This window comes from Schistocerca americana, chromosome 8, assembly GCF_021461395.2.
Source record: "Schistocerca americana isolate TAMUIC-IGC-003095 chromosome 8, iqSchAmer2.1, whole genome shotgun sequence".
NCBI lineage: Eukaryota > Metazoa > Arthropoda > Insecta > Orthoptera > Acrididae > Schistocerca > Schistocerca americana.
The window spans coordinates 368,643,295-368,715,383 of record NC_060126.1 but is presented as its reverse complement, the minus strand read 5'-3'; the positions used below and the strand labels follow the sequence as shown (position 1 = coordinate 368,715,383).

At 41.2% G+C, this 72,089-nt stretch overlaps 1 protein-coding gene across 1 annotated transcript; it reads left to right on the top strand.

The window, feature by feature from the left end:
* The first annotated feature begins 20,964 nt into the window (after positions 1 to 20,964).
* On the top strand, positions 20,965 to 43,252 carry LOC124545241 (malate dehydrogenase, mitochondrial). Its single transcript, XM_047124113.1, has 7 exons — positions 20,965 to 21,127; positions 21,276 to 21,470; positions 22,064 to 22,231; positions 28,609 to 28,734; positions 41,891 to 42,028; positions 42,366 to 42,557; positions 42,691 to 43,252. The coding sequence occupies exons 1-7, from the start codon at positions 21,050 to 21,052 to the stop codon at positions 42,817 to 42,819; spliced, it is 1,026 nt and encodes a 341-aa protein (XP_046980069.1). The 5' UTR covers positions 20,965 to 21,049; the 3' UTR covers positions 42,820 to 43,252.
* Positions 43,253 to 72,089: the final 28,837 nt, after the last annotated feature.

Sequence of the window (72,089 nt, the reverse complement as noted above, 5' to 3'; positions counted from 1 at the left end):
GAGAAAGGCGAAGGTAGAAATGAGAACAGCAAGAAACTTAACATCAGGATTGATGGTCACGAAGTCAATGAAGTTAAGGAATTCTGCTACCTAGGCAGTAAAATAACCAATGATGGACGGAGCAAGGAGGACATCAAAAGCAGACTCGCTATGGCAAAAAAGGCATTTCTGGCCAAGAGAAGTCTACTGATATCAAATACCGGCCTTAATTTGAGGAAGAAATTTCTGAGGATGTACGTCTGGAGTACAGCATTGTATGGTAGTGAAACATGGACTGTGGGAAAACCGGAACAGAAGAGAATCGAAGCATTTGAGATGTGGTGCTATAGACGAATGTTGAAAATTAGGTGGACTAATAAGGTAAGGAATGAGGAGGTTCTACGCAGAATCGGAGAGGAAAGGAATATGTGGAAAACACTGATAAGGAGAAGGGACAGGATGATAGGACATCTGATAAGACATGAGGGAATGGCTTCCATGGTACTAGAGGGAGCTGTAGAGCGCAAAAACTGTAAAGGAAGACAGAGATTGGAATACGTCAAGCAAATAATTGAGGACGTAGGTTGCAAGTGCTACTCTGAGATGAAGAGGTTAGTACAGGAAAGAAATTCGTGGCGGGCCGCATCAAACCAGTCAGTAGATTGATGACCAAAAAAAAAATGTAGAAGGGAAAGAGACATGCTATTATCCTTTACATCAACTTAACTTGTGTGAGTCAACATTTTCTGCAGTGGCAAAAATCAAGATGACAAATCAGTCTCAACTGCAACTGGAAGGGGATTTGCAAGTTGCTCTTGCAAGAATCCGACTGAGGTTGTAACTGCTTTCTTCACAAATTCAAGCAAACACATCACAATAAATAAGCAAATCTCAGAAAATTTTCGGATTTTGAACCATTTGCGTTTTTATTCTTATTTATTTATTTATTTTTTGGATGATCAGTTTGAGTGTAACAGTATCTAAATGGGCATTTAAATGTTGACTATAATTCTATCACCATTTGTACATCTTAACCTTTTGAATATTAAACATCAGTAGTATAGATGGAAAGAGTTAAACTTTAAATAACTAACTAATTCATGAACTAATTTGTAAAAAATGTACAGTGAAATACATATATTTGCTCAGTTCTAAAAACTTCACATGCAGTGATGGATGTTTGTAAACTAATTGTAATTGCTAACTTTTGCTTTGAATAACACAAATGTATAATAATATTAAAGTATGTTTAATTCTCATTTGCTAGAAGGTTGATCTCTAACTATTATAATTATTATTGTTATTTTAATTGATAGTTCCAGTAATTAGACAGATTGAAATAGATCTTGTGGACGATTTTTGTGTCAGTTATGAGAAATGTTTAGGAAGGAAAAAATAGGGGGTGTGGAAAAATAATTTATGTTTCCAAAAGGGGGGCGCAATGGAAAAAGTTTGGGAACCCCTGGGCTATTCTGTAACTGACAACCGCACAATGTTTGTTTCAGGTATCACAATGTTCTTAATTCGTTTATATATATATATATATATATATATATATATATATATATATATATATATGTGTGTGTGTGTGTGTGTGTGTGTGTGTGTGTGTGTGTGTGTGTGTGTGTGTGTGGCACCTCCTGCCATACTACCATATAATTGACACCTACACCATCTTCCATTATCGTGTTTCATAATTTTCCATACTTATCAAAGTTCTGTTTGTGACTGTTTAAATTGTAAAATACACTCCTGGAAATTGAAATAAGAACACCGTGAATTCATTGTCCCAGGAAGGGGAAACTTTATTGACACATTCCTGGGGTCAGATACATCACATGATCACACTGACAGAACCACAGGCACATAGACACAGGCAACAGAGCATGCACAATGTCGGCACTAGTACAGTGTATATCCACCTTTCGCAGCAATGCAGGCTGCTATTCTCCCATGGAGCCGATCGTCGAGAGGCTGGATGTAGTCCTGTGGAACGGCTTGCCATGCCGTTTCCACCTGGCGCCTCAGTTGGACCAGCGTTCGTGCTGGACGTGCAGACCGCGTGAGACGACGCTTCATCCAGTCCCAAACATGCTCAATGGGGGACAGATCCGGAGATCTTGCTGGCCAGGGTAGTTGACTTACACCTTCTAGAGCACGTTGGGTGGCACGGGATACATGCGGACGTGCATTGTCCTGTTGGAACAGAAAGTTCCCTTGCCGGTCTAGGAATGGTAGAACGATGGGTTCGATGACGGTTTGGATGTACCGTGCACTATTCAGTGTCCCCTCGACGATCACCAGTGGTGTACGGCCAGTGTAGGAGATCGCTCCCCACACCATGATGCTGGGTGTTGGCCCTGTGTGCCTCGGTCGTATGCAGTCCTGATTGTGGCGCTCACCTGCACGGCGCCAAACACGCATACGACCATCATTGGCACCAAGGCAGAAGCGACTCTCATTGCTGAAGACGACACGTCTCCATTCGTCCCTCCATTCACGCCTGTCGCGACACCAGTGGAGGCGGGCTGCACGATGTTGGGGCGTGAGCGGAAGACGGCCTAACGGTGTGTGGGACCGTAGCCCAGCTTCATGGAGACGGTTGCGAATGGTCCTCGCCGATACCCCAGGAGCAACAGTGTCCCTAATTTGCTGGGAAGTGGCGGTGCAGTCCCCTACGGCACTGCGTAGGATCCTACGGTCTTGGCGTGCATCCGTGCGGCACTGCAGTCCGGTCCCAGGTCGACGGGCACGTGCTCCTTCCGCCGACCACTGGCGACAACATCGATGTACTGTGGAGACCTCACGCCCCACGTGTTGAGCAATTCGGCGGTACGTCCACCCGGCCTCCCGCATGCCCACTATACGCCCTCGCTCAAAGTCCGTCAACTGCACATACGGTTCACGTCCACACTCTCGCGGCATGCTACCAGTGTTAAAGACTGCGATGGAGCTCCGTATGCCACGGCAAACTGGCTGACACTGACGGCGGCGGTGCACAAATGCTGCGCAGCTAGCGCCATTCGACGGCCAACACCGCGGTTCCTGGTGTGTCCGCTGTGCCGTGCGTGTGATCATTGCTTGTACAGCCCTCTCGCAGTGTCCAGAGCAAGTATGGTGGGTCTGACACATCGGTGTCAATGTGTTCTTTTTTCCATTTCCAGGAGTGTATCACTGATTCGTTTTTTAAACATTTTCTACACATCCAATTGCTTATATTAGATAGCAAAACAGCTTCGCTTTTAATATGCAAAGAGAGCTGCAGCATATTGTCTTACTGAACATTACTGGACTGAACTGAATTGAATTGATTTATTCGCCTGTAAGGAACTTTTGTGTTGTATAAGACACTATAAGTAAATGCATGACTGTACATATGGTTATACAAATAATTGTACAAATAATTGACATGTATGGATATTATTACATACATATTGCTGTATCTTGTCCTCATCACATTCCAGTAATTAGTTTTGTTACACAGATTACATAGACCACAAATTAGGTTGTACACTGTTGTTGTTGTTGTTGTGGTCTTCAGTCCTGAGACTGGTTTGATGCAGCTCTCCATGCTACTCTATCCTGTGCAAGCTTTTTCATCTCCCAGTACCTACTGCAACCTACATCCTTCTGAATCTGCTTGGTGTATTCATCTCTTGGTCTCCCTCTACGATTTTTACCCTCCACGCTGCCCTCCAATACTAAATTGGTGATCCCTTGATGCCTCAGAACATGTCCTACCAACCGATCCCTTCTTCTGGTCAAGTTGTGCCACAAACTTCTCTTCTCCCCAATCCTATTCAATACTTCCTCATTAGTTATGTGATCTACCCATCTAATCTTCAGCATTCTTCTATAGCACCACATTTCGAAAGCTTCTATTCTCTTCTTGTCCAAACTATTTATCGTCCAGGTTTCACTTCCATACATGGCTACACTCCATACGAATACTTTCAGAAATGACTTCCTGACACTTAAATCAATACTGGATGTTAACAAATTTCTCTTCTTCAGGAACGCTTTCCTTGCCATTGCCAGCCTACATTTTATATCCTCTCTACTTCGACCATCATCAGTTATTTTGCTCCCCAAATAGCAAAACTCCTTAACTACTTTAAGTGCCTCATTTCCTAATCTAATTCCCTCAGCATCACCCGACTTAATTAGACTACATTCCATTATCCTTGTTTTGCTTTTGTTGATGTTCATCTTATATCCTCCTTTGAAGACACTGTCCATTCCATTCAACTGCTCTTCCAAGTCCTTTGCTGTCTCTGACAGAATTACAATGTCATCGGCGAACCTCAAAGTTTTTATTTCTTCTCCATGAATTTTAATACCTACTCCGAATTTTTCTTTTGTTTCCTTTACTGCTTGCTCAATATACAGATTGAACAACATCGGGGAGAGGCTACAACCCTGTCTTACTCCCTTCCCAACCACTGCTTCCCTTTCATGTCCCTCGACTCTTATAACTGCCATCTGGTTTCTGTACAAATTGCAAATAGCCTTTCGCTCCCTGTATTTTACCCCTGCCACCTTTAGAATTTGAAAGAGAGTATTCCAGTCAACATTGTCAAAAGCTTTCTCTAAGTCTACAAATGCTAGAAACGTAGGTTTGCCTTTCCTTAATCTTTCTTCTAAGATAAGTCGTAAGGTCAGTATTGCCTCACGTGTTCCAGTGTTTCTACGGAATCCAAACTGATCTTCCCCGAGGTTGGCTTCTACTAGTTTTTCCATTCGTCTGTAGAGAATTCGTGTTAGTATTTTGCAGCTGTGACTTATTAAGCTGATAGTTCGGTAATTTTCACATCTGTCAACACCTGCTTTCTTTGGGATTGGAATTATTATATTCTTCTTGAAGTCTGAGGGTATTTCGCCTGTTTCATACATCTTGCTCACCAGATGGTAGAGTTTTGTCAGGACTGGCTCTCCCACTGCCGTCAGTAGTTCCAATGGAATATTGTCTACTCCGGGGGCCTTGTTTCGACTCAGGTCTTTCAGTGCTCTGTCAAACTCTTCACGCAGTATCGTATCTCCCATTTCATCTTCATCTACATCCTCTTCCATTTCCATAATATTGTCCTCAAGTACATCGCCCTTGTATAGACCCTCTATATATTCCTTCCACCTCTCTGCTTTCCCTTCTTTGCTTAGAACTGGGTTTCCATCCGAGCTCTTGATATTCATACAAGTCGTTCTCTTATCTCCAAAGGTCTCTTTAATTTTCCTGTAGGCAGTATCTATCTTACCCCTAGTGAGACAAGCCTCTACATCCTTACATTTGTCCTCTAGCCATCCCTGCTTAGCCATTTTGCACTTCCTGTCGATCTCATTTTTGAGACGTTTGTATTCCTTTTTGCCTGTTTCACTTACTGCATTTTTATATTTTCTCCTTTCATCAATTAAATTCAATATTTCTTCTGTTACCCAAGGATTTCTACTAGCCCTCGTCTTTTTACCTACTTGATCCTCTGCTGCCTTCACTACTTCATCCCTCAAAGCTACCCATTCTTCTTCTACTGTATTTATTTCCCCCATTCCTGTCAATTGCTCCCTTATGCTCTCCCTGAATCTCTGTACAACCTCTGGTTCTTTTAGTTTATCCAGGTCCCATCTCCTTAAATTCCCACCTTTTTGCAGTTTCTTCAGTTTTAATCTACAGGTCATAACCAATAGATTGTGGTCAGAGTCCACATCTGCCCCTGGAAATGTCTTACAATTTAAAACCTGGTTCCTAAATCTCTGTCTTACCATTATATAATCTATCTGATACCTTTGAGTATCTCCAGGGTTCTTCCATGTATACAACCTTCTTTCATGATTCTTAAACCAAGTGTTAGTTATGATTATGTTGTGCTCTGTGCAAAATTCTACCAGCCGGCTTCCTCTTTCATTTCTGTCCCCCAATCCATATTCACCTACTATGTTTCCTTCTCTCCCTTTTCCTACACTCGAATTCCAGTCACCCATGACTATTAAATTTTCGTCTCCCTTCACAATCTGAATAATTTCTTTTATTTCATCATACATTTCTTCAATTTCTTCGTCATCTGCAGAGCTAGTTGGCATATAAACTTGTACTACTGTAGTAGGCGTGGGCTTCGTATCTATCTTGGCCACAATAATGCGTTCACTATGCTGTTTGTAGTAGCTTACCCGCATTCCTATTTTCCTATTCATTATTAAACCTACTCCTGCATTACCCCTATTTGATTTTGTGTTTATAACCCTGTAGTCACCTGACCAGAAGTCTTGTTCCTCCTGCCACCGAACTTCACTAATTCCCACTATATCTAACTTCAACCTATCCATTTCCCTTTTTAAATTTTCTAACCTACCTGCCCGATTAAGGGATCTGACATTCCACGCTCCGATCCGTAGAACGCCAGTTTTCTTTCTCCTGATAACGACATCCTCTTGAGTAGTCCCCGCCCGGAGATCCGAATGGGGGACTATTTTACCTCCGGAATATTTTACCCAAGAGGACGCCATCATCATGTAATCATACAGTAAAGCTGCATGCCCTCGGGAAAAATTACGGCTGTAGTTTCCCCTTGCTTTCAGCCGTTCGCAGTACCAGCACAGCAAGGCCGTTTTGGTTATTGTTACAAGGCCAGATCAGTCAATCATCCAGACTGTTGCCCTTGCAACTACTGAAAAGGCTGCTGCCCCTCTTCAGGAACCACACGTTTGTCTGGCCTCTCAACAGATACCCCTCCGTTGTGGTTGCACCTACGGTACGGCTATCTGTATCGCTGAGGCACGCAAGCCTCCCCACCAACGGCAAGGTCCATGGCTCACGGGGGGAGGTTGTACACTGGAAGTTATAATTCTGTTTCTTCACAAGCACATTTACAGTAAAATATCATATTTTCTCATTATATGTAAATTCTTTTACAATATCAAGGTTGATTTATCTTTCAATCTTGTCTTTACCTCAATTTTAAATTTATTTTCATGAAATTGCCTTGTTAGTTAGTTACCTAATTAAATGTTCCACAGATGATTTGAATATTGTTTTATCAAAAAATGGGGAAATAGTCAGTTTACAGGATATGTGTGCATGATTAGTGTTAACATGAATTAACACATTATAATTTTATTCCTACTCATGCAACTATATTTAAAAGCTACTGGCTACTTGTTTTTAAATAGAAATTCGTCACTGGAATAGAAGGAGTTGTTCAGGAGATATGATTTTAAATTAGATTTGAAACTTGCTTTGCTACCTGTTAGACATTTCACATTATTGGGCAAATGATCAAAAATTTTTATTGCTTACCTATTAAACTTCCCGCTGAGCCACTAACAGCTTTAACTGCTGACAATAAAGATAGTTTTTTCCTCTAGTTCTATACTCATATTTGTGTAAAAATACATCACTATTCTCAAATTTTGGTGGATTATTTATGACGAATTTCACTAGCGAAAATATGTACTGTGATTGTGCAACTAACATACCTATCTCCTTGGAGACTTACCTACAAGATGTCTGTGGGTGGACACTGCACACTTTTGTGCAATCAGTACTTTATTTCCAAGTGATTAGTTACCACAGAAAATTATTTCATATGACATTATTAAGTAGAAATATCAAAATATCTGAGGAGGCTGATACATTGTTTCCACCATTAGCAATTATATGACGAGCAAAAGCAGCTGAATATAATTTTTGAGAAGCTCAGTAATATCCTTCTTCCAGTTCAAGTTTTCCTCTTCACATACACCTATAAATTTGGAGCATTTTACCCTACTTACTGCCTTCTGTTCATGTGTTATATCAGATGCTGGTATGATTCTATTTGTTGTACAGAACTGAATGACGTGTGTTTTTTTCTAAACTTAAGGGAGAGTCCATTTTCAGATTACCACTTAATAATTCTTTGGAAAATCTCATTTTATAACTCTTCTGTTACTTTCTCTCTATTTGGATTTATTATAACACTTGTATTGCCTGCAAAAAGTAGCAATTTTGTTTGAGTTTTTCTAGTAGAGTATCATGATATATACGATCAAAAGCCTTGGAGAGCTCACAAAAAATAAAACTCGTGATATATTGCTATTTAAGGCTTGTACTTATAGATGAGTGAATGTATAAGTAGCATTCTCAGTCGAGCAGCCTTTTTGGAATCTGCACTGTGATATGCCATCTAAATTGTTTCCATTTAAGTGTATGATTTCTCTTGACTCCATAACATTTTCAATTATTTTGAAAACATATGTAATTATGCAAATTTGACGATAATTGTTGGATTTTGTCTTCTCACCTTTCTTGTGATGTGTTTAATAATTGCATATTATGAGGGGAAATGTAACAGAAAAAGTAAACATTTATTTAAAAAATCATTACAGCCATATTTATTAATGTACAAATCTAAAATTTTGTAACTGTATAGCAAAAGAGATGTGTTTTAATGGAAAAATGTAATAAAATATGCAGGATTAATATTTTGCTGGAAATTTGAATTTTTAATTTTTCTATTCTCTTTTGTATAAAAAGCCATAAATCAAATTCTAATCATGCAATTAATCCGAATATTTTACTGTAGTGTCACGAGAAGCTTATAAGACCACTGAACTACAGTTAAATTAATAACTGTTCAAACTGTATCATTAACAGAGTTTTTAATTTTGCACATCCAAAATTAACTTTTTTCTACATACAATCATCTAAAAATCAGAATATTCTTGCAGGATTACGTATTTTTTAGTTCCAGGGAGACAGTGACACATTGCAAACAGTTCCTGAAAATTTCATTGCATTAGCGCATATACTTTTTGAGAAAAGGCTTCTATTAAGGTAAAAAATGTAAAATAGGGGAAAATGAGTTTCAAAGATTTTCTTCTTATTCTTCTACATGTAATAAGCTTACCTCAATTTTAAAATCCTCCATACTTCCCATCCTCCAGGTTTCTCTTCTCTCCTCTTCAAATCTGCCTGGACTGTATTTGCAGAAAAGACATTGATCTGTTAGCTTTCTTGACGCTGCTCTTGTTGTTGGTGTAAAATGCTTTTGTTGTAAACACACTAGGATCTATACCAACTCTCTACAGCACTTCAATTCTTCCATTATTTCCGTTATTATAACATACAAGCTGTTCCGGCGAACTCTGTTCCGCCTTAAAGACAATAAATAATCAGTTTTTGGATGTTAAGTTCAACTTTTTATTAGGAAATACAAAAATATAAAGTATTTTAATGATTCTTTATTCTTTATGTTTTTTGGTGCATAGCTTCCACTCTTCAATTAAGTACCTTGTGATACGCCAGCCAGAGTGGCCGTGCGGTTCTAGGCGCTACAGTCTGAAGCTGCACGACTGCTGTGGTCGTAGGTTAGAATCCTGCCTCGAGCATGGATGTGTGTGATGTCGTTAGGTTAGTTAGGTTTAAGTAGTTCTAAGTTCTAGGGGACTGATTACCTCAGAAGTTAAGTCCCGTAGTGCTCAGAGCCATTTGAACCATCTTGAACCTTGTGGTACACGACATTTTTTTTTTTATTATCAGGCACAAGAACACACAATGCAGATGCTCTTCTGACCCATGAATATGCCACATATAATTGACCATGTGAAAAACATGAATATTCCAAATTCAAAACACAAACTTTCAAGGATTGGCCTTGTGATTTGTTAATGGTCATAGCGAACGCAAGACGGATCAGAAATTGAAGTCTAACTCAAATAGCATATCTTCAATACTATCCGCCCCAAATGAGGTCATTTGGAAACAACTATTGTATTTTTGGGTGTTTGCAATAAAATGTCGTGATTCAGGTGTTTCACCACAAAGCAATGAATACAATGGGTCAGGTGGCGGAGTCAGTAATGGCAATTAGTGGTAAGGCAGCACAATCCATGCGTTTCTCTGGAAAACTTCAATGTGCTACAATACTCGCAAACAACATCTATCGGCCCAATGCAGATGCAAGGAAGCAAGCAGTAATCAATGCTGCAATCGTATCTAAACGCTGCTCGATTCAAATCGTCACGTGATAAATCTCTTCTTGTGCGTCAAAAATTATCTACATGTTGATCTCTGTTGTTCGCTCGACGATTTCGCATTGCCAACCCAGCCGTTTCACGGGCTGCCTCACTTTGCTCTTGTGATTGAGAAGCATGAAGTCGAGCCATACTAACGCGGCGCTCTTCAAGGGCAATTTGTTGCTCTCCTTTCATTCGCAATGTTTTGTATCCTTCTTGCATTACGGCTTTGTCGAGAAATATTCGATCGTCTTGGTCGCGGCTTGTTAATGATGATTCAAAGAAAATACAAATTATTTCTTTAGATTTTTAATTAATGATGTATACTGATACTTAACCATAGAAGTTTAGCTGTCATTTGCGGTTTGTTATTCCATGTCAGATGCGTTTTTCTTATACCACGTTTTATAGTGACGTTTAGCTGATATTTGCGTTTTGTTATTCCATGCCAGATGCGTTTTTGTTATACCACGTTTTATAGCGGTCGAATGGGATAAAAAGTATCCTGGTTCTAAGCTACCCCTCCACCAATTTTCAGCCAAATTGGTCCAGCCGTTCTTGAGTTATAAAAAGTGTAACTAACACGACTTTCTTTTATATATATATATATAGATAACTGCATTATAGACAACTATTTTGAGTACTTAAAGTCCACAGAATGTCCTTTTTGAGCATCTAATCCAAATTAAATTATTGAGGCTTTCATTGTGTCTTTCCATAAAGACACTTCCTCAATAAAACAGGGTTTGCAAGAAATCTGAATGTGGGGTTAATTGTATTTATAACAGATCATGGTAATGAGTGGTTATATGAATACATCTCATTTCTGTTCTTGAACTTACAACAAATCTTTTTTCGGACACTGATTATGCATTAGTGTTTGGTCAGTGGACAGTCTGTGGGAAAAAATTGCCCACACAGCACGCCTCATTGCCTCTAAATTATGTGTATTTTTCCTGATAGCACTCCCATAAAATCACTGAAGAGAATCAATTTCTTTCAGGGTAAGCCTGCCTTTTCCTCCTAGTGGTTTTCCGTCATCAAGTACTTTACCTTTCTTCTCTTTCAGCAAATGATGAAGCTTATCAACAAGCCTCTTTTGGATGTGGCCAACACATTTCAACTTTTCTATTGTTGTATTGTTCAGATTTTTATTTGTTACAGCCTCGAATGAAGAGGAGTCCCCATAACCAAGGTATTTAGTATAACTAATACCATACTGGTCCTCAGATCTGGAGATCATCCTCACAACTGCAGCAGCCTCCGTGCCCCCACTTCAGCCACTATAATTTTTACAGCATGCTACTGCATGCTTATCCTGCCACAGTTTCTCACTGTCTTCATTGTTGGACATTTTCCTTGTTGCACACTGGTGGCAGTATTTAGACGTAATTTCTACATCTAAAACTTTACCTGAGTCAATACCAATAACATATGCAACTCCATACAGAAATGTGTGACCCCTTTTTATCCAGGTCCCATCTACAGACACACACAGGTCAGTAACATTAGTAGCAGATTCACAGTCCTGACTATCCAGAAAACCACACAATACATTACCCCCTTCCCTGCTGTGTCCAAGGCATCTAAGAGCACATGCTATCCTAAGATTGCTTTCATAGGTGCCACTGTCAGTTTTTTTGGAGGAGGAAAATACATATTCATAGTCTCACGAATTACAAATTAATTTAAAATCACAAGCTATTCCCAATCTTCTTTCTTCAACAACAATCATGCATTCCGTACTTTTACAGCTAAAAGACGAACATGAAAACTTAATAGCCTGGCAGAAAAGCTCTAAATCAATAAGTCTGAATCTAATGAAATCCATATCGACATCATTCACGCACCTGTACAATTCTCCTGTCCGAAGTTTCGATGCTGAAGCTACCTTAACATAATCCGATCGTCATCAGAATCCTTATGGCAAATTCTGTGTGTATTATGAGTGTTCGAATTGCGGCCTGCAGCACAACAAACATTCATGAACATGACGACGCATTCGGCTGCCTTAAAATCGTTCGAACACTGTCCAAATCTTACAGCAAATTCGAAGTGTCTCATGTGTGAATTCTCAAAAACAGCCTGCAGAGTAGCATCCATTAATGCTCGTGACGAGGCGTTTGGCTACTTTAATATCGTCGCCAACAAAGCATTACAGTACATTCTGTGTGTATCATGATCACAACTTCCATACTGCGAATTTCGGATGTTTCATAAGTGTATCTTCAGAGTTTTAAACGAAAAGATCAAATATTGCCATTGTAGTGCAGTATTCGTGAACAGCCATTTGGCAACCTTACGATCGCCCGACAGCCGTCAAAATGTATACACCATGTTACAAGTTTTTCACAAGTTTACCATCAAAATTTCAATCTGGAAGACTAAAAATTGCAGCCTCTTAACTGGTATCAAATAAAGATCGTGAAGAAGATTTTGGCTACCTTATGACTGTGCAATGGCTATCATATTGCGAATTTCGGATGTTCCACAAGTGTATTTTCAAGATTTCAAACTGAAAGACCCACCCAATATCGCTGTTTGTTGTGCAGTATTCAGTCACAATCGTGAACAGTCGTTTGGCTGCCTTACGATCGCCGAATAGCCGCCAAAATCTATACACCATGTTTCAGTTTTTTCGCAAGTCTGTCATCAAAATTACAAGCCTAAAAAATAGCGCCCTTAGTAGTTCCATCACGACCGTGGCTATATAGGGTGTTCCATTGATAGTGACTGGGCCAAATATCTCTCGAAATAAGCATCAAACGAAGAAACTACAAACAACGAAACTCGTCTAGCTTGAAGGGGGAAACCAGATGGCGCTATGGTTGGCCTGCCAGATGGCGCTGCCATAGGTCAAACGGATATCAACTGTGTTTTTTTTTAAAATAGGGACCCCCATTTTTTATTACATATTCATGTAGTTCGTAAAGAAATATGAATGTTTTAGTTGAACCAATTTTTTCCTTTTGTGATAGATGGCACTGTAATAGTCACAAACGTATAAGTACGTAGTATAACGTAACATTCCGCCAGTGCAGACGGTATTTGCTTCGTGACATATTACCCGTGTTAAAATGGACCGTTTACCAATTGCAGAAAAGGTCGATATCGTGTTGATGTATGGCTATGTATGCTGCTCGGTATCCTGGACGACATCATCCAAGTCTACGAACCGTTCGCCGGATATTTACGGTATATAGTGAAACAGGAAGTGTTCAGCCACATATGAAACGTCAACCACGACCTGCAACGAATGATGATGCCCAAGTAGGTCTTTTAGCTGCTGTCGCGGCTAATCCGCACATCAGTAGCAGACAAATTGCGCGAGAATCGAGAATCTCAAAGACGTCGTTGTTGAGAGTGCTACATCAACATCGATTGCACCCGTACCATATTTCTATGCACCAGAAATTGCATGGCGGCGACTTTGAACGTCGTGTACAGTTCTGCCACTGGGTACAAGAGAAATTACGGGTCGATGACAGATTTTTTGCACGCGTTCTATTTAGCGACGAACCGTCTTTCACCAACAGCGGTAACGTAAACCGGCATAATATGCACTATTGAGCAACGGAAAATCCACGATGGCTGTCTTTCATAGTTCACTTCGGTCGCGGCACTCTACTTATAGTTCCCGGGAACGAGGAACGATCGGTTCATAGTTCACTTCGGTCGCGGCGGTCTACTTATAGATCCCGGTAACGAGGAACGATCGATTCATAGTTCACTAGTTCACTTCGGTCGCGGCGGTCACTTCGGCAGTTCTCGTTCCAGCCTCAGTCCCGCGCTCGTCTCAGTCTCGGTCTCCCTCGGCCGCACTCGTCGTTCTTCGCATGGCCACCGGTCGCAGTTCCACTACCGACTGCTCCTAGTTAGTTCAGTATCCAGTTGTTCGTTTCGTTCACTGCGCTCGCCCATTTTACATGTGTTACAAGCTGTTCTTCCACTTGGGTCTGGCTATTCAGCGTCCATGACTGGTAATTAAAAAGTATTTTATAGTTACGTAAATTACATAAAAATTACGTTGTATGTAATAAGTACGTCTTTTCAGGCAACAAATGGGCATATCAGCTGACTTCATTATATCGATGAACAGCGGAAGACATACTTATAACAGGGAAAGTTGTTTTGTTATTCATATATTTTTTGGTTTCATCGACTTGATTTAGCAACTTACTTTAAATAATTTGCTTAATTTGTAGTGTAAGAAAATTCATATAAACGATTTTCGTGTATCTTTGATATATATAATATTACATTTAGGAAGGCTCTAACTATTTTTTAAGTTTGGTTGTTTCCAATTTGCATCACCTACTAGTTTGGTTTCTTAAAAAAAAAAAAAGAAAAGAAAAGAAAAGAAAAGTGGGTTGTGGGTCATTTTGTCTCAGTAGGAAAAGGGGTGCCTCTCCATTTGAAAAGACATAGATTGCCATGAAATCGTATTTACTTATTATCTCAAGAACATTTGTTCAGGCGGAGCTTTCAAACCACAAACTTTATTACTGCGAACTCAATTATTATTATTGCTGGATTAACTTTAATAATGCAACATAAAAAACCTAATTTTTGCTAATCATGTGAGGCAAGTATGATCAGAAAACCTCGTTTTATTTTAAAACTATCTATTCTTCCATAAAGTCTCTACTTTGCCTAGGAACTCAGAAACAATGTGAAGTATATATAGGGTGTAAATGATTATTGTTTACAACGCAGCATAGCTGTGTAGAGGACGTCGAGACGAAGAATTTTATACGAGACACTTGTGGTCTATTAACTTGGGAAACTACATGAGCTATAGCCCATGCGCGTCGCATGAGATTTTCATGTTCTTTTCTCCAGCTCTCTACACGCAAACTATTAATGCTAGAAGAAATGAATAGGACCTTTCTTTGTAGGAAATTTAATGTAATTACATATTATATCAGGATACGTTATCGCTAGAGGCTATGATTTTCCACTTATTAAAGAAAAACGTAGAGAAGTGACTTTGAAAAGTTTTCCATATTACGTTAAACCCAACTATCAGCATTGAACTAATAACAGATTTCGCTTTTATTTTATTTTCATATGTATTTGTGTAAAGTTTATATTAAGTATAGTAAAATGCAATTGTAAAATTTCATATTCGCTTCAGTCTCGTCTGTTAATGGCTTCCTGACTGTCCTTGCTCACTCACAAGTTCTTTCTCAAATAACTGATGACTTATTCCATTCATGAACCCTTCCCCCCATCTTCTTTCTTTTCACTTATAAAGTTAAGACGATATTCCAGCACCCTTATGTAGTTGCCGCTGTTGCTGATACAAAGCTTCTGATTTTAGTATGCCGTTTCTCAGCTCCTGTGTCGGAAGTTACGATTTATATAAATAAATATTCAGTTCCCGCACAGTTAGTATGGCAGTTTGATGCGCAAACAATGTGATGTAGACAGCAGCAAATTGCAAAAGAGAAATATTAATGTATGTTTGATAGGCGACTCATTACTGGCCAGTTATTTAATACGAGTAATTCCATTGCGAATGTGAGTTATTTTACTTAAACAAACAGAAAAAAAAGACGTTGCACTTGCTAGATCTCCCCTCGAAAAGGAAAGGCGACTGCGTTCTGGGGTGGCCATGCAGGGTCATAACCAGGTTTTAGTTCCGTAAATCCGTACTTCCGTTCGCGCTGAGCCTGCCAGCCTATCTGTTAGTCTTTACCTACCATGTGGCCACTGAGTAACATCTTTGTCTGCTTGTAGTCACTGGCCCGTCACACGAATATTGCGATGCGAGAAACGCATTCAGCTAAGAAAGTCTAAGTAAACAAGCTGTCTACATTAGACAATTAATGAATTTATCATGCAGTCATGCAGAAGTAATACTTGGACGGAATTGATATATTTAAAGGTTTTCAGACTTTTTTTGGTGAAGGGGCCTTACCTCATTGAGGAGAGGGAGGGGTTGTAGCCCAAGAAAAGAAAACATAACTTTTAAAATTGTCATAAGAGTGACCATAATTATACCTCGAATCTTTTATCATTGACTTTATCAACACCATTCCCTGTTATTAAGTTTCCAACTGTTTTAATCATGTGTAATTTTACTTATCAATATTTATTTGTAATGGTTTGTACTTATGCATACAGAGATTCTCTTAAAACTTTTCAAGGTAACTTTTTAAGGCGAATTAGTAACGAAATTATAATAATATTACAAAAATGTTCAAATATGTGTGAAATCTTATGGTACTTAACTGCTAAGGTCACCAGTCGCTAAGCTTACACGCTATTTAACCTAAAGTATCCTAAGGATAAACACACACACCCATGCCCGAGGGAGGACTGGAACCTCCGCCGGGACCAGCCACACAGTCTATGACTGCAGCGCCCTAGACCGCTCAGCTAATCCCGCGCGGCTATAATATTACAGAAGCCGAGATTTTCAACATCTGTATTGTGGTATCACTACAAGAAAATAGAGGTGGATAGAGGAGAATGGAAATATTGCAAAGCCATCATCAGTATTGCTGGAGGCTCCATGGCTAATTTAAAATGGCATCTTATAAAGAAACACCCCACAGTGCCACTGGAGAGAACGGATTTTCGATCTAGGTCTCCATTGTCAACATCTACAGAAACAAGTGCTGCGACGTCAATTGCGCCTTGCCAGCAAATCACCCCAGCCTCTACCTCCTCAGCCTCTGTTAGCGAATCTGTCAGCGATGTTGATTCGCTATCGTTGAACAATCTGGTCAGCAGGATGCCTGCATTTGCCACCTTTGAACCTGGTTCAGTAGGAGGAGGACAGTCATCTTTGACAAATTTTGTCAGTATTATTAAGCCTCTCCCAATTTATAAAAGCAAAGAAATCGACTTACAGTTGCTTAAAATGATTTGTAAGGAATACCATCCCTTCAGCATTGTGGAAGACAAAGAATTTAGGAAGTTTGTTTTCCTGCTCTGACCCTTTCGACCAGCTTGCTGCCACAACTATTCAGTCAACTGCGTGATAATTTACGTGGAAAACTGAAATCGACGACAGCAGTCGCTCTGACGACTGACGCCTCGACATCCTCGAACAATCAAAGGGCGATAAAACGAGACTTCATTCGAATGTACTGGGTTGCCTGGAATTTTCGCCTCGACACACCGCAGAAAACATAGGTAATTTTCTACAAGGAGAAGCGACCAGCTGGGGAATAAGCAACAAAACAGTGACAGTTGTAACCGACAATGCAGCTAACATGGTTGCTGTGGTCAAAATTGGTAAATGGGCTCACATCCCCTGTTACGCCTACATAATAAATTTAATTGTCAAATCGGGTACAAAAACAATTGAGAGTGTGGTCGAAAAAATTAAATGTCTCGTTCAATTTTTCGAAAATAAGTTAACTTGCAATGAATAAACTAAAGGAAACGCAAATGCAAATGAATCTGCCTGTACTAAAACAAAAACAAGAAGACCCCACGTGATGGAACTCACTTTTCGACATGCTAGTACATGTTTTTGCAAACAGATTGCCAATAATTTCCACTTTAGCTGTTCTCAGAAACGATGAGCATAAATTGATGTCAGAGGTGTGGGATATCATAGAACATTCAATTACGTTACTTCAAATCTTTTATGAAGTACCTAAAGAGGTGAGCGTTGAGCAAAGTGTGTCGTTGCCCAAAACAGAGGTTTTAACCTGGACGCTTTTAAACTTCATGTCTACGTTTAAAAACCAGGAAGGGTTGCCCCCCGTAATAGTTGCAATGTCTGAGACGATGAAAAAGGCTGCCGAAGAGTGGCTTGTTAATACGTCGTATGTTGTTGGCCAAGCGACGTTACTTGTACCATTTTCACGTTTTAAGTTCGGTTGGTAATCCTTTGGAGGAATTATAGGGCTGTCTGACTGCTTTAAGTTCATTTTAATCTCCTTTATATTCGCTCAAGTCACCAATTTTTTTTTAATAGCACGTGTTTCGAAAATGTCAGATCCCACTTGAGGTTATAAAATGTGTATTATTTATTCAAATACTACAATTTTTGTATTACCTGTAATACTTTTTTTGTTGGAAATGAGTCTGTGTCATGAAAGAAAGATTTATGAATTGTAATTTTAAGAAACTGTTTCTACAATTTTTATCGAACACTGTAAAACGTAGTGTTTGTAGTGTACAATACTACTAGTCATGAGTGTCCACAGAAATTTTGATATAAATTAATTGATCACTTTTGAGATGTGTCATGCCACCAGAACTCTCTGTGAAATGATGGATATCGACTCAATATTCGTATTTATTATGGGTAGACTACTTTGATACTTATAAGACAGACGTGATTCACGATTATCTTCTTCGAAGTAAACCTTTCTGTGTTATTAATATGATTCTGGAAATGACACATTTCTCAAGTTGACGATCTAACATTATATCATTTTACGTTAGCAGTTAACATGTATTCAAGAAAATGACCATTAACTTAGGAAATAAAACAGTAAAATATTTAGAAAACATCTTTTCTCAAGTACTAGTAACGTCAAACTGACATTGAAAAAGAAAAATCTGAAGTATGAAACGATCAGAAATGAGAATACTATTGGTTATAAACAAAAATGAACCAGCCGTAAAGAACCTTTGGCTAATCTTTCTCTAAAGTGATAAAGCAAAAAAAAATTTAAGGCATAGCGCAATGCACACGGCATTCTCTTAAACAAAACATTGCTCTAGGAAGCGCTACCTTTAGCTATTGCTGATTACATTAAGAAAACTGTGACGGGGAATTCGGTTCCACAACAGCGGTGAAACGCCTCATACGCAACTCCACAACAATATTTCGAAGAAGGCAGTGAAGGAAGTCGGTACGGCACAGACGAGCGGCTATTTTCCGTCCTTATTTGATCCAAGGTAAAACGGAATGTTCATTGCTGTGGAAGGCAGACCGACTTACAACCGAATGAAACCTGAGCTCCATAATCGAATGTCTGCTGTCATATTTTGTAAAGAGAATATGATAACTTTTACAATATTATTTCAGTGGTACAAGCTGGCACACGAAAAATCGGTCCCGACTACTGGACTGCCCATTTTCCCCCCACAATCGTCATCTATTGTTTCTCATTTGTTGCTTGCATTATCTTATTTGTTATTTCTTCTCTGCCTATTTATTACATGTTTACCTGTTTGTTGTATCTGCTCGTAACCGGTAACAAATCGTGCGTAATTGGCGAGCAGTCTGTACTCGGGGCCGGTTTTCCGTGCGCCACCCTATATTATTTCCCTGCGATCAGCCACACAACGCTACAGTTGGCTAAACGAGAGGTTCTGCAGAATTACGGAAATTACTTCTACAAGTGTGTGAGAATTCTGCAGTGAATAAAAACTCTGTACTCCAGGGGGGAGGCAAGTGCACCCTCTTGGTGCCCTCCATCCTTCAGTCACCTGCACTGCTAGTATTCAGTTTTTCATAAGACGTCTACCTCGGGCTGCAGAGATTCAGTCTCAACTGACGGACGCCTTGGCAAACACCAACACTTCTGGATCTCGGCCCGTTCCATGGACCCCTGCTATGACTGACTCTTTTACTGCCCTCAAAAATCTTCTTGCCGAGGCCCACACCATCGCGCATCCTCATCCCAATGTGCAGCTTTTCATCACCACAGACGCGAGCGATACTGCCATCGGCGCTGTCCTTAGCCGGACAATCGACAGCCAGACTTCGCCTCTGCAGTTCTTCTCACGCAAGCTCACCAATGCACAACGGACGCCGGTCCCTTCGACCTTTCCACCATCGCCTTCCTCGCCCTGTCGAGGTTTCTCACGCCCCTCCATCTTGGACGTGCCCTCGCTCGAGGTGTTTGTGCCTGTCCCCCCCGGACATAATCCACGATATCTCAATAATACTACGCGATGATACACTGTTCGTCATGTGTTTCCCTTCATCCAGTGCTCATGACACAACCTCCGCCATTCCTTGCCACCTGGTGAAATGTGTTCCCCTCTCGCCACGCCTACCGGAGACATCGTCGTCGTCGCTCCGCTCCACCCGCAAACCGCCGGCCTATCTGTCGCCGCACGACCAGCACGCCCAGTACGACGCCTGGCTCGCTTCAACGACTTCCAAGTCCGGTGGCCGAACCTTCCTTCACGACACCTACCCACACAGCGCCGCGACGACACTGTCGAGCTGACTGTGGTCCGGCTCCCGCCCGCGGACGACCCCTGCCGACGCCATTGTCACGCCCCCCCCCCCCTCCCTGGGCCGCTCAAGAGTACTCCGGACTGCGGGGGGGGGGGGGGGGGGGGGCGGACTATGTGGCACCGATGAGGTGGACACCAGCATCGATCTGATTATCATCAACTAATCTAATTGTGCAGTTCCGCCATGTCAGTTCTTTATAAGCCTTGCTTGTGTAAAGAGGTGAATAAATGAACTACTGTTAAAATGGTGTTGTTTGGTGTAACCAACCCGAACTTCTACCTCAGTCTGTAATTGTGAGCCGTATGTTTGTGACTATTACAGCGCCATCTATCACAAAGCAAAACGAGTGTTCCAACTAAAACATTCATATTTCCTTACGTACTACACGAATATGTAATAAAAATGGGGGTTCCTATTTAAAAAAACGCAGTTGATATGTTTCACCTATGGCAGCGCCATCTAGCGGGCCAACCATAGCGCCATCTGGTTTCCCCTTCAAGCTAGAGAAGTTTCATTCTTTGTAGTTTTTTCGCTTACGTTTATTTCGTGAGATATTCGGCCCGGTCACGATCAATGGACCACCCTGTATATATAACCACTGCTTGGGAAACTCCAGAGCGCAGGCTGGTTAACGGAACTGACTCGTAATCTACACAGACGCGAAAGAATGAACGACGTTGAAAGTCATCTCAGTTTTTTCGTACCAACTCTGTTAAAACTCGGTTTATGCAAACGTTCAACTCGGTAAGCCGAGTTCACCCATCGCAATTTCCTATATTGTCTACTTTGTTGTCGACAACAATCGAATGTCGAACGATAGTCTGATCGACGCTTGCGTGTAGGCTTCACTCCCTTCTCCTTGCAAGGTCGTCGGCTGTACAAGTTGGGCGAGTGTAGAATTACGTAGAAGTAAGAAAGAGAATGTTTTCTCGCGTAGTGAGACCCCAGACCGTGTCAGTTTTGCAAAATGGTGTTAGAAGTATATCCACATCGTCGCAGGTGAGAAATGAATGCATAGCTTCGAAATGGTGTATTTCTACGACGTGTGGGTAGTTCCTACCGGTTAAGAATATGACTTGTGTAAAAAGACACTAAATTTAATTCTGGAATATGTTAAAAAAGCAAATTAATATTTCTTTCTTTTCAGAGACATACTAAAGTGGCTGTCCTAGGAGCAAGTGGAGGAATTGGCCAGCCTCTGTCATTATTAATGAAACAGTCTCCACTCGTATCAGAATTATCTCTCTACGATATTGTAAACACTCCAGGAGTTGCAGCCGACCTAAGTCACATTGAAACGCCAGCTAAAGTAAAGGGCTATGATGGTTCCAATCAGCTGAAGGTAATGCTTGTGTGCAGCGCTTTGAAAACTCTTATTTGCCATCTGGCAATTTAACCTTTTGTGCGCGTGTCTGCCACGAACGTAGACCGAAACAGCCTTAATTTAGGAAATACAAACAGATGTTATACGTGTCGTTAATTTCTGTATAGTTGAATCCTCCCAGCAACGCATTTAACAATGGAAAAAGCATTTGCCGAAGTTGGATGTTGTTAACTCTGTCTGAACACCGTAATATATATTGTTCAATACCGGAATTAAATTCCTCAAATGAGATTTTGAAAGTAATATACGAACTCTGCAATTCAGGACTTGATAATATCCCACTTCGTCCAAATTCAGAATGGCCCTCACAGTATGTGGTTGGCAGTGCAGTCACTATCAAGTGCACAAAACTGTTGCATGAAGAGGTCAGCACAGTGTGTGTAGGCCCAGAAGTGTCTGTCCAGAATTTGTTCTACAGAGAATTTAAACAGTAAGATAGGACACAGGCAATAACAATGTGATTGATGGTACATAAATTTAAACTGATCAGTGTTCTTAACAGTACTGTTGAAATTGCTTTAGATGCCTGCTGATAGCCGGTATGATTTCAGGATGCTCTGAAAGGTTGCGAGGTGGTGATCATCCCAGCTGGTGTACCAAGGAAACCCGGAATGACAAGAGATGACCTCTTCAACACAAATGCATCAATTGTGAGAGACCTTGCCCAGGCATGTGCTGAAGTGTGTCCAAAAGCTATTATTGGCATCATTTCAAACCCTGTAAGTAACTGACATCATGTAAGTAGCATTCTCCCAAAATTGAGTTGATTTAGTTTCTGGAAGGTCTTGCCTTCTGTCTTTTATGGTGTGCCTTTTAGGTGAAAAGATTTACTGCTTTACTTCATGATCATGTGACCAAACTGAATGTATGGATCTAGTTCAAATATTGATAAAGTATTCTTAGTTATCATAAAAGTTCACAAGTTATATGACAACAAGAAACATAATTCTCTTGGACATATCGGGCCAAACTTAAAATGTGAATCTTGAGATGACAGTAATCTGATCACTGTGTCCTGAGTAACAGTTTGGTGAATGTGGCCAAGCTTCTCATGACATCAAATTAATTGATTTCACTAACTTCCTTGAAGCTGTGCTGCTAATCACTGCCAAGTCAACTGTCCTTGCAAAATATAGTATAAATATGAGCTATTGGTTGCAATTTGAAAATCACTTGTATTTTTTCTCCTCCCCAGTAGATCAGTGTGACAAATGTGTGCACCACGCACACACAAAATCATCATCTCCATTGATCTGTAAATAAATTCCTTTCTATGGGGAGAATAGCGAGACAATTAACAAGCTGATAAATGATTAAAATATCAAATGATTTGTTTCTTTGCTGAAGATACATTGCCTTTGTGGTCTCCTCTTCTTTACTTAATTCTGTGCTTCAACAACTGTGAATGCTAGAGGAAGATACTAGCAACAGATTCAACTGTAGTGTAGCAGCATAATTTTCAACTTTCTACCATATTTAATGCAGTTTTCATCGCAAAAACTAAACAATGAATTCAGAAAACAAATATTGGATCATGAACACGTTGTGAGTATTATTACTGTGAAAAATGCAATGTGGATCCACTACATTAACTGGTGCCCTGGCTCATATTGCTTTTATTACAAAGTATTGCCTCCTTATTTTTCTTAAGTCTTGTCAAGGTGTGGAATGAAAATGTTAATCAGATATTTATCGGAAGTTAAACCAGATATTTATATTAATCCGTAACTATTTGTGATTCAAGCAAAAACTAAAATTATAGCAAATTAAGTCATATGCACTAAAATTGTGTCCCAGACTATGATTTAAACTGAACTCGTGCAACACTCACAACCCAATTTCATTCTCCTAGTACCTTTATATTTCATGGAATTATATACATGGAACAGAAGAAGATTGCTGACAAGGTCATTGGAAATGGAGCACAAGCTTGGCTAGGGGGAAGGATGGGCAAAGAAATAGTCCATGCACTATGGAACCTCACCATTCTTCTGAAGTTATTTCGGGGAAACTGCGGAAAACGTAGAACTGGTTAGTCGGATTAGGATGTGAGATTCTGTTGTCCCAAATGAGAATGTGGTGCCTTTACTGTGCCATCTCTCTTGGTAATTTATATATTAACAGGTATTACACATGTATATAAAGCATTACAGAAACATCAAAGTTAAACAGGAAGAGGAACATAATTTGTGGTAAATTTGGTTAATAAAGACCATGTCAAAAGGACCAATGATTTTACTGAGAGGTGTATTACTTATTAGCCTCGTCGTATAGAGTCCTATAGTGAGTCTCTGATTTCACTGTGATTCATTTAGTTTTTGTCAAGATCATGAAAATGTAAAATTATTTTTATTCATTCAAATATCTTGGTTGTAAGGGAGCACGAAAGGGAAGCTGTGGTTGAAAAGGGAGTGAGACAGTTGCAGCCTATCCATGATGTTCGGTCTGTACATTGAGCAAGTCGTAAAGGAATCCAAAGAAAACTTTGGTGTAGGTATTACAGTTTAGTTAGAAGATATAAAATTCTTTGGGGTTTGCCAGTGACATTGTAATTGTATCAGACAGCAAAGAACTTGGAAGAGCAGTTGGAATAGATAGTGTTGAAAGGAAGATATAGGATGAACATCAACAAAAGCAAAACAAGGATAATGGAATGTTGTTGAATTAAATCAGGTGAAGTTGAGGGAGTTAGATTAGGAAACAAGACACTTAAAGAAGTAGATGAGTTTTGTTATTTGATCAGCAAAATAACTGTTATGGCTAGTGTAGAGTTAGTATAAAACATACTGTCAGTGGCAAGAACAGCATTTCTCTGTATTGTCGAATACAGATTTAAGTGTTAGGAAGTATTTTTAGACATGTATATAGTGTGTAGCCATGTATAGAAGCGAAGCATGACTGGTAAACAGTTAAGATGAGATGAGAATGGAGGCTTTTAAAATGTGGTGCTAAAGAAGATTGCTGAAGATTAGATGGGTATGTTATATAATTTGTGAGGAGATGCTGAATGGAATTGGAGAGAGAAGAAATTTGTTGTGCAACCTGATTAGAGGGCATTGGTTGGTAGTACATAATTTGGACATCAGGGATCACCAATTTAGTATTGTACAGAAGTGTGTGTGTGTGTGTGGGGGGGGGGAGGTAAAAATAGCAGAGGGATACAGAGATTACTCAGTAAATAGATTCAGGAGGTTGTAGGTTGCAGTAGTTACTAAGAAAGAGACTTGCACAAGATACGATAGGATGAAGAGCTGCATCAAACGGGTCTTTGGACAGGAGACCACAACAAGAAGCCACCATAAGTTCTCTGCAGACAACATCTTATTAGCATGATGTGACAAGAAATATGCCTCCAGTTCAGATTTAGATTGCTTTAGAGGTAACACAAAACACGCTACTTTGGTATCTATTGCAACTAAGTAATGAGATTGAAGTGTGAATCATAGAATTGAGTTGTCAATAATATACGAGGGTTATCCCAAAAGTAAGGTCTCCTATTTTTTTATAAGTACATATAAATGTAGAAATAAACAATGACTTGCATCAGTTCACAGCTTGAATGTTTAGCTATTTTTCGACATACTCACCATTTCTGTAGATGCTGTGGTAGTTTATGTATGCTCATGTCATAGAAGCTCGCCACCATGCTGTTCAGAAAGTTATGAACCTCTTCTTTCACCTCGTCATCGGAGCTGAATTGCTGGGACCACAATTAATGCTGACCGGTACTGTGAGACTCTGAAAAAATGCAAACGGGCAATTCAGAACCGGAAAAGAGGAATGTTGAGCAAGGGTGTACACATTCTCCATGACAATGCTCACCCCCACATCACTCAGCAAACCGTTGCTCTCCTGTAACAGTTTCAGTGGAACATAATCAGCCACCCACCCTACAGTCCTGACTTGGTGCCCAGTGACTATCACCTGTTCCCTAGGTTAAAAGAACATTTGGCCAGAAAGCAATTCAGCTCCGACGACAAGGTGAAATAAGAGGTTCATAACTTTCTGAACAGCATGGTAGCGAGCTGGTATGACATGGGTATATAAAACCTGCCACAGCGTCTACAAAAATGCACCGACAGAAATGGTGATTGTCGAAAAATAGCTAAATGCTCAAGCTGTAAACTGATGTAGATTGTAGAAATAAACAGGTCTATGTACTTATTTAAAAAAAAATTGGAGACCTTACTTTTGGGATTACCCTTGTAGTTTCATTATATTATGATACTGATCTTGCCTTCAGTTGCAGAGGTACAGTGGTACCATGGTTAAGTCATTTTCACAAATGTCCCATAACAGTATTTTAGACATTAATATTGTGGAACTTTTCTGTCGGCTAGAGAAATGCCCAACATTCTTTTTAAGCATGTAATTTTTTGCCTTTGACCTTCAGTCTGAATGCTCTCCAAGCTTCGGTACAAAACACTCTTCCACATACTGCACAGAAAAATTTGAGGGTTAATCAGTATTCCAGCTGCTTTGAAATTAATTTCAGATCGTTGTTCCCACTCTGTTTCATTGGCTTCCCAGTTACGGATTCATGAACATAGGGATGGGAATAGGTTGTTGACAATCTGTACTTCTGATTGATGTCAGTTTTACCAGTCTGTGGCTGCTGGATTAATTTTTGTTTGCTTACACAGTCTGTTTCATGTAGAGGAGAGGGCATAAGTTGTAAATGGTGAGATTACCAGGACATTTCAACTTTTGGTGAGTTCCATGTTTGCTGTGTTATAATGCCAGGATTTTTTGTCACAGGTATTTGCTTTGTTTGATCACTGTATTTGTTTCTGAAATGTTGCGTCTCCAGAAGTTATTTCTTAGATTCAAATTAAATGTTGTTCAGTATTCAATTTGCAGTTAGGGCCTAGCTGTTTGGTGACTTGTGTGTGCTGTGTGAATTAGATGCTTATTCTGAGATGTATCTATGGCTGTAATGTGTATGTACTCTTGACATATGAAGTTAGCTCTCAATGGATGTTCATGAAAGAGTGTTTCTCAAGTGATGTCTTGTTATAACTGATTCATGTTGTCCAAACACGATGTAAATTTTTTTCATCTTTTAATCTGCAGAGAAGTTCTTGCTTTTTTGAAACTGCAAGGTACAATAAAACAGTGCCTTGTCCATTTTGGACCTTGCATTTGAATGACCGTGTTCTTACCTTCTGACCGCCCATGACTCATGATCTCTGCTCATAGCATCAATTCTATCAGAAGCAGTCTCCTACATTTCAAACTTCACAGAAGCTGCCTTGTGTGCTGGACTAGCACTTCTGTGAGAAAGGTTAGACTTTGCCACATTGTGAGGGCTGTTGCTGGAATTAGTCTGTCTCACTATAGCTGGACTTGGTCAGCACAGTTATAATCTGTCAGGCAGTTTAAAGTGTTGCCCACTGGTGCCATTTCCTTCTGATATCCTCTCTTCCAAGTGCAACTCCTGCAGATTGGGGAGAAGTCTCTGTGAAGTTTGTGAAGAAGAAGAAGAAGAAGAAGAAGAAGAAGAAGAAGAAATAATAACAGAACTAAGGCTAAAAGGCCAAGTGTTGTGCTTGGATAGGTATTGGTAAGACCACTGACTATAGAGTGCAAGAATCTGGCTTGGAGTCCCAGTGTGGTGCACAGTTTTAATATTCCTTATCGCTGTCTATGTAAACTACTGCTGCTATACTGTAGTGGAAGGGAGCAAAAACTTGTAAATGAAACAAAACTTTTTTTTTTTTTTTTTTTTTTTTTTTTTTTTTGTGAGGCAAAAGTTTTGCAGTATTTGGCCAAACACAACAAAACCACTTTGGTCATTCATAATAATCTGTAGTATTGAGTGAAAGTAACTGACAGACCCAATTTTACAAAAGAGTAAAAGCCTGTTAATGTTTATCCAATTTTAAATTACTTCCCTGTGAATAAATTTGTGCCCAACATGTAGCTGTGTCTTCAACACACATGGACACAATATTCTAGAATTCTCTCTTGCCTATTATATATGGACACTTGGAAGTTTAGAAGGTAATACAGTGTTTTTTTCCACACATGTTGTTAAAGTTCTTGTGATTCTGCAGCTCTAAAAGCAAAACATAACTTGACCTTGTGGTAATTGGAGTTCAGTGTTGATGGAATTAAAACAGTGTGTTTGCATAGCTGCTGCTCTTTTGACTCTTCTGCTATTCATAAAATAATCCAAACTTGTGCCTTAAATATCAGCTTCCTTTTCTTGTTGCTATCTCAGCAATCATGGAATCAGACTATCTGTAAGTAACACCATTTAAGGCCATAATGTTTAATAATCTGAGACCACTGGTCAGACTGCCTTTAGTAACTCCATATTTTATTCATTCTGCTCTTGTACGATTTAGGATTAAATAGTGTTTAAAATACACTAAAATGTGAGTTGTTAATCTTCTCACTGATACTACAAGAGCAGCAGTTTAGTTGTGGCTGTCGATCAAGATGTGAACTTACTTCCTGCATAGAGGTCAGTTTTTATTTGTGAAAAGATTTGTTGCGTAGGTCTAGAAATAACAAGAATAACAACAACAACTTACAGAATGGTAAAGTTGTTAGGTTATACTAAAAAAAAATGTGGCCAAAGGTGAGAGGCAAGAGAGTGTAAAATGAATTTTAGGTTGCTTTGAAACCCATTGTTAGGAATCATTCCAGTATCTATGTTCGAGATACATACATGTAATATGTGTATCCATGAATTACAGGAAAGCACTGTTAAAATTTCAGTTTTAGACTCAAAGAAATTGAAAATTTTCTGTTTCCTTGATTGACACATCAGATTATTGATTATTGAACAGGTACATTTTTATTATCTTCATATTTGTATAAAATTTGTTGTCTAGAAGCTGTTCCTTTTTAGTAGCAATTGCAAACATGAAGCACAAATCTAAACAAAGAAAAAATCCAGCTAGTGTTAACACAAAACCTGTTTAATTGTTGGTTTTCTTTAACAGTGTTGTGCATTCTTTGACAGTGGCGAGTTTCATGAAGGATAATCGGAATACACTTCCCGTCTATTGTGTCTGCATGTTTAATGGCCAAACACATTATCACAAAGCATGTTTTTTGACATATTAAAATTACTTTCCTATTGCAGGTAAACAGCACTGTACCTATTGCTTCAGAAGTTCTACAAAAAGCGGGAGTATACGATCCCAACAGGGTGTTTGGAGTTTCAACTTTAGATGTTGTACGAGCAAACACCTTTATTGCAGAAGCCAAGGTTTGTTGCCAGATTCAAGATTCAAAATACTCTTATTGTACAACATTCCATGGTGGCTAGGAATAACTGGTTTTGTAGACAACAAATGTTTGTATGTCCAGAATCTTGTAGAGAAAGAGAGATTTTTTTGTTACACTTGCAGTAGAGCTAAACTAAACTGCAGTTATGTAATTGAAAGCTATGGTACTATGTAAAAGGAGATAAATACTTCTGAATGTGCAATAAGTTGACTGCAGTATTATTTCACATGGGGTGAAGACATTTTGGTAAGCTTATCAGGAGTCGCAAGACGATCACTGTCGTGGAGAGAAGGAAGGATGGTACGACTACATTTTAGTGATTAAAAACTGCACTAACCTTGGTTATTAGTGAAGAAGTGGATGGTCCATCATACAAGCTATAGGTGCTAAGTTCTTTGATGTGTTTTTAATTGGAATACATTCAAATTTCATTCTCAGTCAGTTTCCATATCATTGTTGTCGGGCCGGCCGGTGCGACCGAGCGGTTCTGGGCGCTTCAGTCTGGAACCGCTACAGTTGCAGCTTCGAATCCTGCCTCTGGCATGGATGTGTGTGATGTCCTTAGGTTAGCTAAGCTTAAGTAGTTCTAAGTTCTAGGGGACTGACGACCTCAGCAGTTAAGTCCCATGGTGCTCAGAGCCATTTGAACTGTTGTCATGTGCTGCATATTAAATGTACAGATCAACATTATTACATTCTCTATTCCTTGTTCTGTTAACCCCTCTCTCTGCTAAGATTCATGCAAGCTTCTAATCATGTTGAACAATTTTAGATAAAAACTTTGGTTATTTCAGCATAGTTTACTGGAAGAAATATTTGTCTGAAATTTTTTGTTGCATTGTATTCCAGATTAGCTCAAAACAGTTCAGATCAGTGGTATAATGGGAGCCTCTGAGCAGCAAACTCCCTTACGAAGTTTGCGTCTGCCTTAAAAATAGGCTTCATCTGCTTTAAAAATAGGCTCCAGCTTACTATGAAACACAATTTGTGTAAGCTGATTTCTTGTTAAACTTGTTTAAAAACTGATTTTGTTCTGAATGAGCCAGTCATTTACTTTGAGGGCTGCAATAGTGGGGGCTCTGTCTGACCAGTATGATACAGCATGTTATCATGAATAATAATAATAAATCCAACTGGCTGAGGAAGTCAAGGACATGTGGCATCAGGATAAAGTTGACATTATACCAATTATACTATCAACTACAGGAGTCATACCACACAATATCCACCAGTACATCAATGCAATACAGCTACATCCAAACTTATATATACAACTACAGAAATCTGTAACTATTGATACATATTCAATTACCCGAAAGTTCCTAAATGCAATAGAACATACACCGTACAGTTAAAAGGAAGTGACGCCTGATCAAGGTCCGTGTCACTTTCCATTTTTAACCAGACTTAACGTCTGAAAAAGTAAAGAAATAATAATAATAAAGAATAGGCCTCCAGTATGTTCTGCCAGTCGTGAAAGGCGACGAAAAGAACAAACCTCTAATAGGGCTAACCCCCCTTTTAGTGTGATTAGTTGGTTCAGGACAAAACTAATGAAGCCTCGGGCAAGCACTGTCATATTTGGGGACGACGTTTGAACCCTATGCCCGTCCACAATGGTAACGACACTGCTAGCCACACAGAAAATGTTTTAAATCCAAATAGAGGTGTTTTGCAGGATATGCTTCCTGCAACCACTCTAAAAGGAAAACAGACAGAGGATGAAACGGTCAGATGAAGTTAACCGACACCTCATGTTATGTTATTACCAAGCAACAAACTTAGGAACCAACACAACTGGATACAGATTGCAAGTATACACAATATTTATTACCAGATACCCAGAATTAAAATTTTTAACAGAACGACTAGCTGATCAGATCCGTTTAATAATCAAAAATAACAGGATACCCCCAGTCAGAATTAGAAAACATCAAAGTAAAAGTACAACAAATACTGGAACAAAATAATGTGCAATAAGAAGAAGAATATACAGTAATGGACTCAAACATCCCAGAGCAAACAAAGAACAGCACACATCAGTTAAACAATCAGAGGAAAACGAAATCTTAAGACAGCCACCAGAACAAGCACAAATAGAACACGAAGTGACACACATGTTAGATATAGAAGAGAAATTTCAGCTGACATATATAAAAAACAAAGACACAAATACAGACATTAGACCATTCTTGCACAGGCTAAAGAGGTTCACCTCAACACATTCACATCTAACTAAATTATTTAACAATATAATGGAAGGAAACATTCCACGTGGGAAAAATTATATATAAAAACAAAGATGAGGTGACTTACCGAACAAAAGCGCTGGCAGGTCGATAGACACACAAACAAACACATACATACACACAAAATTCAAGCTTTCGCAACAAACTGTTGCCTCATCAGGAAAGAGGGAAGGAGAGGGGAAGACGAAAGGAAGTGGGTTTTAAAGGAGAGGGTAAGGAGTCATTCCAATCCCGGGAGCGGAAAGACTTACCTTAGGGGAAAAAAAGGACAGGTATACACTCGCACACACGCACATATCCATTTGGTGTCTGTATGTGTGGATGGATATGTGCGTGTGTGCGAGTGTATACCTGTCCTTTTTTTCCCCTAAGGTAGGTCTTTCCGCTCCCGGGATTGGAATGACTCCTTACCCTCTCCTTTAAAACCCACTTCCTTTCGTCTTCCCCTCTCCTTCCCTCTTTCCTGATGAGGCAACAGTTTGTTGCGAAAGCTTGAATTTTGTGTGTATGTTTGTGTTTGTTTGTGTGTCTATCGACCTGCCAGCGCTTTTGTTCGGTAAGTCACCTCATCTTTGTTTTTATAAATTATTTAACAAGTACATTGCAGACCCATACACAGTCGCTGATACACTTACACAAGGAATAACTTATCTGAAACCTAAAGATCAAGCAGACATAGCAAACCAGCTAAATATCGCCCCATAACATGCCTACCAACAATATACAAAATATTAACTTCAGTCATTATACAGAAATTAATGACCCGTACAGCACAGAACAAAATTATAAATGAAGAACAAAAAGGCTGCTGCAAAGGAGCACGAGGATGTAAAGAGCAACTGATAATAAATACAGAGGTGACATATCACGCTAAAACTAAACAAAGGTCGCTGCAATACGCACACATTGATTACCAAAAACCTTTTGATAGTGTACACCCACTCATGGTTACTACAGATATTGGAAATATACAAAGTAGATCCTAAATTAATACAGTTCCTAAACATAACAATGAAAAATTGGAAAACCACACTTAATATCCAAACAAATTCAAATATCCTCACATCTCAGCCAATACTGATAAAGCGTGGAATATACCAAGGAGACTAATTAAGTCCTTTCTGGTTCTGCCTTGCTCTGAACCCACTATCCAACATGCTAAATAATACGAATTATGGATATAATATTACTGGAACATACCCACACAAAATCACACATTTGCTATACATGGATGATCTAAAACTACTGGTAGCAACAAATCAACAACTCAATCAATTACTAAAGATAACAGAAATATTCAGCAATGATATAAATATGGCTTTTGGAACAGACAAATGTAAGTAAAAATAGCATAGTCAAGGGAAAACACACTAAACCAGAAGATTACATATTGGATAACCATAGCGACTGCAAAGAAGCGATGGAAAAAAACAGATGCCTATAAATATCTAGGATACAGACAAAAATAGGAATAGATAATACAAATATTAAAGGAGAACTAAAAGAAAAATATAGACAAAGACTAACAAAAATACTGAAAACAGAATTGACAGCAAGAAACAAGACAAAAGCTATAAATACTTATGCTCTACCAATATTGACCTACTCATTTGGAGTAGTGTAATGGAGTAACAGACCTAGAAGCACTCAATACACTTACACTATCACAATGCCACAAATATAGAATACATCACATACATTCAGCAACAGAAAGATTCACATTAAGCAGAAAGGAAGGAGGAAGGGGATTTACCGACATAAAAAAACCTACATTATGGACAGGTAGACAATTTAAGAAAATTCTTTCTAGAACGAGCAGAAACTAGCAAAATACACAAAGCAATCACTCACATAAACACATCGGCTACACCACTGCACTTTCATAACCACTTCTACAACCCTTTAGATCACATAACATCAACAGATACAAAGAAAGTAAATTGGAAAAAGAAAATACTACATGGCAAGCACCCGTATCATCTAACACAGCCACACATTGATAAAGATGCATACAACACATGGCTAACAAAAGGCAATATATACAGTGAGACGGAAGGATTCATGATCGCAATACAGGATCAAACAATAAACACCAGATATTACAGCAAGCATATTATTAAAGATCCCAATACCACAACAGATAAATGCAGACTTCGCATACAACAAATAGAAACAATAGATCACATAACAAGTGGATGTACAATACTAGCAAATACAGAATACCCCAGAAGACATGACAATGCAGCAAAAATAATACATCAACAACTTGCCATACAACATAAACTAATAAAACAACACGTTCCCACATACAAGTATGCACCACAAAATGTACTGGAGAATGATGAATACAAATTATACTGGAACAGAACAATTATAACTGATAAAACAACACCACATAACAAACCTGACATCATACTCACCAATAAAAAGAAGAAATTAACACAACTAATCGAAATATCCATACCCAATACAACAAATATACAGAAGAAAACAGGAGAAAAAATAGAAAAATACATCAAACTGGCTGAGGAAGTCAAGGACATGTAGCATCAGGATAAAGTTGACATTATACCGATTATACTAGCAACGACAGGAGTCGTACCACACAATATCCACCAGTACATTAACGCAATACAGCTGCATCCAAACTTATATATACAACTACAGAAATCTGTAATTATTGATACATGTTAAATTACCCAAAAGTTCCTAAATGCAATGTAACATATACCGCACAGTTAAAAGGAAGTCACGCTTGATCAAGGTCCATGTCACTTTCCATTTTTGACCAGACATAACATCTGAGAAAAGAAAGAAATAATAATAGTACTACTACCAGATGGGATGATAATTTGCATTTGTATCATAATGATTACCTTGGAATTGAGATTTATAATCGTAAATAGACTGTATTCCTGCTGTGTAACACATTGCTTCTCCATTGTGGACAATAGCTCTGTGGCCTGCACAGCTGTTTGTCATCACACAGGGAATTCCATGCTGCTAGCATTTTTTCATGGTATAATGTGTGTGCACCTATGTTTCATCCTGAATAGTACTGTTCTATTTGTCTACTTTTCATTATTTCTGATTGCTCCCAAGTATTCCACATGCTTGGTAACAATACAGGAAAATTGTTAGGATTGTTACCTTATTTTTACATTTTTAAATGAAATTCAGTTACTTTCAGAAATGTTTCCTTTTCCCCTAAAAATTTCAGTTTTTCAAAATATGAACAACCGTCTCAATGTTTGAATTTCCTTCTTTAGCTCATAAGACTCAAGCAATTTCTTCGAATAAATACTTCATCAAAGTCATGTAAAAAAACTATTCTCCTGCTGTTTTTTATTTTTTTTTTTTTCCTGGCAAAGCTCTAAAATGTAGGATATAAGCTCTTTACCACCCAAATGTGGCTGTATTGTTTGTCACTCTCAGAGATATTCGTGATTATGGATGACACCACATTGAACTGGTGTTGATAGTTCATGAGGACATGTGGAACTATTTGACAGTATATGCACAACTGACCTGAAAGCATTGGCAGTGTTTTCAATGGCCACCACTTTGTTTCCTGTAACATCACAGTGTGTTTCCAATAATGGCCACAGAGGCAAAGTGCAATAATGTTGTGGTTAGGTAGTAGTTTGATATTGATTTAAGTTGTAGATAAAGATTTACACCTGCAGTACACTAACAGTTTGATACTGTCGAACTGATGTGATTAGTCATGGACTCCTACCAGACATTAAATTCTTGCTGGAAACTCATTCAAGGAAATATTTAATGTTTTGCTATACAGAGTTAAAATACCATTCACTATCAATAAACCAATAAAAATAAAATGTTTAATCCAGAGATCAGGGATTGAGCCTTGGAAAATGGCAACTGAAGCACAATCTGACTCTACAATTTTCCATGTGACAGAATTACTATTACTTTAGCATTCAAAGCTGCTTTAATGTAGTTGATAACTGTACAAAATTTTGGAGACAGCAGGATTACTAAAGCTGCAATTAACCTGGTGTAAGAGATACCAAAAGATTTGCTTGGTTCATCAATAAACTGCAATTGATAAACCGTATTACTTAGGGTGTGTTATTTTTGCTGCTTTCTGTGTGTGCATGGTGTCGGTGATTGTTATTGGTAGACAAGGACTTGTCAAGGTGGCTCTTTCATAAATGTCATTTGCAAATGAAATGAAATTTCCTCCATCTGTTTCATAACTTTTTATAAAGACATTGAATAATGTTATCTGGGGTTTATTAGTGCCATAATCAAATTTTGTCAGGTGTTAATACTTAAACTATTTACTACTAATGTATACATCAGTGTGACTGAATTTGACAAAACCTTTCAATTACCTTCTCAGCATTAAAAAATTATTTCAATTGTACTGATATTGGTGTGGTTGAACCATCTTGTAAAATTGTGTTAAAGTTCAAATTGTGCAAGCATTGAGTACATTTTTTTTTTCCAAGACTGCACTGTTACATAAATCTCACATTAGTGAGCAAATTGCTGGTTTTCTGAAACAATATGTTGTTTTGTTACTATACCTGTCAATTAAAACCTTCATGCATTTTGACATCACTGAATTCTTCTCTGCTGTCGATTCATTGTAAGCCCACATCTGAAATCACAAAATTGAGCTTCTGGTCCTCTTTCATGATGAAACTAAGTTACTGACAAATTTAATTGGAGATCTCTCTTTCAGGCTTGAGCTCATGGTTATTCCAGCGGGACCAAACCTTTTGCTGTTGAAGCTGTTATGCAATTCTGAATTTTGAATGTTCTTTCATGTGAGCAATACAGTAAATTTTGTGGTCACATTATGAGACAAGGTCTTTTCCTAAATTCAACATTTGAAAAAAATATGAATGTCTTGAATTTGTAGATTTAACTGTTTCTTGTGATGTCAGTGCTTTTACTTTATGTAATAGATGAAATCAGCTAGGCTGTCCTTCATTTACAGATGAAGTTTTCACAATGGAGATCATGCATAGAATTCATTTGAAGAATTCAGAAGGGTTACAGGGAGACCAGTAACAGTATCTTGGCTGAGTGCTAGGACGAATGTGGATAAGGAGAGTGGTTAGTGGGTAGCAAATATCATTGTGTTGCCAGCCACCATTGTGCTTCCAGCCATTGGAGTGTGTATAGAGTGCTTTGACTAGGAACATCTACTTTATTTAAACTGCTGTTTGCTGAATCAGTTTGTAGTCAAAACTGAATTGACTTTAAAATTGGACAGATACTCAACAGATGTATACATTTGTGCAGGATACAAATGAATACTAACAAAAATATGTTCACACAGGACATTTGAAATGCACCACAACGAGCTGCTACTGTTCTGCAGCACTGTTAATTTCAAGGTTGGGTACAGTGTTAATCTGAAATGGTGAGAGTTCTATGAATTCAGCTGTTAGGTGATAGGTCAGCATATTGTTGTCATTTGGTTTGCTTATATTGTAAGCACTGTAAGAACTGAATGGCAGCAATTGATAATGGATGCAAATCACAGCTGTGACTCCGTTGAGAAACATGGATATAGAAGTTAGTGATCCACAGTTGGTTCATGAAGACAATAAGATGCTAATTTTAAGTTAATGGTGATTCGTGAAGCACTGACTACAAACACCTGTACAACAAGAAGAAAATTTGGTGTCAGAGGGGCAAAATTCATAGTTCCAGTCAGATGAAGAATAAATTAAAGAAAACTGTCTACATGCCAAACTTTCGGAGGACTGAGCTATTGGATCAGCAGGTTGCTCAGTATGTCAAAGCTTCCTGATTACTCGAGAAATTGTCCTAATGAAGGTGCTGGGGCTAAAGAAAACTTTTAAGACAGCATGAGTTACAGAATCAAAAGTGAGTACTGGCTGGTGTGTGGGGATGAAGAAGAGTGTGGGGCTTGTTATGATGCAAAATGCTAGCTCATCTTAGCATTTGATGAAAAACTATTTAACTGTCCTACCTCCCCCTAAACTACCTCAGTTGTTTAACTTCTTGTCCCTTGCCAGCTCGATGAACAGCCATAGCATGAACCCAACTCCTCTCCTGCATGGATTGGCCAACCTTCTTAACGTCCCTGAGCCTTGCCTGCCAGAGCAGCAGTAACTCATTACAAGAATTAGCCACAATTCTCAACCTCTCTTCTAAGGTACTCACCCATCCTGAATCATGTGTGTTATCAAAGGACCTCACTTTCAGCCCTAAACCTGCATGCAATCATGCTGCTTAGGTGAAGCACCCCTTTGACAGTCCCTGTTGTAAGACTTGCCCTATACACCCTCGTAGCATGACCTATAGCAGCTGTGTAACTGGCAAAACATATACTGTTAAAGAGAGAGCGACCTGTGAAACAACACGTTTTGTACCACTCTGTGAAACATCTCATGTTATGTACCAGGTGTTGCGTAAGCACTCTTTGGCCTTCTACAGTGGTATGATTGCCACTAGGTTAATAGTTACGATGAATGGGCATAGACAGAGGGTGTATCTGGCAGCACACAACTTCCTGTTGCAGAGTATGATCTGCAGCATGAGTTGTGACCTGCAGTGCCTGTTTAACCACAAATCATCTGGATTCTTGCCCCATTAACAATTTTTTCAAAATTCTGCAGGTAAGCTGGTATTAGATGTCCTGGGTTCTTGGTACTCACCTGGCCTTAATTTACATAAATTTCTTTGGCCTTTATATTATTCCTCAGTAACTGTTCATTTTTTCACACCCTTTTAGTTTTCTATATCTTATTTTCAACCTGTCATTTTTTTTCCCCAGCTCCCCACATGTACCATGTTATTAATGCACTTAGCTTTCCACTCTTTAACTCGTGTGCAATGTTTTGTTAGTAATCTGTCTTGCTTATTATCCTGTCCTCCACCTTTAAGCTCTCATATCTTCAAAACTTCGCTGCCACAGTCCTCAACAGTCAGTCAGTCCTTCTCAACCTGTCTGGTAGGTCTCCCCTAACTCGGAGTTCTGGCAGTTTTTTTCTGTAACTCTGCATTTGTTAAACCTTGACAGTCCTTTTCTTTCATACCTAATCAATGCCCTTAAGCCACTAGCTCTCTAACTTTATCCATCCAGTTATATTTTCAAAAATTATTTTCATTGATGTACTTGCTTATCGCTGTCGTATAAATAAATATAAGAAAATGACACAACTATTTTCCAGGGGATAAGTTTATATGCCAACTAGCTCTGCAGTTGACGAAGAATTGATTAAATGTATGATGAGATAAAAGAAATTATTGAGATAGTGAACGGAGACGAAAATTTAATAGTCATGGCTGACTGGAATTCGATAGTAGGAAAAGGGAGAGGAGGAAACCTAGTAGGTGAAATTGTGGAGGTAAGAAATGAAAGAGGAAGCCATCTGGTAGAATTTTGCACAGAGCATAACTTAATCATGAAAGAAGTTTGTGTACATGGAACAAGCCTGGAGATACTAGAAGGTATCAGATAGATTATGTAATTGTAAGACAGAGATTCAGGAAACAGGTTTTATAAGACATTTTCAGGGGCAGATGTGGACTCTGACCACAATCTTTTGGTCATGAACTGTAGATTAAAACTGAAGAAACTGCAAAAGGGTGGGACTTTAAGGAGATGGGACCTGGATAAACTGAAAGAACCAGAGGTTGTACAGAGTTTCAGGGAGAGCATTAGGGAACGATTGACAAGAATGGGCAGCTTTTAGAGATTCAATAGTAAAGGCAGCGGAGGATCGAGTAGGTAAAAAGATGAGGGCTAGTAGAAATCCTTGGGTAACATAAGATATTGAATTTAATTGATAAAGGAGAAAATATAAAAATGCAGTTAATGAAGCAGGCAAAAAGGAATACAAACGTCTCAAAAATGAGATCGACAGGAAATGCAAAATGGCTAAGCAGGGATGGCTAGAGGACAAATGTAAGAATGTAAAGGCGTATATCACTAGGGGGTAAGATGCAGGGGCAGATCAGTTTGGATTCCATAGAAATATTGGAACACGTGAGGCAATACTGACTTTACAACTTATCTTAGAAGAAAGATTAAGGAAAGGCAAACCTATGTTTCTAGCATTTGTAGACTTAGAGAAAGCTTTTAACAATGTTTACTGGAATACTCTTTCAAATTCTGAAGGTGGCAGGGGTCAAATACAGGGAGCAAAAGGCTATTTACAATTTGTACAGAAACCAGATGGCATTTATAAGAATCAAGGGGCATGAAAGGGAAGGAGTGATTGGGAAGGGAGTGAGACAGGGTTGTAGCCTATCCCCAATGTTATTCAGTCTGTATATTGAGCAAGCAGTGAAGGAAACAAAAGAAAAATTCGGAGTAGGAATTAAAATCCATGGAGATGAAATAAAAAATGAGGTTTGCTGATGACATTGTAACTCTGTCAGACAGCAAAGGACCTGGAAGATAATTTGAACAGAATGGACAGTGTCTTGAAAGGAGGATATAAGATGAACATCAACAAAAGCAAAATGAGGATAATGGACTGTAGTAGAATTAAATTGGGTGATGCTGAGGGCATTAGATTAGGAAATGAGACGCTTAAAGTAGTGAATGTGTTTTGCTATTTGGGGAGCAAAATAACTGATGATGGTCAAAGTGGAGAGGATCTAAAATGTAGACTGGCAATGACAAGGAAAGCGTTTCTGAAGAAGAAAAATTTGTTAACATAGAGTATAGATTTAAATGTCAGAATGTCGTTTCTGAAAGTATTTGTGTGGAGTGTAACCATGTATGGAAGTGAAACATGGACGAGTTTAGACCACATAACTGGGGAGGTATTGAATGGAATTGGGGAGAAGAGAAATTTGTGACACAACTTGACTAGAAGAAGGGACCGGTTGGCAGGACATGTTCTGAGGCATCAAGGGATCACCAATTTCGTACTGGAGGGCAATGTGGAGGGTAATAATTGTAGAGGGAGACAAAGAGCAGATTCAGAAAGATGTATGTTGCAGTAGGTGCTGGGAGATGAAGCAGCTTGCACAGGATAGAGTAGCATGGAGAACTGCATCGAACCAGTCTCAGGACTGATGACGACGACAACAACAACAAAAAATGAGCAATGACGATCACACCTGTTTATTTTGGCCTACCAGGGTTATTATTGAAGTGAAGGACATTAAATATTCAGAGAAGACTTTATGACAATGAGAAGACAATAATAATGCTAGTACTGGGTGCATTACCAGATGGATGGAAACCTCCCTTCGTATGTTATCCTTCTTAGGAAAAAGATCTGCAGTACTTATCTTTAGATACTAAAAAAAGTGATAGCTGTCAAATGACCTGCACCAGAAGGTTGTTTGGAACACAATACTAGGGTCTTCAAACAACAGTGCTGAATTCTTTCAGGGAGTACCTCATCCAGGAAATTGAGGGTCGGATGAGAAAGAATACCCCAGACATAATAGTTCCTGGTGGCATGATGTCACAACTTCCAAGTGATGGTTGTTGTGAACAGATATTTTAAGGTTCACTTGTAAGAGGTTTACAGTGGTTTCTTCTTGGAGACTATGCACTTCATTCAAGGAGGAGGAAGTTACAGACACACTCTGCATCTATGCTGGGCTGGTGCATCATTAATGCCTGGGGCAGAATTTTAAGTGGATCTGTTATGAAATGATTTAAAAAGTACTGTGTGCCCAGTGTTAAAGATGGCTCAGAAACTAAAATTCTATGGGAGGAATGTCAGGAAAAAACAATAAAGAGTATGCTTACAAATGAAGATTTATATTATTTTTATTATAATTAAAAGTGATACTACAGATATGTCTTGGATAGTAAGCAAAAAAGGAAGTGAAGGTAGAAATTAATGTAGACCATTTCTTATTGTTTGTCTATATTTTGATAAGACAGAGATATAAAACAATAAGTGGCATAAGTTTGAGAATAGGTAGAATATTAACCTTTTTAACCTAGCACTTAACATCAGTAAGACAGAATCTAATTTAGATTAGTCTGAATATATTAAAAACAAAAATTTATCAAGAAGCCATTTTTAAAAAAAGGCGTGGTGTGATATTCATGGTAGTCCTATAGTCAGATAAATGGTACCTTGAGAAGGCCAAAGGTGCTGAAATAAGGTAATTGGTGAATAATGAAATCGAAATGCTTATTTCAAAATAAAAGAACAGGAAAATGGCTTCATTTTAGAAATTTGCAGTGGTTGTGGACTCAGACATCAACTTCTTTCAAAGCATGTTCCTTTTTGGGTCTTCAGAGGATTTAAAATAGTACATCATAACTTATTTCCTGTTGATACTGTAATCTGATTTCTAATGCATCTAAGGTGCAGCAACAGTCAAATCTTGTATATAATTGTTTTTGTGACTGCAGTCAAATAAAGAAGTTAGTTTTGTTTATAATATGGCAGCAGTCACACACAAATACAAAACTTAAGAAAATTTCTAATTTAGGAGTTGTTGGTTGAAAGTTAAAGCTTCACAAAAGGAATTATACTGCACATTTCCTGGAGTAAAAGACTACTTCACTGTACTTGATATTTCCTCCAGACTCTGTGTTACTATGATAGAGAAAGCAATGTGTTGAAGAAGCTAGCAGTCTTTTAATGTTTGCTGTTACTGCAGATATAATCACCTGTAGTCCCTTTTTTTATTTATTTTAATTTCATTTTGATGATTTTTAGTTTTTTGTAGTCTTTCATCTAAGTCTTCGTGTAAATAGAGCATATGATTCACAGCTAGAATGTTTTTCCAGTTCTGTACAAATTCATAGTATGTTAAAAACAGAAATGCAAGATAATATATTTAAGGCATAGAATCTCAAATGTTTCTACCAACATTTTTTTGTCATGACAAATGTTTAGTGTTGTTCAAAAGCTATGACTCGAAAGTGTAACACTGAAACTTTTACAACAGGGTCTGGACCCGACAAAGGTGAATATCCCGGTGGTGGGAGGTCACTCTGGAGTCACTATCATTCCTCTTATCTCTCAGGCAACTCCCAGTGTGGACTTCCCAAAGGATCAACTCAAAGCTCTTACTGAAAGAATACAGGTAATTAAAGTATGACACACATTTTAATAAAGAAAAACAGCTAATTTTGATTGTACATTTTGTTAGTTCATAATTCATTAAAAATTTAAAGAAAACTATAAAGAAATTATAAAAGCATGCAGTGATTGCAGAACAGCATGCCTTGAGATGACTAAACTTCACTAAAAGTTGAGGAATGAGATTAATTATAATTTGTGAAGGGATTATCTAATATTAATTAAAATTTAAATTCTCTGCCGAATCTAAGCAATTTGTTGTTGGGCATTCATGAATCGTGTTGGCCTGCCAACTATTGTCACCCTGTGTTTTTCATGAACATTATTACATTATCCTTCAGGAGGCTGGCACAGAAGTGGTGAAAGCAAAAGCTGGTGCTGGTTCAGCAACACTTTCAATGGCATATGCAGGTGCTCGCTTTGCATTTGCAGTGATCAGAGCCCTCAAGGGAGAACAAAATATTGTTGAATGTGCCTATGTCCGATCAAATGTTACAGAGGCAAAATACTTTGCAACACCTTTACTTCTTGGGGTGAGTAAAAGTCCATCAGTATAACAAAATGAATAGAATACACAGGGTACATCAATTAATGGGTACTAATTTAACAAATCAGTTGTTGTTTCCTATTCTGATTTTTTTATATAGTCAAAAATTAATTTTGTAGCCTGGTGGTATACAGAAGAACCTTGGCCTTGGGAAGCTGTCTGACTTTGAGAGTGAGCTGCTAAAGGCAGCAATACCAGAACTAAAGAAGAACATACAGAAGGGAGAAGATTTTGTAAACAAGAAGTAAATTACTATCTTGGGAACAAACCATGATGTAGATTTGTAAAAGTGATGTGATACTCATATTGTTGCTGCACTGTGGAATGGTGTATGTGAGGCTGTGTATGTTGCCGGTGTAGAAGTGTTACACTGTTAACACTAAAAAAGAATAGAAACTGCCTAGTATTAAAATCGGTGCGATTAGACTAAAAAGTTTAAAATATATTGTTTATAAATTGTGTAGTTTTATACACCATTTATTTCCTAATTTATGTGCTTCTTGTTAAAGATCTAAAATATGTCCTCTGATGTTTTTATTTTTCCTTTTATGGTATTTTGCAATGTGTTAAAACATGCATTTATAGGCACCAGGTTGGAAATGACACTGAAGGAGATGCAGCTGTCTTGCCAAGTTTGTCATGGTGTCAGTTTGTTACAATAAAATGATGTTGAAGTGGGTATGCACAGTTGTATTTTATAACTTCTACAAACAATATTGAGTCAGGTGTAAACACACCCCAATTAGTTTATGGATTTTATTGTGCAGATATAGGTTTTCTTAATACATATACACATTTCGTGGGTAACATTGGATTACAGTGCTGCAGAAAAAATCAGCCTTAAATTGTCAGTGTTCCTTGTAGTTAATTGATACAAATTTGAGAATAATATTACCTCTTTGACTGCTATGAGATGAGTTAGGCCATGAAGTAAGAGGTTGATTCAGTGCATTCAGTAACAAACTTTAGTCCACAACAAATTTTTCTGTTGTTGTCTTCAGTCCAGAGACTGGTTTGATGCAGCTCTCCATGCTACTCTATCCTGTGCAAGCTTCTTCATCCCCCAGTACCTACTGCAAGCTACATCCTTCTGAATCTGTTTAGTGTATTCATCTCTTGGTCCCCCTCTACGATTTTACCCTCCACGCTGCCCTCCAATACTAAATTGGTGATCCCTTGATGCCTCAGAACATGTCCTACCAACCGATCCCTTCTTCTGGTCAAGTTGTGCCACAAATTTCTCTTCTCTCCAATTCTATTCATTAGTTATGTGATCTACCCATCTAATCTTCAGCATTCTTCTGTAGCACCACATTTCAAAAGTTTCTATTCTCTTGTCCAAACTATTTATCGTCCACGCTTCACTTCCACACATGGTTACACTCCATGCAAATACTTTCAGAAACAACTTCCTGGCGCTTAAATCTGTACCTCCTGACGCTTAAATCTGTACCTAATGTTAACAAATTTCTCTTCTTTGGAAACGCTTTTCTTGCCATTGCCTGTCTACATTTTATATCCTCTCTACTTTGACCATCAGTTATTTTGCTCCCCAAATAGCAAAACTCATCTACTACTTTAAGCCTCCCATTTCCTAATCTAATGCCCGCAGCATCACCCGATATAATTAGACTACATTCCATTATCCTCATTTTGCTTCTGTTGATGTTCTTCTTGTATCCTCCTTTCAAAGACACTGTCCATTCCGTTCAGCTGCTCTTCCACGTCCTTTGCTGTTTCTGACAGAGTTACAATGTCATCGGTGAACCTCAGTTTTTATTTCTTCTCCATGGATTTTAATACCTACTCCGGATTTCTATTTTGTTTCCTTTACTGCTTGCTCAATATACGGATTGAATAAAATCGAGGATAGGCAACAACCCTGTCTCACTCCCTTTCCAACCACTGCTTCCCTTCCATGCCCCAAGAGTCTTTATAACTGCCATCTGGTTTCTGTACAAATTGTAAAAAATATTTCGCTCCCTGTATTTAACCCCTGCGACCTTCAGAGTTTGAATGAGAGTATTCTAGTCAACATTGTCAAAAGCTTTCTCTAAGTCTACAAATGCTAGAAGTGTAGGTTTGCCTTTCCTTCATCTATTTTCTAAGATAAGTCGTAGGTTAGTATTGCCTCGTGTGTCAAACATAATCCAAACTGATCTTCCCCGAGGTCAGCTTCTACCATTTTTTCCATTCGTCTGTAAAGAATTTGTGTTAGTATTTTGCAGCCGTGGCTTATTAAACTGATAGTTCGGTAATTCTCACATCTGTCAACATGTGCTATCTTTGGGATTGAAATTATATTCTTCTTGAACTCTGAAGGTATTTCGCCTGTCTCATAAATCTTCCTCACAAGATGGTAGAGTTTTGTTAGGCCTGGCTCTCCCAAGGCTGTCATAAGTTCTAATGGGATGTTGTCTACTCCTGGGGTCTTGTTTCAACTTATATTTTTCAGTGCTCTGTCAAACTCTTCACACAGTATTGTATCTCCCATTTCATCTTCATCTACATCCTCTTCCATTTCCTTAATATTGTCTTCAAGAACATCGCCCCTGTATAGACCCTCTATATACTCCTTCCACCTTTCTGCTTTCCCTTCTTTGGTTATTACTGGATTTAAAGCTGAGCTCTTGATATTCATGCAAGTCGTTCTCTTTTCTCCAAAGGTCTCTTTAATTTTCCTGTAGGCTGTATCTATCGTACCCCAAGTGATACGTGCCTCTACATCCTTAAATTTGTCCTCTGCTTAGCCATTTTGGCACTTCCTGTCGATCTCATTTTTGAGACATTTGTATTCCTTTTTGCCTGCTTCATTTACTGCATTTTTGTATTTTGTCCTTTCATCAATTAAATTCAATATCTCTTCTGTTACCCAATGATTTCTATTAGCCCTCGTCTTTTTACCTACTTAATCCTCTGCTAGCTTCACTATTTCGTCTCTCAAAGCTACCCATTCTTCTTCTATTGTATTTCTTTCCCTCATACTTGTCAATCGTTCCCTAATGCTCTCCCTGAAGCTCTCTACAACCTCTGGTTCTTTCAGTTTTAATCTACAGTTCATAACAAATAAATTGTGGTCAGAGTCCACATCTGCTACTGGAAATGTCTTACAATTTAAAAGCTGGTTCCTGAATCACTGTCTTACCATTATATAATCTATCTGATACCTCCCAGTATCTCGAGGCTTCTTCCATGTTTACAACCTTCTTTCATGATTCTTGAACAAAGTGTTAGCAATGATTAAGTTATGCTCTGTGCAAAATTCTACCAGGCGGCTTCCTCTTTCATTCCCTACTCCCATTCCATATTCACCTACTATGTTTCCTTCTCTTCCTTTTCCTACTGTCGAGTTCCAGTCACCCATGACTATTAAGTTTTCGTCTACCTTCACTATCTGAATAATTTCTTTTATCTCGTCATACATTTCATCAATCTCTTTGTCATCTGCGGAGCTAGTTGGCATATAAACTTGTACTACTCTGGTAGGTGTGGGCTTCATATCTACCCTGGCCACAATAATGCGTTCACTATGCTGTTTGTAGTAGCTTACCTGCATTCCTATTTTTTTTATTCATTGTTATACCTACTCCTGCATAACCCCTATTCGATTTTTTTTTATAACCCTGTATTCACCTGACCAGTAGTCTTGTTCCTCCTGCCACCAAACTTCACTAATTCCCACTATATCTAACTTTAACCTATCCATTTCCCTTTTTAAATTTTCTAACCTACCTGCCCGATTAAGGGATCTGACATTCCACGCTCCGATCCGTAGAATGCCAGTTTTCTTTCTCCTGATAACGACGTCATCTTGAGTAGTCCCCGCCCGGAGATCCGAAAGGGGGACTATTTTACCTCCGGAATATTTTACCCAAGAGGACGCCATCATTTAACCATACAGTAAAGCTACATGCCCTCGGGAAAAATTACGGCTGCAGTTTCCCATTGCTTTCAGCCGTTTGCAGTACCAGCACAGCAAGGCCATTTTGGTTACTGTTACAAGGCCAGATCAGTCAATCATCCAGACTGTTGCCCCTGCAACTACTGAAAAGGCTGCTGCCCCTCTTCAGGAACCACAAGTTTGTCTGGCCTCTCAACAGATACCCCTCCGGTGTGGTTGCACCTACGGTACGGCTATCTGTAACGGTGAAGTAATAAATGTATAGTAATACAGAATCCATTGTTGTGGATAAGCAAGGAGTTCATCAAATGAACACCTTGGACCTATATTATTATACGCTGTAATAGGAATACGATGTAAACTTTAAAAGTACATAAATCGATTAGAATATGTTCTGGGATATATGATAAGACTTAATTTTTAAATGCTATGCTGAAATAAAGTACTGTGCCTATTATGTAGGATAGTTGATGAAACTTGAGGAACCAAACTGAAAATTATTTTCTCCATTCCGTAGAAACAGTTATTTTAAATGGCATAAGTTTACAAATTCAATGCATTTCTATGTATAACTCAATCAGCTTAATGTACAGATTGTGTGGTATTGATTCATTCTTCGTGTGGAGTTAGAAGTTGAATTACCACTAGTGAGGATCATTTGGTTGCACAGCAGCTCTTGGAAAAATCTTGTCTGGTTTACACTAACTGCCTGAATTAAAATGCAATGCTGGGCCAACCTGTGACAGAGAGAGAGCAAGCCCTAGCACTTAGCTACGACCCAAAAATGAGCGGCTGTGAAGCAGGATATGTGACTTGTCTTGTAAATTCAGGGGCAGGGGCAGGAATAGCAGGGGACAGGTGCAGGAAGGAGAATTAGTGCTGCCTAGAGGAACATGCATGCCTGCACTAGAGGTGGTAGACAAGGCTACCTGGTGTAGCACCAGGAGGCTGGGGGAATGGAAAGGAGGAGCAGGAAGGGGATAAGATAGGTGGGTGCATTAGTGAAGCAGTGCAGAACAATGGTTGGGTCGTGTTGGGAGGAGGTGTTACGGCAGAGGGTGTGGGGACAACCAGGTTACTGTAAGTTGAGGCTGGGATGTTCATACCTCGCTATTGCTCCTCCTTCCCCACTCCACTAAGGATTCTTACTCCTGTTGGATGCCTTTCAGTTTGTCTGGCCTGAGTAGCCAGAGATAGTGGTAATGTGTGGAGATGTGCTTGCTTGTGTGAATGCATGTGTTAAGTCTTTTAAGCTTTCAGCCAATGTCTCTTTTTGTTGTGCTTGTCTGCAACTGAGAATCAACCAAAGTAATGTAAGGATTATGAAATATAGTTGGATTAAAACAAGTGAACGTGTAGGAATGTTGGTTAATTAATGCGCATAAAATTTGGTTCATGGGAGCTGTCATGTTAGGCACTGGTGCAATTAATAACATTTGCAAGAGGTTTAAGACAAACTAGTTTATTGAATTAAACTAGTACAAGTAGCATTGAAGTAATCTCAAGAATTAAGTCCTTAGTGATTCCTGAAATCATGAGACCACAGAATTAATGTCACTTCCTAATTTGATGAATACTAAAGAAAAGTGGATCCACAAGATACAGTAAGAATAACATCCTTAGCAATTTGCCCTGAAAATATTTTGGACACAGTCAGACATGACTGGAGACAAGACAGGTCAGGCTATAAATAGCTGGTCTAATACGGCCAAGTGTGGAGAAAAAGTATCACGGGAGCTTGAAATAGACTCATCACATGATGATTGTGGTGGTGTGTATGCATTTCCTGTTTTGGTCTTCAGTCGGAAGACTGGTTTGATGCAGCTCTCCATATTACTCTATCCTGTGCAAGCCTCTTCATCTCAGAGTAACTACCGCAACCTACATCCTCGTGAATCTTCTTACTGTATTCATCTCTTGGTTTACATCAGATCCCCCCCCCCCCCCTCCCCCAATCCCCCACACTTCCCTCAAGTACTAAATTGGTGATGTCTCAGAATGTGTCCTGTTAACCGATCCCTTCTTTTAGTCTTTTTGTGCCACAAATTTTTCTCTCCAATTCTATTCAGTACCTCCTCGTTAGTCACGTGATCTAGCCATCTAATCTTCAGCATTCTGTAGTACCACATTTCAAAAGCTTCTATTCTCTTCTTGGCTATGGATTTTAATTCCTACTCCAAATTTTTCTTTTGATTACTTTACTGCTTGCTGAATATACAGATTGAATAACATCAGGGATAGGCTACAACCCTGTCTTACTCCCTTATCAACCAGTGCTTCCCTTTCATGCCCCTCGACTCTTACAACTGCCATCTGGTTTCTGTAAGAGTTGTAAATAGCCTTTTGCTCCTTGTATTTTACCTGTGCCACTCTCAGGACTTCAAAGAGTATTCCACTCACGCCAAAACCTTTCTCTAAGCCTGCAAATGTTACAAACATAGGTTTACTTTTCCTTAATCTGTCTTCTCATAGAAGTTGTACGGTCAGTATGTCTCGAGTGTTCATACGTTTCTACAGAATCAAAATTGATCTTCCCCAAGATGGGCTTCTACCAGTTTTTTCATTCTTTTTCTGTATAGAATTAGTCAGTATTTTGCAACAGTGACTTATTAAACTGATAGTTTGGTAGTTTCTACAACTGTCAGCACCTGATTTCTTTGGAATTGGAATTATTATATTCTTCTGGGAGTCTTGAGGGTATTTTGCCTGTCTTGTACATCCAGCTCACAAGGTGGTTTTGTCATGGCTGGCTCTCCCAAGGCTATCAGTAGTTATAATGGAATGTTATCAATTCGTGGGACCTTGTTTTGACTGAGGTCTTTCAGGGCTCTATCAGATTCTTCTCGCAGTACCATATCTCTCATCACATCTTATCTTCATCTATGTCCCCTTCCATTTCTATAATATTGCCCTCAAGTACATCTCCCTTGTATAGATCAACTATATAGTGCTTTCACCTTTCCCTTCTTTGCTTAAGACTGGTTTTCCATCTGAGCTCTTGATATTCATACAGGAGGTTTTCTTTTCTCCTAAGGTCTGTTTAATTTTTGTGTAGGCAGCATCTATCGTTCCCCAAGTGATACATGCTTCTGAATCCTTAAATTTGGCCTCTAGCCATTCATGCTTAGCCAATTTGTACTTTGTCACTCATTTTGTAGAGTTTTGTATTCCCTTTCATCTGCTTAGTTTACTGCATGTTTCTATTCCCTCCTTTCATCAATTAAATTAAATATCCCTTATGTCATCTAGGATTTCTACTAGTTCTTGTGTTTTTACCTACTTGATCCTCTGCTGCCTTCACTATTTCATCTCTCAAAGCTAACTATTCTTCTGCTGTATTCCTTTCCCCAGTTCTTGTCAATTGGTCCCTAATACTCCTTCTGAAACTCTCTGCAACCTGTGGTTCTTTCAGTATATCCAGCTCCCATCTCCTTAAATTCCTACCTTTTTGCAGTTTCTCCAGTTTTAATCCACTGTTCATAACCAATACATTATGGTCAGAGTCCACATCTGCCCCTGGTAACATTTTACAATTTAAAATCTGTTTCCTAAGCCTCTAACGATTATATAATCGATCTGGAACCTTCCGGTGTCTCCAGGTCTCTTTCATGTATACAGACTTCTTTTATAATTCTTAAACCATTTGTTAAGCTTTGATTAGGTTATGCTCTGTGCAAAACTCTAATAGGCAGCTTCATCTGTCATTCCTTTACCCCAGTCCATTTTCAATCAATATTTTCCCTTCTTTTTTTCCTTCTATCGAATTCCAGACCCTCATGACTACTAAATTTTTGTCTTCCTTAACTATCTGATTTTTCTTTTATCTCGACATACATTTCTTCAATCTCTTCATCTGCGGAGTAGTTTGAAACAAACTTGTACTACTATGGTGAATGTGGGCTTTGTGCCATTGGCTACATTGTGTTTACTATGCTGTTCACAGTAGCTTACCCACATTCATATTTTCTTATTCATTATTAAACCTATTCCTGCATTACCCTGATTTGATGTATCATTTATAACACTATTCACCTGATCAGAAGGCCTGATCCTCCTGCCACTGAACTTCACTAATTCCCATTATATATAACTTCAATCTATCCATTTCCATTTTTAAATTTTCTAACCTACTTGCCCAATTAAGGGACCTGACATTCCACACTCCAATATGTAGAACGTCAGTTTTGTTTCTCCTGATAACGACATCCTGAGTAGTTTCCGCACGGAGATCTGAATGGGGACTATTTTATCCTCAGAATATTTGCTAAAGTCAAAAGCTGTGTATTAACTTAAAATGTTAGGATGTCTCTTCTGGAGGTAATTTATTTATTTATTTTCTGTCCACATAACAAAGTTTTCGGACGCTGTCAGGAAAATTTAGATTACATTACACATATACAGTGAAATATTTACATTCTTTCATGACAACATATGGATCAGACACATGTCTGTACACATTGTTTTTCAAAAGGGCACTACAAGTAGATTCCTCTATGTTGTTGTCGTCGCCTGTCGTGAGACTGGTTTGATGCAGCTCTCCATGCTACTCTATCCTTTGCAAGCTTCATCATCTCCCAGTACTTAACTGCAACCAACATCCTTCTGAATCTAGTTGCCTTTTTATTGGTCACAATTCTATGAAAATTTTCCCTTCCCCGTGTATCATAGTTATGTACATTACTGTTTCTCATATTAAATTCAGGATTTTGTTTCACAAACATGACTGTCTGCAGTATATACATGGAGTACACCACAAGAATTTGGTATTTTCTAAAGATGTCACTACAAGGCTCTCTTTTTTTTTTACCGTGGCTACTATTCTTACTGCCTTTTTTTGTAATCTTAAAAGTCTATCTGTATGAACTCGCGCGCGCGCACACACACACACACACACACACACACACACACACACACATATCCATCCACACATATACAGACACAAGCAGAAATATGTCTGCTTGTGTCTGTATATGTGTGTGTGTGTGTGTGTGTGTGTGTGTGTGTGTGCGCGAGTGTATACCCGTCCTTTTTTCCCCCTAAGGTAAGTCTTTCCGCTCCCGGGATTGGAATGACTCCTTACCCTCTGCCTTAAGGGGATACGGAATCACGTATCCCCGCAATGTTAATATATGCCTACTATAGGGAACATTTTCTCACAAACTACTGGAGACAGAGGGGTAAAAATTTTACTGTATGTGCATTCATATGTTACAACAATACTGAAACAACAGTTTATTGTCAAAGTATTTTCTTACAGAGATATTGTACATTTATTTTTAAGTTAATTTTTTCCATCGCTTTTTACTAGACTATCACCCCTAAGTCTTTTGTAAATCAAGTAATTAAAAAATCGTTGTTTCAGTATGTAATAGGGACCTATGTCACTACGTCATAAAAATTTCAGACTTCTAGGTTGACCAGTACCTGAGATAATGTTCCTAGATGAAGTAAAAAGTAAACTTACGGGAAACGGAGAAAGAAGATTAAAACATTCCTGATCCGTAGCTAATACCCCCTTCACAGTCTTCATAATCATCTTCAAGTCTTCTTTTGGCACCCCTCTGCACCTGTCTTGCTTTTTTCACTAATGTCTTGATTATATTATCAGCATGCCTTAGTCTGTGCTGATCTAAAAAGAACATAGCACGTACCGTACGGGAACCAACACACATACCCAACTTTTGAAGGACCTGGCATTTAGTTATATTTCCAAGATTGAAGGTTGCCACAGCATCATACACACCAAAATGTAGTGTATTAATTCCGACAAACACTGTTTTTGGGAGACGATGCCATATCACACTATTCAAGCACTCGTTGGGGTTCTGCGTTTTTCCGTGAAGACATTTCATCAGTCCGTGAAGACATTTCATCAGAAGACTTCTGTCAGCCAGATCTCTGAAAATGGGCTTTATTTCTGCCATGATGGCTGATGGTAGACTGTGGTGGTGAATGTATTTCTCTCCTGTTGTTAGTCCCCTATTGTATTTACACCAGCTGTTTTCACCTTTGGGGCACAAACCATGTTGTGGATGCGGTGTGGAAATATAAAGCCCATATAGCTCTCCTCATTTCTTCAAGATTGCCTGTATTTTGCCTGATTGCAAGGCCATAGCAGTTCTGAATGTGGTCTATTATGGAATCAGTCAATCTTCCTCTGCCATCCAAGGTTTTCCCATCATCTAGTTTTTTCCCTTTCATAACTGATTTTAACCTTCTCAGCCTGGCACCCATTCTCTTCTGTACATGTCCTATACATTCAAGTTTGCTTATATTTACACTGTTCCCATATGGTTTGCTTTCCAAAACTTCTTTGAATGCTTTAGAGTCACCATCTCCCAGATATTTGACATAGCGAACATTATACCACTGTGAAGAGCGATGAAAAATTTTCTTCACCCCAGCAACCTCCATGCCACCACTACTACCATAATAATTAGCAATACAGTCATCACTGTGTTCATTTTTCAGCCTGCCTGTGCACCTACAGTATTTAGACATTATTGCAACATCAATAACCTTGCCAGTATCAACACTAGTTGCTGTTACAACACCATTGTTGGAGGTGTGGCCCCTTTTCTGCCACGTGCCATCAAACGCCACTGTGAGGTCACGACTGCAGTCATTTTCTTCCACTGCTTCTTCCACAGCAACCTGCATTGACTTCTGTGCTACATCTTCAACTGCAGATCCTAGTACATAATTGTAAGCTTCAAACTTTGAAGGTGCACTTGGAAGATTTAGAACACCACATAGCATATCACCAGCTGCTTTGCCCTTACCAATTGCTCGCAATCCATAAACTAACCTAATATTTACACTATAAAGTTCAGTTTTCTTGTATCCATTATTTACAGTTACTGAAACCGAACTTGGAAACTTACAGCTGTATTTACAAACACTGCATATTAAATTAAACTGGGCAGCCAGGCCAACATGGGATTCTACTTTCAGAGAAACGTTTCCATGACATTTTTTGCAGCACAAACTGTTTTCAAGAGCTTCACACAATATATTCGTATCAATGAGTTCAAAAACTTCATTCCCTCTATCAAGTAAATTATATTTCTCTTCCAAATCTCTTAGTTTTTTATGAGAAGCACTGTTTTCATTTGGTGTAAGTTCGTTCGGCAAATCAGTAATAAGTGGATTCACATTTTCCAACAGTGATGATGATGAACTGCTTTGCTTTGCTAATGAATCATTATTTCTTTTCTTTTCCAGTTCACACGCTTTTTAAATACTTTTACTTTAGCTCTAGGCATTTTCACTGCGAAAAATGAAGCACTAAATACGAAATAACTCAACAACAACTACTTTCTTATATCACACTGTTTACAAAACAGTCCCGCCACAAAGTCAAAGAGTAACTTGAGGAAACCAGAGAGAAACAGTTTCGGGCAACTAGTGTATAAATAGTTGCTGGAAACCGGGATATTTGAATTCATGTCACTTTAAAGGTACTGCCAAAAAGTTCATGGTCAGCCACGAGAGACGTGTATAACTAAAGCGCAATACCCGATCTCACAAATATATAAAAATAAAATAGTTATAATTGTAGTAGAGCTATGTATGATACGTCATTTTAAAGAGGAAACATGGCAGAATATAATACGCCAATAAAAAAAAATTCGATTTTTTAACCCAAAATCCGATTCCGTATCCCCTTAAAACCCACATCCTTTCGTCTTTCCCTCTCCTTCCCTCTTTCCTGATGAGGCAACAGTTTGTTGCGAAAGCTTGAATTTCGTGTGTACGTTTGTGTTTGTGTGTCTGTCGACCTGCCAGCACTTTCATTTGGTAAGTCACATCATCTTTGTTTTTAGATATATTTTTCCTACGTGGAATGTTTCGTGTGTGTGTGTGTGTGTGTGTGTGTGTGTGTGTGTGTGTGTGTGTGTGTGTCTACTATGCGCTCCCCCATGTTGTGACACCGACACTCTCTTCACGTAAGTCACCCTTCCTCTGCCAACATTTATTAAACGTTAAGTTATTATCGATCCACAATTCATCGAGATAAAATATTTCTCTGCCTGCTTCCCTGAAGTTCGTCATGTCAACAATGAAACGAGATCGCCAGTGCACAATGTCTGGACATTCTAGCAACACATTCCTCTTGTTTTCCACCTGACGCCATATGAATCCGATGGACAAAAGTACTTTTCTCAGCGAGACAATACTCCACTTCCAGCCTTTGATGTGATAGGTGATGTTAGTGACCGGACTGGAGTAATGATGGTAGGAGGATGTATGGGACAGGTCTTGCATGTAAGTCTATTACAGGGGTATGAGCCATGAGGTAAGGATGGATGAGTATATTGTGTAGGATCGGTGGACGGCAGAATACCACGCTAGGAGGGCTGGGAAGGATAATGGGCAGGACATTTCTCATTTCAGGGCACTAAGAGAGGTAATCGAAACCCTGGTGGAGAATGTATTTCAGTTGCTCCAGTTCCAGATGGTACTGAATTACGAGAGGAATGCTCCTCTGTGGCTGGACTGTGGGACTTTGGGAGGTGGTGGAGACTGGAAAGATAAGGCACGGGAGATTTGTTTTTGTACAAGGATGGGAGGATAATTATGGTCAGTGAAGATTTCAGTGACACCCTCGGTATATTTTGAGAGGGACTACTTGTCACTGCAGATGCGACGACCACGGGTGGCTAGGCTGTATGGAAGGGACTCTGTATGGAGTGGGTGGCAACTGTCAAAGCGGAGGTATTGCTGGTGGTTAGGGGGTTTGATATGGACGGAGGTACTGAAGTAGCCATCTCTGAGGTAGAGATCAACATCTAGGAAGGTGGCTTGTTGGATTGAATAAGATGAGATGAAGCAAATGGGGGAGAATTTGTTAAGGTTCTGGAGGAATGTGAATAAGGTGTCCTCGCCTTCAATCCAGATAGCAAAGATGTCATCAATGAATATGAACCAGGTGAGGGGTATAGGCTTCTGGATCTTTAGGAAGGATTCCAGTGCGCCCCACTCATCCCAAAACTCCACGTCAGAATGTTACTCAGCCTTGTGTGCAGTTCTCAGTCTCTTCCGTCACCAACAGAACGACACACAAGATAACACTGCCGGCCCTCCCATTAAGTTGCGTGTGGCCCGGCAGCAAATTGACAAACTTCTGGAGGCAGGTATCAGACAGCAAATGGCTTTCACCTCGTCACCAAACACGATGGTTCTTTTCAAATGTGTGGTGATTACAGACATTTAAATGCTCGCACTGTCAGGGACAATTAGCCCATGCCAAACATAAACGATTTCACTCATATGTTATCAGGCACTACAATCTTAAGTGTGATTGACTGCAAACGTGCTTATCACCAGATTCCCGTAGCGCCGGAAGACATTCCAAAGACTGAGATGATCATGCCGCTCAGTTTCTTCTAGTACAACTTCATGCCATTCGGGTTAAAGAATGTGGCACAAATGTGGCAACGTTTCATTGACTCAATCTTACGACGATTCAAGTTCTGCTTCACATACTTGGATGACATACTCATTTTCAGCAAATCAACTGAAGACCACGAAGATCATTTATCCCAGGTCCGCCAGACTTTGGCATCCAACGGTGTCGAGGTCAACAAAGCAAAATTTCAATTGTGTGTGTCTTCTGTGACATGTCTGGGTTACATTGTCCCCACGGATGGAATACAGTCTTCCAAATCCCGCGAGCAGGCTATCACGTCGTTGCCACCCCCAGCTACATACAAAGAACTCAGACGTTTCTTAGGTACTATAAATTACTACCACCTTCTGCTGCCGCCATGCTCTCTGGCAAACTAACTTTGCGTCTATTGGACTGAACCCATGCTAGAGGCTTTCAGAGCTCTTAAAACAGCTTTAGCTCACTCAGTCGTACTCGCCCACCCTGATCCATTTGCAGATTTGTTCATCACTGTTGACACCAGTGACAACAGTCGGGGCAGTATTAAAACAGAGCAAAGGCGACACAGTTTCACCACTTCATTTCTTCTCCAAACAACTGTCTACAGCACAGAAGAAATATTCCGCTTTTGATAGAGACCTTCTGGCGGTGTATAAGGCCATCAAACATTTCCGCACTGACATTGAGGGCCGTCCTTTCTTCTTTCTTACTGACTACAAACTGCTTGCGGACACTTTCTGGCACACTCACACTCACACGTCGCCGCCGCCGCCTCCTCCCATACCGCTACTCCTGAGTTGGCCAACGCATCTTCTCCCCCCCCTCCCCCCATTGCTGGTTTTTGTTTTACAAGTTGGACCGGTGGCCGCCCGCCGCACCTTCCGGTCATGCACCTGCCGCCTCGCAGCACCACTCATGCCAATGCTGACACCCACATGACCCCCCCCCCCCTCCCCCCTCAGGGCTCATAGGCTGTACTACGGGGGAGGGGGGGGGGTGTCTGTGTGGCATCGATAGGACACATCGACCACACAAATTACAATCTTCGGAACATCAACTGCTCTGACGAGCTGCCATGTTTAACTCAGTCTGACTTTGTACTTCATGCAGTGTTCGTGTGTATCAGTCTTTATGGTAAAATATATGTGTGTATATAGGAAACTTGGGAACTGTTTATTACGTATATTATGATCAGTATCCAGAATCCCATAAGTTCTTGGGAGTATGACTCCAAGATAATCTCAAATGGGGGACACATATTGAAAAAGTCTGTAAGAAATTAAGTGTGACATGCTACTTAATGAGAATATTAGAGGGATGCTGCAACAAAAATTCTCTGAAAACTGTGTATTATGACTATATATATATATCTGAAAACAAAGATGATGTGACTTACAAAACGAAAGCGCTGGCACGTCGGTAGACACACAAACATACGCGCAAAATTCTAGCTTTCGCAAACCAACGGCTGCTTTGTCAGGAATGAGGGAAGGAGAGGGAAAGATGAAAGGATGTGGGTTTTAAGGGAGAGGGTAAGGAGTCATGGACATCTCTGCCCAAACTCTTTGCCTCTGTATATGTCTGCTTGTGTCTGTATACATGTGGATGGATATGTGTGTGTGTGTGTGTGTGTGTGTGCGAGTGTATACCCGTCCTTTTTTCCCCCTAAGGTAAGTCTTTCTGCTCCCGGGACTGGAATGACTCCTTACCATCTCCCTTAAAACCCACATCCTTTCGTCTTTCCCTCTCCTTCCCTCTCCTTCCCTCTTTCCTGACAAAGCAGCCGTTGGTTGCGAAAGCTAGAATTTTGTGCGTATGTTTGTGTGTCTATCAACGTGCCAGCGCTTTCGTTTGGTAAGTCACATGTCACATCATCTTTGTTTTATATATATATATATATATATATATATATATATATATATATATATATTACTTACATGCCAGGTACGGGAGGCACCATTGTGCCCCACCCCTCTGTCTGGCGTCTATGCCAGCAGACCTGCCATGGCATCCCAGTGCGGTAGAGCCATAGATGCCAGGTACGGCAGGCTCCATTGTTTCCCCCATGTCTATCTGGCGTCTCTGCCAGCAGACCTACTGTAGCATCCCAGTGCAGTATGGCCATAGATCCCAGGTACGAGAGGCCCCATTGCATCCCCCTCCTCTGACTGGCATCTCTGCCAGCAGAAGTGCCGTAGCATCCCAGTGCAGTATGGCCATAGATGCCAGGTACGAGAGGCTCCATTGCATCCCCCGCCTCTGTCAGGCGTCTCTGCCAGCAGACGTGCCGTGGCATCCCAGTGCGGTAGGGACATAGATGCCAGGTACGGGAGGCTCCATTGTGTCCCCCACCTCTGACTGGCATCTCTGCCAGCAGACCTGCCATGGCATCCCAGTGCAGTATGGCCATAGATGCCAGGTACGGGAGGCTCCATTGTGTCCCACGACACTGTCTGGCGTCTCTGCCAGCAGACCTGCAGTGGCATCCCAGTGTGGTAGGGCCATAGATGCCAGGTATGCGAGGCTCCATTGTGTCCCCCACCTCTGTCTGGCGTCTCTGCCAGCAGAAGTGCCGTAGCATCCCAGTGCAGTATGGCCATAGATGCCAGGTTCGGGAGTCTCCATTGTGTCGCCCACCACTGTCTGGTGTCTCTGCCTGCAGAAGTGTCATGGCATCCCAGTGTGGTAGGGTTGTAGATATGAAGCACGGGAGGCTCTATTGCTTTCCCCACCTCTGACTGGCATCTCTGCCAGCAGACCTGCCTAGGCATCCCAGTGCAGTAGGGCCATAGATGCCAGGTATGGGTGTCTCCATTGTGTCCCCCACCAGTGCCTGGCGTCTCTGCCAGTTGACCTGCCGTGGCATCCCAGTGCGGTAGTGTCATAGATGCCATGTATGGGAGGCTCCATTGTGTCCACCACCTCTGTCTGGCGTCTCTGCCAGCAGACCTGTTGTAGCATCTCAGTTTAGTATGGCCATAGATGCCAGGTATGGGAGGCTCCATTGTGTCCCCTGCCACTGTCTGTCGTCTCTGCCAGCAGACCTGCCGTGGAATCCCAGTGCAGTAGGACCATAGATACCAGGTACGGGAGGCTCCATTGTGTCCCCCACCTCTGTCTGGCGTCTCTGTCAGCAGACCTGCCGTAGCATCCCAGTGCAGTATGGCCATAGAAGGCAGGTATGAGAGGCTCCATTGCATCCCCTGCCTCTGTCTGGCATCTCTGCCAGCAGACGTGCCGTGGCATCCCAGTCTGGTAGGGCTGTAGATGTCAAGTAAGGGAGGCTCTATTGCGTCCCCCACCTCTGACTGGCATCTCTGCCAGCACACCTGCCATGGCATCCCAGTAAGGTAGGGCCATAGACGCCAGGTACGGGAGGCTCCATTGTGTCCCCCACCACTGTCTGACGTCTCTGCCAGCAGAACTGCCATGGCATCCCAGTATGGTAGGGCAATAGACGCCGGGTATGGGAGGCTCAATTGTGTCCCCCACCTCTGTCTGGCATCTCTGCCAGCAGACCTGCCATGGCACCCCAGTGTATTAGGGCTGTAGATGTCAAGTATGGCAGGTGCCATTGCGTCCCCTGCCTCTGTCTGGCATCTCTGCCAGCAGACCTTCCATGGCATACCATTGTGGTAGGACCGCAGATGCCAGGTACAGGAGGCTCAATTGTGTCCCCCGCCACTGTATGGCATCTCTGCCAGCAGACCTACCATGGCCTCCCAGTGCGGTACGGCCATAGATGCCAGTTATGGGAGGCTCCATTGTGTCCCCCGCCACTGCCTGGCGTCTCTACCAGGAAACCTGCTGTGGCATCACAGTGCAGTAGGGCTGTAGATGTCAAGTACGGGGGGCTCCATTGAGTCCCCCACCTCTGTCTGGCGTCTCTGCCAGCAGACCTGCCTTGGAATCCCAGTGCGGTAGGGCTGTAGATGTCAAGTACGGGAGGCTCTATTGCGTCCCCCACCTCTGACTGGCATCTCTGCCAGCAGACCTGCCATGGCATCCCAGTACGGTAGGGCCATAGACACCAGGTACGGAAGGCTCCATTGTGTTCCCCACCTCCATCTGGCGTCTCTGCCAACAGACCTGCTGTGGCATCCCAGAGCGGTAGGGCTGTAGATGTCAAGTACGGGAGGCTCCATTGCATCCACCACCTCTGTCTGGCATATCTGCCAGCAGACCTAACGTGGCATCCCAGTGTGGTAGGACCACAGATGCCAGGTACGGGAGGCTCCATTGTGTCCCCCACCGCTGTGTGGCATCTCTGCCAGCAGACATGCCTTGGCATTCCAGTGTGGTAGGGCCATAGATGCCAGGTACGGGAGGCTCCATTGTGTCCCCCGCCACTGCCTGGCGTCTCTGCCAGCAGACCTGCCGTAGCATCGCAGAGCGGTAGCGCCATAGATGTCCATTGTGTCCCCCGCCACTGTCTGTCGTCTCTGCCAGCAGACCTGCCTGGCATCCCAGTGTGGTAGGGCTGTAGATGCCAGGTATGGGTGGCTCCATTGTGCCCCTCTCCTCTGTCTTGCTTCTCTGCCAGCTGTCCTGCCATGGCATATCAGTGCGGTAGGGCTGTATGCTGTGCTTGTAGAGAGCAATCTTGCACCTCACTGACCACGTTACTCTATCTAGTATCTGGCTGCAAGTCGGCACCACTGTTTCTGCAACATCTGCGCCATGTGGATTGCATGCCCTCGACCACATGTGCTCCTCCCTTCAGAGACTGTTTACGTGCTTTGCTAGTACAACTCACGCAAACAGACATCAACACCTGCTGTAGACCCCGCACAGTCGATCGCCAGCGTTGGACGTGTTGCCATCGAGTGGGGCAGGGCGCTTCACTGTTAAAGGCTGTGGCATAATACATTCGAAGTTGAAGATGCCACAAGTACAAAGCAAGTCAAAGGGCAATGTTCTTCACAGTCAACACGCGACGTGATTATAGATTTTTACAGTTTGTGAACAAAGGAGCTGTACTAGGTGCTCTGTTGAAACTAAAATCCATGTCGAAACGTGTGGCCGAAGGAATTGGTGATCGTTTACTTCCATATGGTCAAAGAGTCCAGGCAGCTGAACCCTCGACGATTTCAATATATCACAAGGAAAAGGACAAGAAGGTAACGGAAGGCCAGTTAAGATAATTTCAATGACTAAGTTTTTCATCATTTGGTCAATAATTATTGCGTTACGTAATAAGAAAGCCCACTCTAAATGAAACTCAAAATTAGAGTTAAATAAATTTTCAAGGGTGTATAAACGCGCTTCGCAAAGTACTTTGTACTTTCGAATTTAAGTGGAAGGAGACGGTGAATACCCGAAAAGTTATCCATAAACAAAAGCAGTTTAAAGGAAAAATGAATTGCTTACTTAAAAAGTGTCCGAGAGTACAGATGTGAGCGTTGCCCATTTGTCCGTATGGGCGAGATGCATGTTCAAACTTGTCACACCACACTGTATGGATGCAGTGACAATTCAGTGCAGAGTTTGTTGAAACCTATATGAGAGGGAAGCAGCATTATCATTATGCATTCTGGCGAGGAGGACAGTTTCTTACCGAATGCCTAATTAAGGTTTAAATCTGTGCAGAAAACAGGGGATTATCACAATGACATGTATTTCTTAAACTATGGAAAGAGATTAATACCTAACCTACTACCTCATACTGTTGTCGCTACAGATCATGCCCCTTACCACAATAAGCAACTGACTTGTGCTCCAACATCAAACTTCACGAGGAGAGAAATGGTGCCTTGTTAAAAAAAGGGGAATTCCTTTTGATAAGTATATCCTGAGACCTCTGTTGTATTCATTGATCGAAATGAACAAACCATGCCACATTACTTATAAGGTAGAGAGTATTGTAAACGAACGTGGTCGCACTGAGTTACGACTTCCTCCATACCACCCGGAATTGAATCCCACAGCGCTGGTATTGGCGAGAGTCAAGAGTGGTATTGCCGAGTGTCGTATGACATTCGGAAAGGAGACGTTATTAACGCTTGAATTTGTCATTTTGGAAACAGCATAACTCCATAAATACGTATTTTTCAGGAAACATAGAAAACTATTTTAAAAGAAAGTTGAACACATATCAAAAGTTGTTTCCTCCTTTTTCAAGAGTATGGTTAGTTGAGTAAGCACAATATAATCGCCAGCTCCTAGTAGACACACCCATAACAGTGACTGAAGTGATTGGAGTTACGTTCTTTCTAAAATTAATTCAAATTCTTGTGAAAATTTATCACTGAAATGTGCTATTGTAATCAGCTTAATAATAATTTTATTTTCAATATCTATGAAACACATAAGAACTGATTTACACAGCAAACTTACACAAATGTATGACATTATTAATACACCGATCGACCAGAACATTGCGACCAGCTACCAAAGAGCCAGTATGTCGACATTTGGCAAGGATAACAGCAGCGACGCGTCGTGTCATGGAAGCAATGAGAGCTTGGTATGTCGCTGGAGGGAAATGACACCACATCTGCACATACAAGTCACCTAATTCCCGTAAATTCCGGGGAGGGGGCCGATGAGCTCGGACGCCATGTTCAATCACATCCCAGAGGTGTTCGATCGGTTTCAGATCTGTAGAATTGGGGGGGGCCAGCACATCAATTCGAACTCGCCACTGTATTTTTCGAACCACTACACCACACTCCTGGCCTTGTGACATGCCGCATGCCTTCGGGATACATGATCGTCATGAAGGGGTCTGCAACCAGCGTACAATACTCCTTGGCAGTCATGGTGCCTTGCACGAGCTCCACTGGAGTCATGGATGCGCCTGTCAACGTTCCACAGGGAAAAATGGAACCGCCACCAGTTTATCCCCGTCCTGCAGTGCAGGTGTCAAGGAGTTGCTCCCCTGGAAGATGACAGATTCGCGCCTGTCATCAGCATGATAAAGAAGTTATCGAGTTTCATTAGACCATGCAACGCTCTGCCACTGTGACAATGTCCAGTGCCGATTCTCACGTGACCATTTCAATAGTAGTTGCCAATGTTGTAGTGTTACCATTGTCACACGCATGGTTCGTCAGCTGTGGAGGCCCATTAATAGCAATGTTCTGTGCACTGTGTTCAGACACACTTACTCTGCCTAGCATTAAAGTCTGATGTTAGTTCCGCCAAAGTTCGCCATTTGTCCTGTTTCAGCAGTCTGCCCAAACTACAATGATCGACATCTGTAATGAGGCGTGGTCGCCCAACCCCACGACGTCTGAACGTCGTTTTACTTGGTTTCGCCGCTTGTTGAAGACACTCAGCACAGCACTCCTCGAACACACGAAAAGCCGTGCAGTTTACGAAATGCTCTCTCCGAGTCCTGGGCCATCACAATTTGCCCTTGGTCAGACCCAGATAGACTGCGCATCCTCTCCATTCTACACATGGGTAGCATGCCCACTGATACTACATGCACTGTGCGTGTGTCTAGCAGTCATTCCACGCCAGCTGAGACTGCTATCGCCTGGGCTGGTTTATACTGATAGCAGGTCTGTGGTCATAATGTTCTGGCTGATCAGTGTACATTGCCTTTAACATTAACAGTAATTTGAGGTATCTAACACTTTTTGAAAATTGCACAACAATAATAATCTTATAATATTAACACCTGGCAAGGCAAATGCAAGGCTGCAAACAATTACTTCAAATCGTCAAAGACTGTCCAAAATTTCAACGTAAAATTGCTGATAATCTTCAGGACTGTACTGCAAGATCTTCTTCAGGTCAGTATGTTTAGCTTCAGTGATGACAGCTGTCTGTTGTATGCCCTTGTTTGCGGTAAACACACATTTCACTTCCCAGTACCCTGTAGGATGCATGTACGCTCCACTGCTGTGTTGATGAATGGTGATGCAACTACTGTGCCTTGATGCCGAGATGAGTACTTGAAACGACTTAATGTTGGTATCTGAAATGCATCACTCTTCTCTCTAGAAAGATGTTCGTTTTTCATAGAATTTACTATTTTCTTATATAGAGTAGGCCACCAATCCCTGAAGTTAATTGCATCTTCAACGTCTACTATAGTAACGATGAACTTCCCAGGGAGTCTTGACTTTACTATTATCCAAAATACTTCTTTTGGAAGATAAATTCGATCGTGATTTGGCGAAAGCCTCTTCACAACACCATAATCACGGTCATTGGGGAGGAAAGAATGTCCTCTCAGGGAAAGAAGTACTGGACTTTATGAAAACGTCCTGTTTCCACAAGAGCCATTAAAAACCTTGCTATGATGTGATTTCTGTTTTTACCTCGCAGATATGACTAAAGAGCTGCAGTCCCTTCACGTCCTTTGGAATGCAATCATCTATTTCATTTGGTCCTTTGTTACCCTGGGTTTCACAGTGGAGGTAAAAGTGAGCTTCTCCTGATTTTACATCATGAATTTCAAAAACGTTAAGGGTTAACTCTCGAAGATAAAACAACTCCTGCACCAGAATATTAGGCAATAAAATATTCTGCATGTAGTTAAATGTTATAATAGCTATATCCTCCACTTACTTGCACAGAGTAATTGAAGCTTGAAGAGTATTGTAAAATTTTTTAGCACTGCTTTTGTTGATCATTATTTATGCTTCAGCATCCTTCTTTGTCTTCTCGTTAAGGAACGGGGACTTCAGTTTCTGTTGTAGAAGTTTACATGTGCAGCAGGTTTCTACCTAGTCTCCCAAAGTTGAGGTGCAAATGGTCTTTGAAATATTTAGCACAGTACTGATCAATAATGTCGACGTCAGGGTGTTTTTCTTAAAGCACCTGAAACATGATTTTCACATTTTACGAGGGTTGGAACTTTAATAGTGGCAACTATTTATTTTACAGCTCATACAAAATAGATACGTGTATCAAAGTTTTACTGACCCTCAAAGTAGTCACCAGCATTGTGTATAACCCGTTGCCAGCGATGTGGAAGTCGTAGGATACTCTTAGCAGTGCCAGTTGTGTTGACAGTTCGAGCGGCGCTGTCTATTGCCCGACGAATTTGTAGCAGTTCTGAAGCGAATGCCGTGAAGTATATCGTTCAGTTTAGAAATCGAGTTGAACTCACGAGGACTTAAATCAGGGGAGTGCAGTAAGTGGTATAGAACTTAGCAGCCCCATCAGTCAAACAAATCAGTAACAGATTGTACTGTGCATGCTTGAGCAATGTCCTGCAAAATGATGGTCAGATCCTGCAGAAAGTGTCTGGAAGGTCGATTGCGTCGGTCATAGGTGTGTCCTCGACGAATTCAGCTGGCAGGACGAGTGGTTCTCCATATGAGACCTCCACAAGTGAAGTATTGAAGTCCTCCTTGTGGGCGGAACTGATGCCAAGTAAGACACAAGGAAGTGCCTCAGACCAAAGGCCACCGTGGCACATGAGTGCAGCTTTCAGAGTTCAGTGCCATCGCTCAACCAGGCTGTTCGCCTGTGGATGATAGGCTGTTGTGTGGAATTTCGCTACTTTGCACAGCTCGCACAGTCGAGCAAAAAGCGTGAACTCGAATTGTCGTCCCTGGTCTGTAATAAGTGAAAGGGGCAGCCAAATCTCGCCACCCACGCCGATAAGAAGGTGCGAGCTATTGTCTCTGCCGCAAAGTCGGCCAGAGTGACCCCCTCAACCCAACGTGTTACGCGGTCGATCATAGACAATATCTATTTGTATCCCTCGGAAGGGGGGAGACGACCAACCACGTCAATGTGCATGTGCCGCAGGTGACCCCTGGGGATGTCGAACTGTCCTAAAGGAGGCTGTGCATGTCTGCCTCCTTTACACATGCGCGTGTCCAGGAGGTGGGCCAGATTGTGTAAATCGTCGAAGACCCGCGCCGATGAGGTGGGGAAAGCCAGTAGAAACGACGCAGAGGACTGGGGTCGACGACCCATACAGGGATGAGGTTTTATGGTGAGCGAAGACTCGTTGTCCGAAACCAGTCGCTGTGTGTACGCGTCTTCAGTCTGAAGTCGCTCGAGTTCATCTAAGTTCAAGGGTGTGGAAATAATTGAGATACGACATAGATAGTCAGCTACAACATTTACCGCACCGCAGATGTAACAAGCGTCCGAAAAATGTTGGCAAATAAAGTCCATGTGCCGGAAGTGTCGCGGCTGGAGATCCTTCGCGGGTTGCGTATTGCGTCAACTAGAGGTTTTGTGGTCCGAGTAAATAGTGAAAGGACGCCCCTCCATGTCGCGCTGAAGTGTTTGACTGCGTCATAAGCCGCGAGAAGCTCGCGGTCGAAAGCCGACCATTTACAAAGACTCATGGTTCCTTCTTTTTTTTAAAAAAAAAAAAAAAAAAAAAAGAGAGAGAGAGAGAGAGAGAGAGGTTGCGTGGAGTCCGTGGTGTGCTGCTGTAAGACAGCGCCCACGCTGACTCGCTAGCATAGGTAGTAATAGACATACGGGCCTCAGGGTCAAGGTGGGCGAGAGTGAATGGTTTCGCAATGGCCGTTTTCAGATTGTTGAATGCGTCGAGCATGGGCTTCGTCCAGTCCAACTTTCGCTTCCCTGTGGTATTTTTACCAGAGAGAGCGTTGGCAAGGGCCGACTGGATGGAGGCAGTCCCAGGTATATGGCGTTGATAAAGGTTTACCATACCCAGAAGACGAAGGAGTTGAGTGTAATCCTCAGGAAGAGGCAGCGCGAGAATGGTTTCGACACAAGAATCCATTAGTCAGAGGCCGTCGGCCAAGGCCGTATGGCCAAGCAATGTAACTGATGTAGAACAGAGTTGAGATTTGTCATGGTTGGTAACCACACAGCTGACTGCGAGAGCCCCACAACTGTGTCAAGGTCAAACTGGTGCTCAGCAGACGAGGAAAAGATCAGTATGGCATCCAATAGGCAAAAGCGAAAGGCAGAGGTAGCAAAATGGAATCAATGAAACATTGCCATGTCTGCACAGCGTTTTTCAAGCCATAAGGTATATAACGGTATTCAAATAGACTGAAGGGTGTGATGATGGCCGTGTTCGGAATATCCAATGGGTGTATGGGAATTTGATACGCCTTTGAACAGTCTAAGACAGAGAAGAACTTCGAGCCATGCAGTAACTGAACGCAATCCTGGATATGAGGAATGGGATAGTAATCGATTATTGTCCTAGCATTAAGGAACCTGTAGTCCCCGCACAAGCGTAGCGAGCCATCCTTCTTAGGCACAAGGGGGATAGGTGAAGACTAGTTGCTGTCTGATGGTCAGAGTACATCCAACGCCAATAAATCATGAACGATTTTTTTCGCTCTCAGCGATTTGGAAGCATTAAGACATGGAGCTTTATAATGTACAGGTGGGCCATCCGTGGTGCAGATTCTGTGACAAGTGCCATTGCTGATTTCTGAAACCCTCCAAGGGAGGCAGGGAGGGGGGACGAGTGGGGGGGGGGGCGACGAGTGACTATGGTTCACCTTGCCGGCCTGGAATGGCGTGGGCGGTGTGTCGGCGGCAGATGACGACTGAGGGCGTGGAGTGGCAGCCACGTGATGTGATGGATCCCGTGGAGTGAGAACATGTGCGTCCTTGCCAGGCTAGAGTGACATGAGCGGAGTGACGGCGGCAGGCTATGACGGAGGGCATGGCGTGGCAGCCACATAATGCGAGGGTCCCATGGGGTGGGAACATGAGCGTCCTGTAGATTCAACTGCATGGAACCAGCAGCAAGGGGAAGGGAAACTCGGCACAGGAGCGATGCAGAGTGAAGACACAGTAGAAGCGAATGATGGGTCCGAAACGAACTGCTCTGCAGACAGACTGCATATAGTGCTCCGTTCATGAGCCAGTTCAGTAGAGGTGGCAGCAATGCGGATACTAACTCCTCATTATGCGTGCGGAGCCCATCGATCTGTGTGCGGACGTCCGATAAATTGGCGAGACATGTAGAAAGTCGAAGGAAAGGTCGCTACCGGTGATAGGCAAAGCGACATCTTGACGGAAGCAAGGGCCGCAATCAGAGAGTGATTTGCGGCGATCAAAGCGAGGTTAGCAGGAGAAAGCGTGTTGCCCACTTGTGTTGCCCACTTGCTTGGCCAGGATAACGCTGACATCGGCGCTGGTGTCGACAGGAAAGCACGTGCCCGATGACGAGCCTGTGACGTAGAGGCGTCGCGCCGCTGGAGCAAACAGTGCAGCGTCGGAAGGTAGGCACTATGGATGATCGTGGCGGGACGTGACACCTAAACGTGCCTGACAGAATCGTTTGGGTATGCACAAGGCACGCAGCTGTTGCAAGCAGCGTCCCTGTAGGGTGGATGGTACCAGCATAGAAGGTGAGCTTGGAGGCGATTTGGTGTGGAATGGGTGGGGGACACAGCTGACTGTGTTGTAACCCGAGACCACTCAGACTGCTGTTCGGGCGAGGTCGGCTGCTGTCGTGAGGTCGCAGGCAGTACCTCCTGCAGGCTGCCAGGAGGCAGCTCCTAGCAGGTCACTGAGCTGCTGAGGTGCATGCGCCGGCCCCTGCTGGCAGGGCATGGTACTGAAGGTGCAGGCATCCCAACTGAAGGTGAAGGCGATGTCGTCTGTGACAGGTGGTGTTAGTGATGAATGCAAAGACGAACGTTGAGAGGGTCAGTTACGTGAGATAGTAGGTGAAGTTGTAGGTTCGAGGGAAGCTTAGCCATCCACAAGGTCCACAGCGCGTCATCTGCTAGCGCTTGATCATCAATTAATGCATGAAAGCGCCGCCAAAGCTGTGAAGGTGTGCGGTCGTCGAGGTGCTCGTCATGGATGATGTGGTGGATAGCCTCTGCTGGAGGGCGAGAAAGGCGTTTGGTGAGCAATATTTTTGCCGTTAAATATTTGGGTGAGGCGGGAGGTGAGAGGAGCAGATCACTGATGAGGTCTGGATGAGCATGGAGGTGGCTCACCAGACAGACAAAACGTGCGTCATCGTCCAAAATAACGTGGATATCCCAATGTGAACCAAGTCTTAGGGTTGTCCTTTTGCAACGCAGGCAGCTTAGGACACCTGCTGGGTAACACGTTGATGCTGCACTGGGAGGCGAAGATCTGTGTGAGCGGTGTAGGAAGCCCCCGACGCCGGGAGTGCAGTAGCGGTGGATGACGCGTCGCTCTAGGTCTGCATGGGTGGGGTGGGGTGGGGGGGGGGGGGGGCAGCCGCAAGCAGCACACGATGTGGAGTGAGCTGGTGCAACCGACGGCACGATGTGTCCGAACTGCAGGCCCGGAGTCGAACGCAGCACAGGTGTAATGGCTGGTGCAACAGTGGGCGGAAGGCGGTCGCGATGCAGCCAAGGGGGGGTTGATCCGGAAACCGGCGCGGAAGAAAGGGCCGGTGCCGTTACGAGAGCGGGCGGATGGCGATCATGGTGTGACCACAGAGCGATGGTCGCGGAAACTGGAGTCGTTGAGGCGAGCGGAGTCGCCGAAACGGCGTGCGGGGACAGCACAATGACGTCAGGCATATAAGAATGTGCGACTCCGTGCACATGAACATTCGAATTACAGTTCACTAACGTCGTCAGCACATCATACCAAACCGAAGGCGACTGCTGAGCTGAAGGATGAAACAAACGTCCTTCACACGATTATCGCTCACAATGTCAATAAGCGGTGTGCACTGTCCGTGTAACAGCCATTGCTGTGAGGAACACTTGTAAAAACGCGAGCACAAATAATAGGGTGCGAGGTACCGGCAGAATACGACACTGGTGGATCCATTGTTCCGAAGACAGTGTGGACCAGTACATGAAGTCCGTTAAAGAAGTAAAGAAGCATAAAATAATTCCCGAACACAATATGACGATGTTGGGGTCACCACTATGGATAGTACGATTTGTAGATCGCTGCTAACACACTTTTGCAGTCGAACGAACATTTGTTTTAACACTGGATAAGGCGAATATAATATGGCTGTCTGAACATAGTGCGCAGAGAGGGCTAGCAAGAAGTAGAGTCAAAGATCATCGGGTCCAAAGGCATGACGCTTCAAGCCGGAGGCGCCACAATTACATTAACTACGAAAAATAATTTTTGATAACTAAAACACATATTACATTTTCAACACACAATGATTTTTAGCGTTTTGCGAATGTTTGTTAGAAAAGGTTTACGTTATTGTTTTTTTATTATTCATTGGTCATAAGGGCATGTTATAATGCTAATGAGCAAGGGCACTACATCAGTAGTGTGTGGTTAAGTTGAGAATTTGGGTCTGATGGGAAGCGTACTGGGGTAGTCCATGCAGTTGAGGTGACCACTGTGTCCAGAGGGGTTGCTGTCAGAGAAATGAGCAGGAGACTCGATTCGAATGCCGGTCTGGTACAACTTTTCAACATGCCCCAGTGATACAAATCAATGTCCAATGGCACTGATGCCTTTAATTGCTTTGAGTCGTGATTTACAAGTATGTGGGAACAGTATGCATTATTCACACAACTGTTACATGTGCAGCCCCCTCATATTCAAGACTGGAGTTCTTAGTGCTACTACACTGTGACCCCAAAGTTTGGCTAGCAGGAGCTGAAGTAAACATGGTATTTGACAGAAGACTTCCGATTTCTGCCGACTGGAGCAGGGCTATGTTCGGAGTGTATTTTCATCCAGAAAGGAAGTTCCTTAAAGACTGTTCGACAAAGAGCGGAAAAGGTGAAAATCTAGGACCCAAGATCAAATGAAAGAGGTTGGTGCGGAATGACTTCCCAACCCATCTCCTGTATATTGTTTTCTGTCAGTGTAGCAGAATGTGGAAGGTCGTTATCGTGGAGTAGCATCACTTCACGCGGTCTTACTGGTCACTGTTCCTAGATTGCGTCCTCAAAACGTCTCAGCTGTTGACAATAAATGTCAGAAGGGATGGCTCCAACTCGGGGACGTGATTCGAAGTACACCACACTGTCGTTGTTCCATCAGATCCACAACATTATCTTTTATGGATGCGCACAGGTCTTTATACGAGGAGTTGCTGGTTTGTCGGGGCTCAACCATTCCTTCCTTTTCCTATATTAGCATAAAGGCACCACTCATGGCACCAGTAAGGACACAGGATAGGAGAGGTCGGTGCTGTTCACGAGCCGATTGATGACGAGCAAACAGAGATGCACTTATGGGAAACCGCAGATTTGTCTGATTTTGACTTAGAGCATGCGGTACTCATACACCCGATTTTTGAACGTTCCGCATTGCACGCAGATGTCACACGATGGTGGAATGATCACATTTCATCATATTTGCCAGTTCTCAAGTATACTGACTTGGATAATTGTGGTATGATGCGTTTAAACGATCTTCATCAAACCCCGAAGATCTTCCTGATTGTGGAGAGTCACTAATCTCAATCTCACAACTATCCTCCTTAAAACGAGAAAGCCATTTTCTTCACGTGCTCTGTCCAATGGCGTTATCCCCATACAAGATGCAAATGTTTGGGGTTGCCTCCGCTGCTGTGAACCCTCTATTGAACTCAAACAGAAGAATATGTCGGAAACGTTCCGATTTCTGCACTTGGCCCACCATTTTCTAGCGTCAACAGCTCCACTTACTGTCTCAAAACGACAAAATACAATATTTACACTCAGATAGCAATAGTGAACCACAAACAAAAAATGTCAATTGATAAATAAAATCATACCAACCGGAACACCAACATGCGAAACAAAAACGCTACGCCAACCGCTGTGGCCGAGCTGTTGTAGGTGCTTCAGTCCGGAACCGCCCTGCTGCTACGGTCGCACGTTCGAATCCTGCCTCGGGCATGGATGTGTGTGATGTCCTTAGGTTACTTAGGTTTACGTAGTTCTAAATCTAGGAGACTGATGACTTCAGATGTTAAGTCCCATAGTGCTTAGAGCCATTTGAACCATTTGAAAAACGCTACGAACTTATTCACCAACCTAGTCATACAGTTCATCGTTGGACGCGATACTGTGGATCTTTAACTGTAACTATTTCCATGCGCAAAACGCATTTAGAAAATGCTCAACTTTTCATTTCTTCCTTTTCGCCTGCCGGTGTGACCGTACGGTTCTAGGCGCTTCAGTCCGGAACCGCGCGACCGCTACAGTCGCAGGTTCGAATCCTGCCTCGGGCATGGATGTGTGTTGCTGTCCTTAGGTTAGTTAGGTTTAAATAGTTCTAAGTTCTAGGGGACTGATGACCTCAGAAGTTAAGTCACATAGTGCTCAGAGCCATTTGAAGCTTTCCTTTTCTGTATCTGTGTCTGTTTCACTTTCAGTGCAATGTCAGCTGATTCACTTTTAATTTGACTT

Bases quoted from the DNA above. Each gene is read 5' to 3' on its own strand.
- LOC124545241 (XM_047124113.1), top strand. From the start codon at position 21,050: ATGTTTTCTCGCGTAGTGAGACCCCAGACCGTGTCAGTTTTGCAAAAT. The intron at 21,471-22,063 runs GTAATGCTTGTG...GTATGATTTCAG, and splicing joins ATGGTTCCAATCAGCTGAAG to GATGCTCTGAAAGGTTGCGA. The intron at 42,558-42,690 runs GTGAGTAAAAGT...TTAATTTTGTAG, and splicing joins CAACACCTTTACTTCTTGGG to CCTGGTGGTATACAGAAGAA.